Below are 72,089 nucleotides of genomic sequence, written 5' to 3'. Positions count from 1 at the left end.
ATGCTGTGATCACAGGTATTATTCCAGTTTGCCATAGAGATGCTTCAGTTATATTTGATCCAGGATCTACTTATTCCTATGTGTCCTCCTATTTTGCTTCATATTTGGTCGTGCCTTGTGATTCTCTGAGTGCTTCTATATGTGTATCTACACCGGTGGGAGACTCTATTGTAGTAGATCATGTCTATCGTTCGTGTGTGGTTACTATTGGTAATCTTGAGACTAGTATGGATCTTCTACTTCTCGATATGGTAGATTTTGATGTCATCTTGGGTATGGATTGATTTTCACCTTATTGTGCTATATTGGATTACCATGCCAAGACAGTGACCCTAGCCATGCCAGGGTTACCTCAGTTAGAATGGAAAGGAACTCCTGGTCATTCTACCAGCAGGGTTATTTCTTATATGAAAGCTCGGTCTATGGTCGAGAAAGGGTGTCTAGCCTATTTGGCTTATATTCATGATCCCAGTGTGGATGTTTCTTTTATGGACTCAGTATCAGTTGTTCATGAATTTCCAAAAATATTTCCTGTAGATTTTCCGGGAATGCCACCCGACAGAGATATTGACTTCTGTATTGATTTGGCTCTGGGCACTCAGCCCATTTCTATTCCACCATACCGTATGGCCCCGCCGGAGTTGAAAGAAGTAAAGGATCAGTTACAATACTTGCTTGATCAGGGATTCATTAGACCCAGTGTCTCACCCTGGGGTGCATCGGTACTATTTGTAAAGAAGAAAGATGGCTCTATGCGGATGTGTATAGATTATCGGCAGTTAAACAAGGCCACTATCAAAAACAAATATCCGCTGCCAAGAATCGATGACTTATTTGATCAGCTTCAGGGTGCCAAGGTATTTTCGAAGATCAATTTGAGGTCTGGTTACCATCAGTTGAAGATTAGGGCATCTGATGTCCCTAAAACAGCTTTTCGGACTCAGTATGGGCATTACGAATTCCTAGTGATGTCATTTGGGTTGACAAATGTCCCAACATCATTTATGGATTTGATGAATCGGGTGTTCAAGCCCTATTTGAATTCTTTTGTGGTTGTATTCATTGATGATATCTTGATTTACTCCAGCAGTCGAGAGGAGCATGAGCACCATCTTCGTAGTGTGCTTCAGACTTTAAAGAATAATCAGTTATATGCCAATTTTTCAAAACGTGAATTTTGGCTAAACTCAGTTGCCTTTTTAGGGCATGTTGTATCGGGAAAAGGCATAAATGTGGATCCTAATAAGATTGAGGTTGTTCAGAATTAGCCTAGACCTACTTCAGTTACAGAGATTCGGAGTTTCCTGGGTTTGGCAGGTTATTATCGTCGATTCGTGGAAGGGTTTTCATCTATAGCAAGCCCATTGACCAGACTGACCCAAAAAGGTGTCCCATTCAGATGGTCAAACGAGTGTGAGTTGAGCTTTCAGAAGCTCAAGATTGCTTTGACTACGGCGTCAGTGTTGGTATTACCCAAAGGTTCAGGATCATATACGGTATATTGTGATGCATCTCACATTGGGCTTGATGCAGTATTAATGCAAGATGGTAGGGTGATTGCATATGCGTCACGGTAGTTGAAAGTTCACGAGAAGAATTATCATGTTCATGACTTAGAATTGGCAGCCATTGTTCATGCGCTGAAGATTTGGAGGCATTACCTCTACGGTGTCTCGTGTGAGGTATTTACTGATCATCGTAGACTTCAGTATTTGTTCAAACAAAAAGATCTTAATTTGAGGCAGAGAAGATGGTTGGAATTGTTAAAAGACTATGATATCATCATTTTGTATCACCTAGAAAAGGCCAATGTGGTGGTTGATGCTTTGAGTAGAAAGACTGTGAGTATGGGCAGTCTTGCGTATATTCCAGTTAGTAAGAGATCGTTAGCTACAGATGTTCAGACTTTGTCTAATCAGTTCGTGAGGTTAGATGTTTTGAAACCCAGTCGGGTTCTAGCTTACACAATCGCTCGATCTTCTTTATATGAGCGCATCAGAGAGTGACAATATGATGATCCTCATTTACTTGTCCTTAAGGACACGGTGCGACACGGTGATACCAAACAGGTTGCTGTGGGGGAAGATGGAGTTCTGTGAATGCAGGGTCGTATTTGTGTGCCTAATATTAACGGGCTTCGTGAATTAATTCTTGAAGAGGCACACAGTTCTAGGTATTCTATTCATCCAAGTGCCGCCAAAATGTATCAAGATTTACGGAAAAATTACTGGTGGATGAGAATGAAGAAGGATATAATTTCATATGTAGCTCGGTGTCTGAATTGTCAGCAAGTTAAGTGCGAGCACCAGAGACCTGGTGGTTTGCTTCAGAGGTTAGAAATTCCTGAGTGGAAGTGGGAGCGTATCACTATGGATTTTGTTGTTGGACTTCCACGGACTCATAGAAAATTTGATGCAGTTTGGGTCATTATGGACAAGTTGACCAAGTCATCACATTTCATTCCAGTGGCAGTTACCTATTCTTCAGAGCGGTTAGCTGAAATTTACATTAGTGAGATTGTCCGCCTACACGGTGTGCCCATGTCTATTATTTTAGATCGAGGTACGCAATTTACCTCACACTTCTGGAGGGTTGTACAGTGTGAGTTAGGCACGCAGGTTGAGTTGAGTACAATATTTCATCCACAGACAGACGGACAGTCAGAGCGCACCATTTAGATATTAGAAGATATGCTTCACGCTTGTGTTATAAACTTTAAAGGTTTTTGGGATCAGTTCTTGCCACTTGCGGAGTTTGCTTATAATAAAAGCTACCAGTCAAGCATTCAGATGGCTCCAAATGAGGCATTGTATGGAAGGCGATGTTGTCCGCCAGTTGGCTGGTTCGAACCGGGAGAGGCTCGGTTGTTGGGTACCAATTTGGTACAGGATGCCTTGGATAAGGTCAAGGTTATTCAAGATTGACTTCGCACAGCTCAGTCTAGGCAAAGGAGTTATGCCGACCGTAAAGTTCGTGATATTTCATTCATGGTTAGAGAAAGAATATTTTTTCGGGTTTCACCTATGAAAGGTGTAATGAGGTTCGGAAAGAAGGGCAAGTTGAGCCCTAGGTATATTGGACCCTTTGAAATACTTGAAAGGATGGGTGAAGTAGCCTACAGGCTTGCATTACCACCTAGTTTATCAGCGGTTCATCCGGTGTTCTATGTGTCTATGCTCCAAAAATATTATGGTGATCTGTCCCATGTATTAAATTTCAGCTCAGTCCAATTGGACAAAGATTTGACTTATGAGGAGGAGCCGGTAGCTATTCTAGCCCGGCAGGTCCGACAGTTGAGGTCTAAGAGTTATCCTTCAGTTCGGGTGCAATGGAAAGGTCAGCCGGTAGAGGCATCTGCCTGGGAGTCCGAGTCGGATATGCGGAGTAAATATCCAAACTGATTCACCAGCTCAGGTATTTTTTTTCTAACTTCGTTCGAGGACGAATGTTTGTTTTAGAGGTGGAGAATGTGATGACCCAAAATGTCATCTTTAAATTTGATAATTAATTCTGTGTTCTAACACCTCAAAAAATACTATTTATTATTCCTCGACTTGCGTGCGCACTCCGTACAATTTTCCGGAAAGTTTTTATGTGAAAAATGGATTAAAATGTGAAATAGAGCTTTAAAACTCAACTAAGTTGACTTTGGTCAGCATTTTGAGCAAACGGACTCGGTTCAGTATTTTGACAGTTCCGGTAGGTCCGTATCGTGATTTGAAACTTGGGTGTATGCCCAGAATCGAATTCCGAGGTCCCTAGCCCGAGATATGGAATTTTGATGAACAATTAAAAGTTTGAAAGTTTGATGATTTTAAGAATTGACCGATATTTAGTCTTGTTGATACCGGGTCTGTATTGTAGTTCCGAAGTCCGGTATAGGTCCACTATAATATTTATGACTTGTCAGTCGAATTTGGTGAGAAATGGAGTTGATTTGACGTGATTCGGATGACTGGTTGTGAAAATATAAGTTTTAAAATTTTCTTGAAAATTTCCTTTGATTTGGTGTCCGATTCGTAGTTCTAGGTGTTATTTGGCTATTTGATGTTTTAGGACTTGGGTGCATGTTGGGTTTGGAGCCCCGAGGGCTCGGGTTGATTTCGGGCGATTTTCACAGAAAAATATTGGGGTAAGTGTTCCTTATCGTATATTGATTGTATTTCGTGATTCTATACTCGTTTACATCATGAATCCGTGAAATTATGGAAGAAAAATCCAGATTTTTATAAAATCTTCAAAAAATGAAAAATGAAGATTCGCAGGTCAATACGATGTCAGAATTCGATAATTTTTATATGGTTGAACTCGTATCGAAACGGGTGTTCGGATTTCGTAAGTTTTTCTGGGATTTAAAATGTAGATCCCACTGTCGAATATTAAAATAAATTTTGGATTTTAATCCGAAAAATTAGTAAATTCATATGGAGTTAATTCTTATGATTCGTATTGAGTATATCGAATTGTTTGTGAATAGATTTAAAGCTTTTGGATACAAATTCAAAATGAAAAGATGTGGTCGAGTAATTGATTGAAATTGCAAAGCGAGGTAAGTGTCGCGGTTAACCTTGACTTGAGGGAATAGAACCCATGAATTATTTGCTATGTGAATTTCATATGCAACGATGTATAGGCAAAGTGACGAGTGCATATACTTTGTCAATTTAATTGGTTGCTTAATTATTTAAACATCTTAAATTATTTTAAGACACAAATTAATTGTTATAATAATTTTTTCTCTCCTATTCTTTGTCAAATATTAATTCTTGAATTCCTGCAATAATTGTTACATGCTTATTTGGTCTATGTGTCTTAATTGCTACTTGACATTTAGCATATTAAATATTAAACTGCCTATTTTCTCTTTGATTTTCACAATAAATTGCTACTTGTTATTGTTTGTTTCATAAATAAATCATATTTATTGTATGCTTGTTGTCTTATAATTTCATATTAATTATTGCATTTATTGGAGCAATTTCTTTTATAAGAATTAGTAAATGAATATATTGGAGGAACGGGTTGCACGTTGCAACGAAAATAAAAATGAATATATATTGAGAGATCGGGTTGTATGCCGCAACAAACTTATTTAAAAGTCCATATTAGGGGATCAGGTTTCACACCGCAACAGACTTATTTAAAAGTCTATATTGGGGGATCGGGTTGCACGCCGCAACAGACTTGTTTAAAAGTCCATATTGGGGGATCGGGTTGCACGCCGCAACAGACTTGTTTAAAAGTTTATATATTGGAGGAGCGGGTTGTACGCCGCAACAGAATTGAATATGAATATATTGTGAGAGCAGGTTGCACGCTGCAACGGAAATTGATGGAAATAATAATTGGTTATGACTGTTGAATTGGCTTCAACTGTTAAAATGAGTTACCTGATTTATTTCTATTATTGTTGTTATTACTATTATTGCGTACAGGTTAATGTAAGTGACTTGCCTTAGCCTCATCACTACTTCGTCGAAGTTAGGCTCGACACTTACCAGTACATAGGGTTGGTTGTACTGATACTACACTCTGCACTTCTTGTGCAGATTTCGGAGTTGGTCCCAACGGCGTACCATAGACTTGCTCGGATTTCAGCTATTCAGAGGAGACTTGAGGTATAACTGCATAGCGTCCGCAGTTTTGAAGTCCCCGTCTACCTTATTTTAGCTATGTGTTTGTTTTCAGACAGTTTTATTTAATTCAGACCTTTATTTGTATTATTCTAGAAGCACGTACACTTGTGACACCAATTCTGGGATGGTATTTAGACATCGATATTTTTATGGATTATTCACTATATTTCAGACTTTACTTCCGCATTGGTATTTTTATTATTAATTAATTTAAAATTATTTTAAAATAGTTAATATTATTCTAACGTTGGCTTGCCTAGCAAGTGAAATGCTAGGCGCCATCACGGTCCCGAAGGTGAGAATTTCGGGTCGTGACAAGGAGTTTTACCCCTTGTATAATTCTAAAAAAAGGTAAAAATCTTCCTTGTACGTCAATCACTGATACACTATCGACGCTGGGCGAGATCCGCGCCGTAATATCCGGTTGGTTGCGGATATCACGGTCCTCTATTAGTCGTATGCAATTGTTTGTAGTGCTTTCCGATGTCTTGGAGCTCGTTTCAAGTTCGGGGTCGTTGTCTGGTCAGGTCCGGTGGCGAGTTCTCAGATTCAGTCTCTATCTCATACATTCATACTCCTTACTTCGTTTGACACCGTAAACTCGGGGTTTGTGCTAACTAGAGTTCAACCGTATACAAGACTTTAAAATATTTTTTCTTATATTTGATTATGATTGTAATCATTATCTTAGCATTTTAAGGGAAGAAATATAAATTTTTATAACATGTGATACATGTCTTGGGTGTGGACTTATAAAGCCGTCAGAATATGCTTCGTTGGACCCACCCGTTTCGATCATTCATTGAGTGGTTGGTCCCACGCAAATATTTCTTTAATCATCACGGTCCACCTTAAGCTCAAATTTTGGTTTGATTAAGTTCTCTAAAAAGTAAACTGGAAAATCAAATGCTTAGGCATGGTGATAACTTAGTAAGAATTGAAAAAATATCAAATGGTGGCTCTAGGAAATGTAAAGTTTAACTAGTTTCATTAATTAATTGAGTAATGTCATACTTTCTATTGTCCACATAATGCTAATGATGCATTCTTTACCCTTTATTACTGTCAAGTATACATTAGAGCATGACTTTATTCTTCGAGCTAATTCACATGGTGCTGTCATGTTAGCATCATAGTATAACGACTCAGATCATTTTGAATTCTAGCACTTTACTCTTTGATTTGAGATTTTCTATAAATTCATTTAGTGTTTTATAATTTGCGAATATGTGTGGCTCTATTCCTAAAAGGTTCGAAAATGATTTGGAATGCTATCTTGCTATTTGGAAGGTTTAAAGCCTAAAATAAAGTTACACCCTCAATTTTAGCATATGTGCTTAGATTCATGATTTGAAGTTTCTAATAAGTTTATATGATAATTTTGGACCTGCACATATGTGGGGATTATGACTTAAGGAGTTCGGGTGCATTTCGACACTATTGCATGAAAATTGAAATTTTAAGAATTCTTAAGTTGATTTGAGTTATCTATTTGATTTATAGCGTTTTGCTTTGTGTTTTGAGTCTTTGAATAAGTTGGTGTATTTAGACTTGTGGCATGGTTTGAAGAGTTCTCGAGTGAGATTCCGAGGTGTTTAGGGAAGGATTTTAAGGCAAAAATCAATAAAGTCAACAATAAAATTTGCACCAGTAGTAATTTCAGCCATTTTCTGTAATTTTAACCATTTTCAGTACTAGTATAAATAGCCTCATTCATACTTAGCGTTCATTTTACCATTTTGGGAGTTAAGGAGCTCTCTTGAAGCGTTTCTTAAATCGATTTTCATCTATGATGATGGGATAAGTGATTTCCTCTCAAATCTATGATTATAACATGAATATCATCAATTTTACCTTAAAATCAAGGATTCAAAAGAGAAAATGAGGGTTTTTGACTTAAAAAGAATAGAAAATACTCTTTTTTAGTTGAATATCAATTTGGACTAGGATTGAAAATCTAATTACACATTTGAACTCTTGAGATTATGGGTCAACAAGATTTGCCTTTGATTTCAGGTTTGACTATGTAGGTTCGGGGTTGACTTTGTCCAAAACATATTTTTTGCTTAGATAATTGAGTCTTATGACTTTATTTGACATCTTAGAGCATTCTTTGGGCTAGATTGAACTCGTTTGATGAATATGAAGCAAGAAAAGACAAATTTTAAAGAATAACTCGGGATAGAGGTAAGTATATTGGTTGACTTAGATGCAATTTTTTTTCTTCTAAAAATGATCTTGTTGCTATGTGCTATGTATTTGGGATAATATATACGAAGTGACGAGCGTATTTAAATACGGATACCAAGATTTTTCATGCTTGGGGTGATATTTTTAGGCCTTTTTGTACCTTTTCTTGTTACATATTTTTACTTGTGGCATGCTGTGCTTGATTGCATTACTACTTGAGCATAGGACCGGCTCAAAGCCTAGGCAAATAAGGCATATGTATTGGGCCCCCAATTTCGAGGGGTCCCAATTTTTAAAGGAAAGATTATATGTTAATTTTTTCTTATGGAAAATTCCTCTCGAATAAAGTAAACATTTGTTTATGATTTTCTTAAGCTTGATGTAACCTTCATTTTGCAGTTTTTACATTATGACCGCTAAAACCTATAAGTATCATTCTAAAAGTTTGAGATTGCTAAATGATGAGAACATAACAAAAAGATATTGTGTTAACATTTGATGATCCTTAAAGCATAATAGTCAATCTAATATGGATGGTTTAGACTTATATTTTGAATTAAAATTTTTAAGAAAAATAGTACAAGTAAAAAATAATACTCTAATCGATATACTTAATTACATAAAAAGACTTTATTCTTTTTTAAATGCCTAACCATTGACTCAACGGAAAGAAAGTTTTCAAAAAAAAAATACATAAGATCAACGTCAACATCTCAAGAGTGAATAAATCAGCTAGCTATATTATTAACTGAAAAATAATTACTAAAGAAATCGATTATAAAAAATTTGGTCCTCTAATTTTAGTTACGTTTGAGGCCCCAATTATGTCGAGCCGCCCCTACTTGAGCATTCTTGTCATGCTAAATTAACGTGATAGGTTCATGTATGTACCTGAGTTACTTGCTAGTCATACATATTAATCATTATTATTCCCTCAGCCATGACTATTTGTGCATCCTTATGCGCTACTATCATGTGATAGGCATCTTTTCACATGCGAGTTTAACATGATAGATTAAATATATGTCGAATTATATGATTTATTGATAGTCATGCACTATTCATATGCATTACATCGTGTATATTGATCTATCACACGGATATAATTATAGCACGTTGAGTTGTCCAAGCGATTTTATATGATTATGGCACGTTGAATTGTCTGTGCAATTTGATATGATTATGGCACGCAGAATTGTCCTTGTGCATTGATATGATTTGGCACGTTGAGCTGTCCATGCGATTTATTATGATAACATTGAGTTATTCCGTGCAGATTAATGTTGTGCAAGTTGAATTGTCCGTGCAGTTACATGTGGATATGAATCCGTCGCTCTAGAGTTATTAAACACCGGATTTCACCGGTAGTATACGCACAAGTTTGTGAGAAACTGACGAATTTCTGGATTATTGGACACTTGGAAAGTACCGAACTGATATAAAGTTTGAGTCTTTATCAAGCACAGACATTATAGACTCACGTAGACATATTCATATAAATGTTACTTGATGCATATCATTTTTATATATGTTATTTTGGGGCATTGGTATGGATGTTGGTCTATTACATGCTTAAACTGTACATATCATTTATATGCCGCTCTACATGCACGAGACTTGCTTAATCGAGATAGGGTGCATAACTTTTTATGTTCTATCTTTGCATATTGTTATATACTTTGAATGTGATTAGCTTATTAGAGTTACTTAAAATAAATAACTTTTTTTGTAAAAACATATTAAATAATTATAAATTAGTAAATAGTATAATAAAAATAATGGTATCTTACAAATAGAGACGAATCTAGGATTTTGGCAGGATGAGTGTACTATTAAGAAGAAGTGAATCCAGAATATAAATTTTACGGGTTCAACCTTTAGTTCTTACGATTGCGTACCCATTACACTTTTGGAATTATAAGTTCAAATTTTTGTTTTTTAAATAGTAATATTCTTACATCTATATCTATTTTTCATGTTGAAAATATTGAGATCAGTTGAACCCATTGACTATATGCTACATCATACACTGCTACTAGTTTTAATATACACATGTTGTTTAATTATATAAGATTTTATAGTGACAAAAGAAGAATATGAATTCCAATGTGTGAAAAATTTGAAAGAATTAATCAAACAAAAAAGAAATAAAAAGAAAAAGTACTTAATTAATACGCAAAATAACACCAGATATGCCCATCTCCCATGGGCGTCTACTTCTAGAAAAAAAAGAGGAAAAAATAATAAGATTGACATAAGATTTGAACTCACAACCTCACCTAGAGAGGTACGCTCAATAACCATCACATCATATAATACTTTGAGCATGAGTGCACACACATATATTTAAATATTTTTTTAAAAAATATAATATTACTATACATGATTTAGGGCGGGGAGCATGGGTTCACGTGCCCCATGGAACCCCCCTAGATATGCCACTGCTTACAAATAATAATATTTTATTAATAAAAATTTCAATAAGGAACTAATTTTTATCAACTCATATATATAAATATAAGAAAGGTAGATAGAGCTTAGAAAGTATTTTTTTTTTATAAGAAAGTTTATTATAATGATTAGAAAATTAAACCAGTAAAAGACAAAATAAGCAAATTTTAATATGTAAAAATATTAAATATTATTTATAACTAGGTATCTAAACTATATTATTTTAAAAAATAAAAGTACTAAATAATTATAAGTTAGTAAATAATATCGCAAAGAATAATCAGTATCTTGACTATCTTTTAGATAACCAACATCCTAATTTAAGATAATAATAAAAGCTTCAATTATGAATCTTATTCTTTTACCAACTCATAGGAATATAATATAAAATTTATGATTTGTTGCACTTTTAAATAATGAAAAGATAGATATGAAGTTTAGAAGGTATTTTTTAATAATGATTTGTACTAATGAAATAGAAAAGAAAGCTAGTAAGATATGAAATTGTTGTTTACCAGCTAAGAGAAATAAAGAGAATTTAAATTAAAAAAAAAGAAGCAAAACATGAAAAGTCATAAATTTATATGAAAGCACACCATAAGCAACACATTGAAAAAGGAGAATAAGAGAAATATTACAAAAAGAATAATACTAAATATATTTAAAAAAACTAAAAGAAAATTATAAAAGTTACATTAGCTTGTAATTACCTCATATAATTACCACTAATTCTCACCTTCATCTTGAGGATCACAAAAAGTAGTTATATTTCTTTAATTATACCTAATTTTATGCTGATCAAGTTATTCTTTGGCAAGGCAAATATGACAACTTTTGAATTACACCCACTTATACAACAAATTCATCCCAAATGACTTTTCAAACATGCTGTTAGTGAATTTCTTAACACGTAGGATGTGAGTCAAAATTACTTAGTTAAGCTCATAAGTAACACTCTATCTATCGATTTACTTGAAAAGATTGCTAATCCCAAAAGAGAGGGTGGGGGAGACAATAGACCTAACCCAAATAAAGTGAAATAATTGAATCAGATTGAAATAACTTAACCGAATTGCATATCTACAAGATTAAAATACTAAAATTAACCTAGTAATTTATTGTCTTTCACACAATAAATTAGAAATTAATTTCCACTGTCCTCTCTTCTCTCCCCCTTATTAACTAGTTCATAACTTCATATGCAAGAAAAGTTTTAAAAAATTAATATAAAGAAAAAAAAAAAACGCGCACACACGTATCCAACTAATTCATAGCTCTTCAGTTCCCGCCTCCCCTTAATTATATAATAATAATAATATCCACATGCTAATGACTCATGAGTTGCTTAGCAAAGGAAGTTATTAACCAACGAAAAGTCGAAACCATGTGAACAATTAATATGTATTTATTTACATAATTGCCTGTCCCTTAAATATCTGATAATCAGTCAACCTTCCCCCCCCCCCCCCCATGTCTGTATCACGCTTCTGTTAATTGATTTAATTCTCATTCTCATTGGCTAATTTTAGATCCGAGTTAAGTCAATTCTCCTCCCAAAAATTGTTGCATATTCTGATTCCGCTGGAATTTCTCAATCAAATAATCCTCTGTTTTCTCAGGTAAAATTCTCTCTTCGCTCCCTATTTCTCAACCAAAATCATTCGCTTTGCTTTTTTTATCTATTATTTATTTTAGTATGACTGGAATCAAAAGCAAGTTTTAATTTCATCAATTTCGCGTGATCAATCTATTTGCATTCCTCGTTATCGTTGTTTATTATTTAAATTGCATATTAAGATGTAATTACTTGATCTCCTCCTGAAAATGTTGTTGTTTTTCGGCTTTTTAGCTAGCCAAATGAGTGCCTACTTTTGTATGTGTCACTCTTTATTTCTTGAATATTGGAAGGAAATGTTGGCCTATTGGATATGAAAATTCAGTGTCTTCTGGTATCCCGTATTATTTGAGAGTATTGATTGTAGTCTCGTTATATGCTCTTGGGAAATCCTCACTGCTTGAGGCAGCTTTAGGTTTGAATTAGGTTCAAAGTCAGTTTTCATAACATATTATTAGAGCGAAAACGCTAGATTCATCCTGATGTTGGGTTACCTAATGCGGCAATGTTGGGCTCCATGATATATCATCCATGCTCCAGATATCTAGCCCGGAGCATGTGATAGGTATTAGAGTCCTTCATTGGTTGAGGGTATGGATTGTATTCTCTTTATGTGGTTTGGACAATTCTCGCCACTTCGGCTACCTTTTGGAGTTGAGTTAGGTTAACTATCCATTCTTAACATCTTCTACGCAATATGTGTTATTAAATGTCCTATTATGAGTTTTACGCAAAGTGAATACCCTAATTCTATACGTTCAATGACTTCATTCCCTAGCTATCGTTTCTTCATTTTTATCATTTTTTTCTTTTATATAACTCCGCGTCTCCACCTATGTGAAAAAGATAGCCCTTTTGAATCCCTGATTAAGGAGGAGAGTTGTAGTAAGTTAATTACCACGTAAAATAGTTAAAACTATGAAATGGAGGATTCATATGCCTAAGGGGATGGCAGATGACTGAGTAATTGAAATGTAGGATTAATAACCTAGAGATCTCAAGTTCGAATTCTACCTACAATACTTAGTATGAGCCCACCTAGTCCTACCTTGATATGCAAGTTTACCTGGCAGCTACTCTTGTGAGTTTTAGCAGGCTGACGGGTGGATGAGTAGAGTTGCACAAAAGGTGACCCGAACACCGCCATTGAAGAAAACATGGATATAGAGGATTCATATAGCCGAGTTTAACTAATTTGAAATTGAGGGATAATTGATTAATTGTTTGATTGACTGTACATATAACAAGTAGCATATTCATGTAAATGAACTGGCGCGGTGGTTTCTTCTTATCCTAAATTTGGTTACGCCAACTCCTCTTGGTCTGCAGGTAACATTATTTATGGCCTCTCCCGAAAGCAACTCCAACGGAAACCTAGAGAGAGAGTTCTATATTCCTACCTATATACTTGCACCGGATGCAAGTCAGAGTGAAGATTTACAGTTGCCTGATGTACCTACATGCCCTGTGCTAGTATTCATCAACTCTAAAAGTGGAGGTCAACTTGGTGGAGATCTTCTTCATACATATCGATCACTTCTTAACAAATATCAGGTATTGAAGCCGGTTGCCTTGATTCACATACCAAAGCTTGTTGAATGTAAAGTGTGTGAGAGAAATTGAAATAAATTCTGTTTTGAGTCATCTTTTACCAATTCTCAATTGAAAAGTCATAGAACTTTTGGTCAGGTTGTGAACAGTACCACCATATTTTAATGGGGTGTAGAATTTAGAAACACCACTTCTCTGTTTCTTTTTAAGCCTGATATATAAGTAGTATGGCTCTCTCATATCATTTTGTCTTTTCTGTTCTTTCAGTTCTCATTTCATGGTTTTAAGCAGATCTCTCATATAGTTGCATCTAACTTTTCAGGTTTTTGATTTGGGAGAAGAAACCCCTGATAGTGTTTTACGGAGACTGTATTTGAATCTAGAAAAGCTAAAGAACAATGGTGATGAATTTGCCACCAAACTTGAGGAGAGACTGAGGATAATTGTGAGTACAACTCTTTTAAGTAGTTTATTATTTCTAAAGAGTTTCTTTTAAGTAGTTTCTTATTTCTAAGCAATGGTGATGGATCAGTATTTACCAGATGATTACTTTGTAGTATATAGCACTGACACAATTGTTTATTAGGTTGCAGGTGGAGATGGCACAGCTGGCTGGCTTCTTGGAGTTGTATCTGATCTCAAACTATCTCAGCCACCACCAATTGCTACTGTGCCTTTGGGAACTGGAAACAACCTTCCATTTGCTTTTGGTTGGGTAAGGATCTTTAGAACAGCTCAATATGTTTTGGATATCTTTTTCTGTCAATGATTGCTGTCAGTAGAGTTGTGTGAGAAGTTTTAAAATGCTTACTGCTATCTCACTGTGTAATTACTTTCTTAGTTTAGCTTATGCTATCATGAAATTAACAATTAATCACATGAAACTCTTGTAGACAAACCAGCACATAGACGGTCTCGCTCAAGTTAGTTGCTTGGTTTCAAGTTTATTTCATCTGTATTGCATTGATGTGTATCCATAGAGGATGATACACCATGTAATATGCATTTTGTGGTTATTGGCAGGGCAAGAAGAATCCAGGAACTGACAAGAACTCGGTTATCTCATTCATGAAGCAAGTAATGGATGCAAAAGAAATGAAGATAGACAGGTTACTCCATTCAAATGGTCCAATATTCTTTGAGTATGTTCATGTATATCAAAGTGACTCTGTGAGCTGTTCAAATCGAAATTTGATCCCTTGAAATGAGATTCAATTTTTCAGGAGTCTTGCCGGTGGCTGGTTCAAACTGGAGTTATTGTATGCTCTAACCAAATTTGAGTATCCCGTTTATAGTTACTGAGATGAGAGTAATTTATAGTGAATGTAAATGCAGATCATGTAGGGATCATGAGTAGTAAAATGTTTCTTATCTTTTTTTTTTTCTAGAATGAAAAGAAAAGGAAAAAAGTAATATTGAGAAGTAAAAGAGTAGGCCCTACGTCTTATCTGTACTATTCCTTTTTATCTTTCTTAAAGATATTTTTTTCCAGCGGAATTGGACAATAGTTCATGAGTCATAAGTTGGGATAGATGAGTATGCTAATCCGGTTGATGAAATCGTGAAAGTCTAGCACACATTTGAAAGATATTTGGAATGGCGTACGTGATGTCTAGTTGCTCATATATTTGTAGGTCTGTAGTTTATTCTGCAGTAAACAAAAAAGGTGATACTAGAAGGATATACGCCCTTTTTTATTCTTTCGTGCACTATTAAATGGGGCCATATTTTGTAGATATTCTGTTTAAAGTGAGAAAGTTGGTAACATGAAAACTTAATTCACAAAATAGAAGTAACATTAGCAATCCCTCATTGTTGATATTTCCAAAACTCTTTTGCTTTATGGCCGTGTTAAGGACAATTATATGTTCGAAAACTAATAGACATAGTTTTAAAAATACCATTTATGTCGGATATTAATCTTTTAGCTATAATATTGCACAACCATGACAAACTATTTCAGAACTTCACAACTTTTTAAGTTCTATGGAAGTTCTGCTCTATCAAAAAGTAGTTATGTGGTAGTTCTAGTACTGCTCTATTGGATATTCTTATTAAGGTTTGATGATTGGTCTTATTTTATACTGTATTCAGAACATATGTGATTTATAGTTTAATTGATGACACTGATTGAGAGCAATCAGCAAATATTGAAAGATTTTCTGTTAAAGCAGTTGGCACATTCTAATGAGGATGAGAGCACCAAAAGAGGGTTCTTGTGATCCTATTGCACCACTTGAATTGCCTCATTCGTTGCATGCGTTTCACCGGGTGTCTTCATCTGACGATCTTAATGTGGTAAGAGCTATATATAATGGAACTTCTGTTTTCTAACATGAACAAATTACAGAATCATACTAGTCTAGCTCCATCTATCATGTGTGGCTAAGGTCCCTGTCACAGTGTACTTCTCTTTTTGGTGTCACGTTCTTTGTGACCCTTGACTGTATGAAAACCTGGTTATGATGATATGGAGCTCCTTCTCCATAAATCAAATTGTGATATTATCTTAAGCCATTCTTTTGTTTTCGCTCTTTTCCTTTTCTATAGTAAAGGTAAAGGCATCTTCATTTGGAAAAGAGGATGTGGTTGGATTGGGATATTCATATATTACAATGGCTTGCAGTGTGCTAATTATTGACCTATTTCCTTTTTGAATGTAAATCATTTAATTGAAATACTCTATATAATCTTCACTAGAAAAGAAGGCGCAAATTTACCACTGATTATAATGCAAATTGAAAGACTACAACACATAGGAACCTGAATCTATTATAAGTATACTGCTTCCACATTCAATACACTTAATAATTTTCCAAGTGGGTTTGTATGCATTTACTTGCACCGATGAGGTGCAGCTTCAGGCTTGGTATGTATTTCCACTGTGATATTCCTACTCAAATTCTAAATTGATTAAATAACTAGGTGACACATGCATGTGTAATTCGTGGGTTTTGAGACTCATTTCATTTCTTGTCTGGTACAAAGCCTTACCTTTGTTGAAATGAAGAGGATAAACTCCTCTTTTTCTCTTTTTTTTTTCTTTTTTTTTCTTTTAACTATTATCAAACTATTTAATATCCCACAGGAAGGATACCATACATTTCGTGGAGGATTCTGGAATTATTTCAGCATGGGTAAGGCATATTCTCCTGATTGTGAAATACATTCTTGAAAGCCATCCAAAATTTTCATTTTTTTCCTGCCATATTTGGTAAGATCAAATAGGAATCTTACATGAGGTTGGAATTATTTATGCTACCTTTTTGAGACAAGCAGTTTGCAAAATAGTGTTATACTATCTTGTGGTTAATCATAAATATATGATAAACAGAAAACAGAAAACTGTCTTAACTAGTGAAGAAATGAATTCTTTTCCACATTTAAGCTTGCTACAATTTAAACTTTAATTTTCCCCCTTTTATATGTATAATCTTTTGAGTAAATGTTACCAGTGCAGATCAATTTTAACTCACTTATACCAATGTGAAAGTGAGTACCACCACTGCACCTATTTTTAAGGCCAAATAAATTTCCCTTCTTACATTGACCTCCTATCTAACTGTCAAAATTCAAGGTGCATTCCTGCTAATTAAGAAACCCACCAACCTTTCCTTTTTAGTATTTCATTTCATAAGAACTCCAATTTATTAGCCAAATATTAAATTTTCGTGAGTTATGAGCTATAATTGGTAGGTGAGCATTCTAAATACCAATTCTTGTGTCATGACTTGAATAACCTCTGTACTTTTAGGATGGTTTTGTTCTCAATTAATTCTAATGTAAATTTTGAAACCAGAAAGGAAGTTCTTTGTATTATAAAACTGAAAAGGAGCTATTGATCATTGATGAATTTTTGGAATAAGTCAGCGGTAATGCGACCCAGAAAGCCTGCATTGGCCAATGATTTTAGTGAATAACAACATCTATTTAGATGCGAAAGCAACCTAGTATTGTAGTTGACAATTGACATGAATAAGGTGGCTCTCAAGCCAAAAACTGAAAGCCAAGTGTAGTTTGAAGGTACTATGCTACTTGCACTATTGTTTATCTGGTACTACATCTAATATTAAATTCTGTGTCATCAGGGATGGATGCACAAGTATCATATGCATTTCATTCAGAAAGAAAGATGCATCCAGAAAAATTCAAAAACCAGCTTATCAATCAGGTATTGAAGTGAACGTCAGGATTAAGACTTGGCTCCATTTTCATATATTTGTTCTTTAATGTGAGGAATTAATATGACTTGGCTCCATTTTCATATATTGTCTGATCATGTGTGTCCTTTCGCAGTAACGCCTCTTTATTGGGAAAGATTCTAGTTTTCATATACTCAATAGGTTTGAGTTTTGTGCTACCCGAAAAAGTAGAAAAAGCAAAATTATTGTGAAGGTTAGCAATTAACTGAGCTCACAAAACCTATAGGTGAAGATGCAATGGTTCTTGCCCATCTTCAATCTCTGGGAAGGGCTAATCTGCATCTTCATTTTTCAGACATGGGGTGAAAGAAAAAGGTTTTCAGAATTTTAATTTTGTTATGGATGTCAGCTTATTAAGATACGGAGAGATCGGGCCTCATGCTTTATATCTCCCTTGTTGAGTCCGAAGACAGTTTAAAATTTAGCTTAAAATGGACTAGAGAAGAATGCAAAAGAGAAGCTCTCATTATCCTAAGCTAGGTCATTAGAGGATTAGGTGATTGGAATAAAAGGAGGATGTTAGGAACTGTTTAAGAAGGTTTTTCCTAGTTTATTTTGGATTCAAGTTTGAGAGGGAAATTGGTGTGCGATTACTAGAGATATCTATGAGAAGATTCAAAGTTATGGAGCTTTTGCTTCCTAGTGGTATGTCATTTTGTTTCATAGTTGGGCTATACATTTTGCTTCTAAGATCTATTACACTAATGGGGACTGTTTTCCATCCGTTTCTGTTCATGTTACTTGTTGTGTTATTTTCATTAACCTGTGATCCATCTTTGTCTTAGGAGAAACTTGTTTCTAGCAATCCTCATGAATCAATGTCATGAGTCATTGTTAGGATCTCGAGGGACTTGGCTTCTAGTCGTGAAGAATATGCATGATAATTCTATAGAAATAATTGGCATACGATAGAGGGATCATTTTCTTGAAAGTTAGTTTGTACACGTGAAGAAATGGAAAGTGCATTTAATTGATTGCCTGACCAAAAATATTCTGGTGGGGAGGTATATTCTCCACTTCATTCTAGTTTGTGAATAATTTAGTATTGCTACCTCAAGGCAGGATCATTTTAAGATGATGCCATTTTGGATTAGTGTTGATTTGCATATCGACGGATTTTTGTTCTGTTAATTGTCATTGTGTATATGACCATTCTTGATTGTGTATATGACCATTAATATCATTAAATATATATATCAATCAACCAGCAGTATTTAAACTGCATTATCTGTTATGTAATTAAGGACATTCTCCCTTTTTACTTTTCACTCACTATTTTCATAACATTTTCTTCTTTATCCAAAACGAAAAAGCAAAGCATAATAAATTGCAAATAGAATAGTACTAAATGATGTAAGTTTGTTAACACAGTTTAGCTATATGGGCCAATTTAAAATTGCTAAAGAACATTGACAATATTGTTGCTATGACATTGTGTACTAACAGAAAATGGATATCTGTTCAGCTTAATATTTATAAGTAAATGTAATTGATTCTCTTGTGTCGGTGTTCATGCTTAAATGAAGTTGTTGTGCTTTTTTTGCTTGAGGTAGTGGTTTAGCATTCTCCGAGATTAAAAGCCTTTGGTCTCCTGCTTTACTCTTTGCTTATATAACCCTGTATTACATCGTGAACATGCATTTCCTATTCTTCTACATTAGGTATCACTTGTGGAAGTTTGCCTTATGGTTTTTCTGGCTTTCTCCTTAGAGTACATATGCAAGGCTTGGATGTACACAAGGATGGTTTTTTGCGTCCCTTTTTCATCCTTCTTCAAGGTGAATCTGCAGTGTATTTTAATACATAACTTCTTGTAGATCCCTTTTTTTCTGAAAATTTGAATACTTGTAATTGAATCTCTGCCATTTCGAGTACCTAAGGAAATTAATTAGCTAGATACGATCAATTTAGTTAACTCTCCTCAGATAACCAAGAAGACTTCGTTATATGTATATTTTTTTTATTTAATAATGGTGGTGGCTGGGTCAAATATCATAACTCTATCAAATAGTCAAAAATGTTTTGTGCATTTTTGTAGGATTGAACACCCAACTTAACTTTCAGAAATTTATTCCTACTCAGCTTTTAATATATATCCCATTATTGCATGGTGCCTTCTCCTTTTATGCTAACTTTAAATACTCGTGTATTTTCCCTTAACTTATAACTGGAAACATGAAAACCCATAATCTGTGAAGAACTCAGTAACTGCTATGGGTCAGATCCTCCCTTTATTGTATTGTCCTAAATTTTGCAATAAAAAAAAGTTTTCGTGGGCGAATATTTACTCTTTCAATCCCTATTTCATTTGTAGGGATTTGTTCCATTCAGTTTCTACTTTCTTTTTTAGTATGTCATAAAATTATGTCCACTTTCTTAAAAGAACCACTCTTCTAAACACTGTACAAGTTTTTTAACATTATAACTAGCAGTCAGTTATATTTAATTGCAGTAGTTTGTGTAACCTTGCTTAAGTAAATGCAGTAAATTGTGAATTCTTGCTTACGTACCCATGCCCAGCAACAGGACAACTTACAATGAGATATAGAAAGGAAAAACTTCAAATTGCGCAGCTATCAGGGATTTCCTGATTTGTGCATAACTTCTGCCGATAATGTATGCAAATAGGAGAGTGATCATGCTTTTGAAAATATCAATAGGAAAGAACAATGGTCAAGTAAATATTGATAGAATTCATTATCTTTACCATCACCTCTTTGATGGATATGTTATGAGAATATACGGTTTTGCATTTGCTGCAGGAACATAGCTCAACTGGCCAAGGTTAAGATAATGAAAAAGCAAGGTGAATGGCAGGACCTTCACATCCCTCACAGGTGCATCTATTATTTGTTGTAATGTAGGAAATTTAGAGGAGCACCAGATAGTCTCTTTTTTGTGTCTCTATTCAAATAAAAGATTCTGGCTTTCTCCTATATTATAATTCAGGCTGCACTGTTGCGTCTATCTCTAGATTTTGCAAATTGATTGCTAAACACGACAACGTTTGAGTTATAAACAGTTTTCTTGTCCGATTGTACTTGCAGTATCAGGTCAATTGTTTGCCTAAACCTGCCTAGCTTTTCTGGTGGACTGAATCCTTGGGGAACACCAAATAGTAACAAGCGTCGAGATGTATGTACTCGATTGCTTCTTCCGCCATCTACCATTTTTTTTCTGTTTTCTTTGTGTGTTCACATGTCTGAGATTTTTGTATGTGCGTGTGTGATGATATCAATAGATTTCCGTCTTAAAAACTTTATCTATTTCACCTTTTTCCTGCTCAAGTTTATATTCATGTTCATGTGCTAATCATTGTAATGGACAGAGGGACTTGACTCCACCATTTGTTGATGATGGCCATCTTGAAGTTGTGGGCTTTAGAGATGCTTGGCATGGAATGGTTCTTCTTGCTCCAAATGGGCATGGGACGCGGCTTGCACAGGTTTGGGATATTAATTTGTTCTTATTAATATAAGTGCTTATGGACATACCATAATCATATGTAGCAATCAGGTGTTATTATTCAGTGATCAATCGTCAGTTGGTGCAAGGTGGTCCACATGTTAAATTCCATATTGCATATAAGATCCTTACAACTGATTAAATATAAGATCAATACGTACTAGGATGAAAAGGTTGAACTAATTGAATATCGTACTAGGATGAAAAAGCTGAACTGATTGAATATAAGATCCATAGAACTTCCCAAGACGTGCAACTATATCATTTGAATTTTTTGTTCAATTACCCTGTTTGTAGGCACATAGAATTCGGTTTGAGTTCCATAAGGGCGCAGCTGACCACACATTCATGAGGATTGATGGGGAACCATGGAAGCAACCCCTCCCTGTAGATGATGACACCGTTGTGGTAGAAATCGCTCATCTTGGCCAGGTTAAGATGCTTGCAACCCATGGTTGCAGATCCAAAAGTACGCACGACCCTTCAAACCACGTCAATCATGATGGTGATGACGGGGATAGTGGTGAAGAGGATTCGGTGGTGGAAGAGCAGAGGAAGTTTGGGGCAGCAGACACATTCAAAATTCCTGATGAAGTTGACATTTCTCATCTCAGTTGATTCTGTTATCTCTCGTCGTTCAAAGTTTGCTTCTACCACAACCTCCATATTAAGTTTGTGGTGTAGTAGATGAAAAATGATGGTTCGTGTGCGATATAATGACATTGACATTTCAGTATCTGCATAGGGAATTTCCTGGTAAATTTTAGTGTAAATGTGTTAGTTGAATTACTCGGTATATGATACTGGAGAACCTTGAAGGCCTCTCTCTATTTATGAACAGTAAACCTTTTATAGGCAAATGTTTGAGCCTAAATTCTTGGTTTTTAAACTTGCATTTTCTGTCACTTGAAATTTCAGAAAAATCACATTTTATCTATCTGTGCATTTTCTATTTTTTTAGCCACTCACCACAGTCCAGATTTATACCAATCCAAATTTTGTGCTTACTATGTTTTTCTGAGTGTTCCCCTAAGTTACTGTTGCTTCTGCTTCACAAGCAATAGAAATAGGGTGCAGCCCTACGCAACTGTGGTGCAGAACAAAATAGAGGGTTTTTTTTTTTTCAAAGGAAAATGGGCGAGGGGATCACAAGGTGGGGAATTGAATTCTGCTGTTTTCGGAGAAGAAAATAATACTACTACCACACTAAGTAGGCAAATCTTAGGAATCGATCGAGGGCATTTCAATCCTAATTAAGGGTAGTTGGCAACTGTCGGGAGTTAGTGTAATTTACAAAATCGGTCAGACTATAGGTAAAACGATGACATTATCGACATGGATAGACTGTATATTTTTTTTATTTTTCACTTAATATACGATATTCATATTAGAGCCCGATTAAATTAGATTTAGAATTGATTTATATTCCAACTTGCAAGTCCCTTTTTATGCAAATTCTTTATAAGCACAGAAAAAGAAAAGAAGCAGCCACTTGCAAACATAGATATTCTCGAATCTCGTGACATGTCTATGTGTTCATCTTATCCCTTGTACACCCTAATGAAGTACCACCGTTGTAATATAAAACCAGCTTATAAAAAGGTTTCACGTGCTAATATCCTCCAATACCTGTGGAGACGACATGGGGACAATGCAGTTCTTGGATAATCTTCATTCTAAAATGTACATTTCTTTGTTTTAAAATGTACCGTATTTGATTGATCATGGAATTTAAAAAAGAAAGCTTGACAAACTTATGGCTTAAAATATGTCGGTAGACTTTTGTTTCGCTTTAAATCATCTTGAGTAAAATAAAAATTTTAAAATTAAATTATTTATAATAAAAAATAAATATTCTTTTCAGAACAGACAGAAAAAATAAATAAATTGAGATATAGAAAATAACTAAGAAGCAACATGAATTTATATGTAAAATTACTAAATTTTCAAAACCTAGGGACTCTGAGATAGGATATACAAATGCATATAAATTTCTTGGCTAGTGATAACTCCGAATCTTCTGACAAGCTGCAAGCCTTCCACTGTCCTCCCAGAGAGAATATTAATGTTGAGTTTAACGGCTAAGCACGGAGTGTCAGATATTTTTACGTCCTAAACATACTATAAAGGGGTAACTGTCAATAATAAATTAATTTGGTAGCATAAAAAAAAATACTCAAGCGCATGCACATACTGCTTTTCACTTTGTATATTTGTATCATCAAATATTCCGGAAAAAAAGAAGAAGTGGGCAAATCATCTCGTATTCATGCAGGATTCGAAGAATTGGACTGCACTCCAAGGAATGTGATGTAGACCGTCTATCATAATGCAAAGATTAATGACTGCTTTTCACAATTTGAACTTATAAGTCACATGGAGATAACGGTATTTGCTGCCAAAAAACAAAAATAGCCTAATGTACAAATTAAGCATCGGGTCGCACTCTAAGGAGTATGATGTAAACAACTTACCCTAATACAAGAGTTAATGACTACTTTCACGGTTTAAACTTGTGACCTATCACGGAGATAACTTTACCGTTACTCCAAAGCTCCCCTTCATCAAATATCTGCTGCAGTTGCATATATAATGCTTCACTGACTCCTTTATACAACATCTATATTTGTATATCCATATCTTCTCAAAACAACTCTCCACATCAGAATTAGAAACTTGCAATTTCTTAATATAGTAAGAAACATGAGCAAAGTCCTACTACAGCAAACATTAGCACAAGAAGCAATTACAGAAGTCAAAGATAGGTTCCAGAAACGTGAGTACTCTACTGATTCGTCACACAAAAAGGGAAAAGGAGATTTTGCAGAAGGAGCTAACGAAGGGAACGCGGGCAGTGCTAATAACAGGCGAAAACTAGCAGAGGAGTCGCTGAGAACTGTAATGTATTTGAGCTGTTGGGGTCCAAACTAACTAAATTTTGTGTAAATATTGTAGCTTTATTCTGTGTCAATTTCTGCATCATAGTTTTCTTCCAGCAAAAATGAATCTATTTCAGTTCTTTTAATCGAATATCTGCATTTTCCCCTCTTGCCTGAACATAGTATTCATTTGATTATTTCGTACTCCACCGTTCCAATTTGTGTGATAGTATGGAGTTTAAGAAGTGAAGAAAAGCTAAAAGCTTATAGTCTAAAATAAGCCATAGTTATTTGTATAACTTTTGTTGTACTCAAACAAAGACTTTTATTTGACTGAATCAATAATCAAAAAGTTTATAAATAAAACTAGGAGCATATTGGGAGAATGGTCAGTATAATTTGTTGAAATATGAAAATAATAAATTTGTTTTATATTTATTTATATTTGTCTACATTAGTTCATGAGCTAGAATATTAATTTAGTACATGTATTAGAGTATGAACACATTGATATAATTTGGAAGATACAATGTCTAGTAGTGTCATCCATGTACCTTGAAAGATGTGAGATGTAGACTTAGTTATTATGTTTACATGTAGTGTATGCTCGATACATGAAAGTTTTTTCCTATAAATAATCATGTATTCCTAGCCATTTGAAGCAAGTCAAGTTGAATATAAATCATCATTTCCTCCACTTTCTTCTTTGTGAGTTTTGAGTGTTCTTTTGTATTGTCTTGATATCCCAAATTTTCTAACATTGTGATATTATAGCCGATATATTTGAGAGACAACCAAACTTGGAGAGAAAATGATAAATAGTAGTGGAACTTCATTTCAAGTTCCTATGCTCACAAAAGAGAACTATGGAAATTGGTGTATCGGGATGAAGGCTGCTTGGTGCCTATGATGTTTGGGAACCGGTGAAAATCGGAGGTGATGGAGCGGAAGATGATGCTGCCTTTAAAAAGAAGGCAAAATACATAAAGAGACACCTAAAGTTGGCCCCAGATGTATCTCACACTCCAACTTACCAGATGACCATATAGACACTTTATATCGCGTGAACACCTGAATCTGACATAGCACCACGTAAGGGTGGCATGTGAGCGGGGCCCGGTCCTAAGTGGGCTTTGTGGGCCCAGTCCTAAGTGGGCTTTGTGGGCCCGGTCCTAAGTGGTCCCAGGCTTCGCGGGCTTCATGTTGGAACCGGCCAGGGACCGGGACCACGAACTAACGGTCCCGGGTTAAGTGGGCCGATCTCGGGCCTAAGTGGGCCCCATGGATATTTTCTATTTTTTATTTTTTATTTTTATAGAAGTTAGAGAAAAAATTGTAATAACAATATCTAAGGCAATTTCTTGTAAATTATATTATAGAATTGTGACCTAAATTTTTTAATTCAAATTTAAAGACAAAAATATTTTAAAGAGATATTCAAAGCAATGCGTTATAATTTTATTATAGCATTAAAAAAATATGGCAATATCTTTCTTAGTCTTCCTCCCCCCTATGGAATGAGCACAACAAGGTGCTAATACCACCATTGAGAAGAAAAAGACACTAATCAAGATGTGCCAAAATACAAGCTACATATTAATTTTTGTTCATATAAGTTACATGGTATCTCTTACAAATTTTATAAATCCTTCAAGGTCCGAAGGAATTTTCGTTGGTGGTGGCGGAAAAGAAGCTTAGTCATCACCGCTTCCGGGCGAAGCAGCATCCTCCGCAAGTTCAGCTAGCATTTCTTCGTAAGCTTCGTCTACCTCTGGTTTTGATTCAGCAAGTCTAAAATTTCTTCTTTCCGAACGGATCCAATCTCTGAAAAGTACTGATTTTTCCAAGCTCTCCCTCATAGACGCTTTATAATCACCGAGTTGAAATCTTCCTTGACTGAAAGCGCCCTCTGATGCCACTGTTGAAGTTTGAATAGTTAAAATATCCCGGGCCATCCTTGAAAGAATCGAAAAGTATTTTTCTTTGTCCTTCCACCATTCCAAAATATTAAAGGAGCCGTTGGGATTCACTTCCTCAATTCCCTGTGACAAATAAACTTCAAGCTCATTTAGTTGTGAAAAATCACTAGTACTAGAACCTTGAGAACCCCTGAACCCCGCCTAAGCACTAAGTGCTCTTACTCCTGCAGTTCTTTTAGATGATTGAGAACTAGAAGAAGAAGGAGTTGGAACATTTGGTCTAGTATGATCTAATGCAACTTGATAAGCATTATAAATAGTTTGAACATTTATTTTAATTGAGGCTATTGCGTTTGGAAGTTTAGACAACTCCTCATTTTCAAGTGTTAAACCATTATAAACAGTTTCATACCAAAATTGAGGACCTTCTAATTTCATAGTAGGATTTAACAATGCAGCAACACCATAAATAGGGGGAATAGGGAAAAAATATTTTTTAAATTTTTTTCTCATAGAATCAATAGCAAGTTGATAGATTTCCCCACCCTCTAAAAAATGATCAAACAAATTTGTAAATTCTGCAATATAAACTAAACAGTTAGAAATAGTAGGATAATATTGCGCAGAAAATTCATTTGTAGTAATATGAATTTTTTCTAAAAAATTTACAAGCATTTTAATATTAGCACAATCCGCATTTGTAAGGTGCTCATCATCATCACTTACATGAGCATTAAACGTTGAGTTTATAGGGTTTCTATATTCATGTGCAACAACTAAACTTTCATACATGTAATTCCATCTAGTTGGACAAGGTTTAGGAACCTTTCTTTCTCTTAGGCCAAATTCATCGCATCTTTTAAAATATTCTCTAAGTTTACTTCTACGGTTTGAATAAGAAAACCAATTAAGAGCCATTTTAACCTTTTCAATTTCAACATTTAAAATTCGCATGCCATCGCCCACAATTAAATGGTAAATATGACAAATACATCTAACATGAAAAATGTTACTAAATGCAGGACTTAGTGTAGTGGTAAGCAAAGCTATAGCATTTGTGTTACTAGTAGCATTATCCATTGAAACTGACATTATTTTATCACTAATGCTAAAATATCTACAAATATCCCTAACCGTGCTAGAAATAAACTGCCTTGTGTGACGTGAATTAATTATTCTATAAGCAATAATGCGCTTTTGCATTATTCAATCCTCATCAATCCAATGACTGGTAACAGTAAGGTAATCACAGCCATTACTACTTCTACCAATATCAGTTGTAATAGCAACACGACAATTTATATGAGTAAATAAATAGCGCAAATATTGTTCATATTCATGTTTATATTTATAAATATCGCTCTTTACGGTTGTGCGAGGAAAACCTTTATAAGTAGGATTATAAATTTTTCTAATATAATGCACAAAGTGAGGGTTAGAAGAAAAACTATAGGGTAAGCACATAACAATAACCATTTTTGCCAATTCTTCCCGATCTTTTTTGGGATCATAATATAAAATATCACCGGTAACAGTGTTAATTCCCGGTTGAAATTGATTTGACCCGGTACTAAGGTCGGCTTGACTAGGTGCACTTGTCCCCTCGGCCAAAGTTTTCATACGAAAATATCTAGCTTTATCTTGAGAGTGTAGCAATATGTGTCTAGTCAAACTTCTCGTCCCCTCCCCCCCTCCCCCCCCCCAACATATTTAAAAACTAACTCTTTGCCACAAGTTTTACATTTAGCCCTATTTCTTTCTCTTAGTTGAGTAAAAAATGGCCAAACAACAGATGTTTCTGCCCGTTTAGAAGGTTGTCTAGAAAAAATAGAGGTAGTAACATGAGGGTCAGACAGGGCATCATTTGGATTATTATTAGTTGGGTTAACTTCAGGAGCAGGACTAGTGGGTGTATCGTCATCAAGTTGCGTTTCATCAAAATCTATTTCTTCATCATCATTTTCATCAATAGTTGGATTACAATAAAGAGCATTCATATATTCATGGTTTAATTGTTCACTGGGTGCAATATTATGGCAAAATTGACTCTCGGTAAATTGTAATAAACTATTATCGTTATCAAGAATAGGAGGTGTAGGACGGGTAACAGGTTTGGGTCGGGGAGCTGGGGGAAGTGGAGGAGGAACAGATTGGCCACTAGATTCACCACTCTTGGATTTTTCCTTATTTTTACTAAATATTTTTTTAAAGGAATAAGCCATCTTAATTAATCAAGCAATACAAAGTAAATAAAACAAACAAAACTATAATATTAAAACTTAAGAGTTGGAATGAGTTTACCGAATTGACAAACAACTTGCTGAAAATTAATTATCGTTGAAGACTTGAAGACTTCAATTCACCAACTTCACAATTTTGTACAAATTATAACAATAAAGTAAGCAATTATAGAAGAAAATTAGAGAGAGATTGATGATTTTGTTAGAAAAATGAAAGAATGAGAGGGTATTTATAGTTGAAAATAAGAAAAAAAGTGTAATTATAAAAAGTTTGGGGTTAAAACAAAGTTTGGAGGGGATTAAATGGCTATTTTATAAATAGCCACCGACTATTTTGGCAGGTAGAACGGCCATATTTTAAATGTCATAACAGCTATAATGTGGCAGATTTTTTTAAAAAAAAACATTAGCTGTTGGGCTCGAATAGGCCCGTTTAGGACCGCTTGAACTGGCCCACTTCCCAGCCGATCTCGGTCCCAACCGATCCCGGTCTCGCGGGCCTCGCCTATCGGACTGGCCCACTACCCAGCCCACCTCCCCACGGTCCTGGTCCTGTCCGGTTAGGACCGTTTAGGCCCACCGCCCATTTGGACTTGCGATCCTGGGTCGGGACCGGTCCTAACCAGCCCACATGCTACCCTCACGTGTGTTATCCTCGCAATTGAGCGCGTTTTCAACTAAAAAAAAAGTATTGTGAAATTCTCTTTTTACCCCTATAAATTACCTTTATTTCACCCCAAATGCCCCTACCATTCTTCTTCATCTTTCTCGTTAGCTAACCACTATTAAAGCACCATTAAAACCTTTAAATGTAATAGTGTAGCAGTACCCAGGTTGTTAATTCTTAAATTATACTACTAAGTCAAAAAATTTACCATTCAATCGGTTGAATCACTCTTACAGAACTAGCGACATTTCTTCTCCACACCAAAAAAGTGTTTTCATAGGGATTGTTTTCATACTACTAAAGTCAAAAAAAGTGACATTTCTTCTCCAATCAATCTTGCAATTCCAAGCCGTGGAGATTGTTCTCCACACCAAGAACTACCTCTCCACCAAAAATCAGGAGATTTCACCGTAGGAATCGCCACTTCTGATGACCTGCAACTCTCCGGCGAGCTCCAGTTGGTCGGAGATGGCGTTCCAGTGGTCCAAATCGCCCAAGACCAATGCCAATCGATTCCTGCTGCTGAGGAGGTTGAGAACAACACGCCAATTGGCCACTACAATGAATCAATCGTCACAACTTTAAAGAAAACCAATTCCGCGACAGTGCTGATCGGAAAATTTCTCCGGCAATCTACCTAGCCAGAAAAAAATAAAAAAAATTTGGAGAGAGAGGAGAGGACGAAGAAGAACCTGGGAAGGGAGTGCTGATATGGACTAAATGAGGAAGTAGACGAATGAGTCGCAGGTGTGGGGGGAAGGGGAGGGGGGTGATGGAAAGGAACGGCGAAAAGGAAGCTAGAAGGGTTTAAGTTTTTTCTTTCTCATTGTATTTATTTTTATTTTTAAAATATAAATATAGGTGACAATTTTTATTTTAAAATTACACATGTCATTAGTTGGGTGGGGTCTACTTTTGGATTTTCATTTTCGTTTTTATTTATCACTTTTTTTTGTTTAACCACGTGTAGTCTACGTGTTAAATTCTGATTGGTTCATTTATCCACGTAGGAGCGATTGTGCCTCACGCATTTTACCTTCCAAGACACATGTGTTTACTTGACACACTAAAACCAACATTTAGTGTCTATATGATAACCTGGTAAGTTGGAGTGTGAAATAGACATCTAGGCCCATTTTAGGTGTCTCTTTATGTATTTTGCCTAAAAAGAAAGATCAAAAGTGTTAACTCTCATCCATTTAAGTTTGGATGACAAGATGTTTGAGAAGGTTGCAAATGCAACCACCTCAAAGCAAGCATGAGAGATTCTTCAAAGTTCCTTTAAAGGTTTGGATAAAGTGAAAAGAGTTTGTCTCCAAACCTTAAGAGTAGAGTTTGAATCATTGAATATAAAGGAATCTGAATCCGTTTCGGATTATATTTCAAGTGTTTTGGCTATTGTAAATCAAATAAAGAGATATGGTGAAGACTTGAGTGATGATAGGGTCGTTGCAAAAATACTACAATCCCTTGATTTAAAATTTAATTACATTATTGTGGCTATTGAAGAGTCCAATGACTTGGATAGCATGACCATTGAAGAACTCACAGGGTTCTTTGCAAGCACATGAAGAAAAGTTGAAGAAACCGAAAGAAGAATTGGTTGAACAAGCATTGCAAACAAAACTTTCTTTCAAGGAGAAAGATGAAAGGCATGGCTCGCAACAAAGAGGCTGTGGACGAGGACAAGGTCGTGGTAGAAAAGGAAGAGGTGGTAGCCAATCACCAAATAAAGAAAATAGGATCCAAGACTCTAAACAAGGAAGAGATCGTGGAAGAGGTAGAGGATGGAGGCAAAATCAAGGAAGATATGATATGTCTAATATTGAATGTTATACTTGTCATAAATTTGATCATTTTTTCTGGGAATGTAAAAATAATGTGGAAGAAAGAATAATTGTATGGAGACCAAAAATGAAGATGGAGATGGCATTTTAGTTCTCGCTTGCAAAAGAGAAGAAAGTGTAGAGAGAAATCAATGGTACCTTGACTCCGGTGTAAGTAGCCATATTTGTGGAAAGAAGAATTTATTTGTGGAGCTTGAATAATTGAATGGTGAAAACATCACTTTTGGAGACTCTTCGTGGGTTAAAATCAAAAGAAAATATACGATTTTAATCCGCTTGAAAGATGGTAGGCACCAATTAATTTCTAATATTTTGTATATACCGAGGATGAAAAGCAATATTTTAAGATTAGGACAACTTTTGGAGAAAAATTATGATATTCATTTGAAAGATAAAAAGTTGTTGATGAGAGATGAAAATGGGAGATTGTTAGCCAAAGTTCCTATGGCTAATAATTAAATATTTGTTTTAAACCTTCAAAGTGATGTTACAAGGAGTTTGCTTTCATGTACCAAAGATTTATCTTAGCTTTGGCATATGAGATTTGGTCATGTGAATTTTGATAGTCTAAGGTTGATGAAGAAAGAATGTATGGTGAATGGATTTTCAATTATTGATCATCCGAGCCAACTTTGCGAAGGATGTCTCTTTGGAGAGCAAGCAAGAAAAAGCTTTCCTGAAGAGTCTTTGACTAGATCCCGATATCAATTGGAGTTGATTCACATGAATGTGTGCGGACCAATCAAGCCATCTTCACTTGGTAAAAGTAATTATTTTTTACTTTTCATTGATGATTTTTCTAGAAAAACTTGGGTGTATTTTTTGAAGGTGAAATTGAGGTGTTTGATACTTTCAAAAAATTCAAGAGCATGGTGGAGAAACAAAGTGGCTATCAAGTTAAGTCATTGCGGTCCGATAATGGTGGAGAATTCACTTCAAATGAATTCAAAGTTTTTTTGTGAAATAGTGGAATTCGTCACTTTTTTACTATTCCAAGATCACCACAACAAAATGGCATCGTGAAAATAAAGAATCGGACTATTCTCAATATGGAACAGAGTTGAAGAGCAAAAATATGCCAAAGGAGTTTTGGGCTGAAGCAGTTGCTTGTGCAGTGTATTTATCAAATCGGTGTCACACAAAGCGTATTCGTGCCAAAACACCTCAAGAGGTTTGGAGTGGTTTCAAGCGAAAAGTTGCTCATTTGCGAGTTTTTGGGAGCATTGCCTATGCACATGTGCCGGATGAAAAGAGGTCCAAGCTTGATGATAAAAGTGAGAGGTATATTTTCATTGGCAATAATCAAAGTTCTAAATGTTATAAATTATATAATCTAAGAAATGACAAGGTCACCATAAGCAGAGATGTTGAGTTTGATGAAGATAATGCTTGGGAATGAAAAACTAAAGAGCAAGATTACTCTTTTAGTCATTTCTTTGATGAAGATGATGGTAAAGAAGTTGTGGAGCAGCCTATCACACCACCTTGAACACCTCCAACACAAGTTCAAGAAAAAGATGAGTCAAGTTCGAGTTCTTCAAGTAAAGTGCCTCAAAAAAATAAAAGTCTTTATGAGTTGTATGAAATACGAAAGTGGTAAGAAATGATTTATATGATTTGACTCACTTTTGTTTGTTGGTGGATAGCGAACCTTTAACTTATAAAGATGCTGTCCAAAATACCAAATGGAGAGATACCATGGATGAAGAAATCAAGGCAATCAAGAAGAATGATACTTGGGAATTAGTCACACTTCCAAAAGGCAAAAGCACTATTAGTGTCAAATGGGTGTACATGTTGAAGAAAAATTTCAAGGGTAAGGTGAAAAGGTACAAAGGAAGATGGGTTGCCAAGGGATACAAGCAAAAGGCCGGTATTGATTGTGACGAGGTTTTTACATTGGTTGCTCATTTGGAAATAATTCGTTTTATTATTTCTTTAGCAGCTCAAAATCAATGAAATATTCATCAAATGGATGTAAAATCGTCTTTCTTGAATGGCGTTTTAGGGGAAGAGGTTTACATCGATCAACCTTTGGACTACAAGGTTGAAGGACATGAAAATAAAGTTATGGAGCTTGAGCACGTGAAGTCACAAGACCAAATTGCGGATATTTTCACTAAGTCGTTGAAGATTGAGCTTTTTCAAAAGCTAAGGAAGGTTCTTGGAGTGATGAAACAAGTTTAAGGAGTGATGTTGAAATGTAAAAATAATAAACTTTTTTTACATTTGTCACGACCCAAAACCCATTATAGGTCGTGATGGCGCCCAACATCGTCGTTAGGCAAGCCAACGATGAACTATCACGTTAATTGTTCATTTTATTACTTTCAAAATAATAAATTTTATTAAGTAAGAAAATTTACACCTTTAAAATCACGGGTACATCCATAATTAGTAATGCATAAAAATAAAAAGTGATAATAATATGCAAATCTGTAAGCATCAACTAGAATATCCCAAAACCCGGTGTCACAAGTGCATGAGAATTTACTAAGGAGTACAATAATAATACAACATCTGTCTGAAATGTAAATAAGACAGGATAAAGTAAATAGTACGATGAAGACTCTGTGGGTTGCGACACATAGTCTGGAATGCAGCTCACCATAAAGTCTCCCCAGCAGCTGCGCCTACGCGCCAAGATGACCACCAAATGAACCTGTCAGATCCTGCACATTTAGTGTAGAAGTGCAGCATGAGTACGCAAATCAATGAGTACCCAGTAAGTATCTAGCCTAATCCCGGAGAAGTAATGACGAGGTATCGACATCGACACTTACTAGAGGTCCAATAAAGCAGTATGATAAATCATAAACAGATATGAAGCACAACAGTAATAATGGGGTAAAACGGTAACTAACATAATCCTCCAACATTTCTTTTGGCAATATAAATCTCTCGAAGGTCATATGTTATCTCAACAAATCAGAAATATCAAATGTAGTCTCGAATGGGTAAGGAATACCACATAAATGCCAGGTCTCAATAAAAGGGAAATCTCATGAATTTTCGGACTCCTAGCGGTATTACGCACGATTATGCCGAGGTCGTACGGCCCGATTCAGAGTGGTATGTACATTGTCGAAGCGTTCGGCTCGCTCCACAAGAAAGGAAGGAACTTATCGAATTACGAGTCACGTGCTTACAATACAAGTACATGAGCATAAAGTGGATATACCATTTACCTTTTATCAAATAATTTGCCAACAACTCAAGGTGATAAGGCTCAGCCTAATATATATTCCTAAATCAATTTCAATTATAAATTCACTTAATTAAGCTAGAAAAAATGAGTTCAAATAATTCAAATATTACATGATAAAGTACTAAGTCTACCCGGACATAAACATGCTTTAGTTACGTACGGCCTCTCGTCGTCTCGTGCGTACGCATCACCCACAACTAGCAGCACATAACAATTACATCACTTAGGGGGTAGATTCCACCTTACAAGGTTAGAAATGAGACTTACCTCGCTCCGAAGTTTCATAACCGACTCCAATGCCTCTATAACACCTCAAACCAATGCCTATCGATCTGAAACTAGTCAAACAATGTGCAAATCAATCAAAATATACTCCAATGCGTATAATTTAACAATTTATAAGAATTCTCAACTCCGCTCGAAAAGTCAACAAAGTCAACCCTCGAGCCTATGTGCCCGGATTCCAAATATTCTTGAAGATAATCATTACACATAACACCACGAACACGAATATATAGTTTATTCCTAATTTCATGTCCAATTTCGTGATAAAAATCTAAAAATACTAAATTCTAGGTTTTCTTCAAAATTTCATAATTTTCACCAATTTTCATGTTCAAATCCATGTATAATTCATGTATTTAACTCATAATGAGAAAAAATCACTTACCTCCTGGTTGATGATGAAAATGATGCTCCAAAATCACTCCCAAAGTCGGCTCCCATGAAGAAAATGAAGTGAAAATTAGCTAAACCCTCATTTTTAAAATGACACTGCCCAACGCTTCCTTCATCGCAAACGCGGCGTAACCCTCACGTTCGCGAAGAGCATCCTGCTCCAGCTCCAAAACTCCCCTTCGTGTACGCGACCGCACGAGTCGCGAATGCGGTGACCGGCTCCTCCGTCCTTTCACGAACGCGATGCCAGATACGCGAACGCGTAGAACAATTTTCTGGTGCCCACCTCCTGCCTGCCCTTCTACGCGATCGCCTAATCCCACTTGTGATCGCGAAGCACTGCCTCCCCCAAGGCTTCGTGAACGCGCACCCCTAATCGCGAACACGATGAAAAAATGTCCAAACACCCCCCACAGACCTTCGCGAACACGACCCTTTCTTCGCGAACACGAAGAAGGACACACCAGACCTCAAAAACAGCAGCTCAAACATGGCGAAATGACCCGTAACCCCTCAAAAATACACCCGAAGCGCCCGTGACCCCGTCCAATTACATCAACAAGTCCCAATACATGACACTAACCTGCTCGATGCCTCAAATCACACCAAACAATATCAAAACTACGAATCGACGATCGAAACCTTCTTTCAACATCCAAACATTCAAACTTTGACGAACGCGTCCAATTCATACTTAAACATTCCGGAATGACGCCAAACTTTACGTGCAAGTCAAAAATCACGATATAAACCTACTCCAAGGCTCGAAACCTCAAACGGACATCGATAACACCAAAGTCCACTTTAAACCAAACTTAGGCAATTCAAAAATCTTCAAAATGCTAACTTTCCATATTAAGCGCTGAAATGATTCCGGACCACCCGATACTCAACCCGTACATACGCCCAAGTCCGAAATCATCATACGAACCTATTGAAACCTTTAAATCCCGATTCCGAGGTCGTTTACTCAAAAGTCAAACCTTAGTCAACTCTTCCAACTTAAAGCTTCTGAATTTAGAATTTTCTTTCCAAATCAACTCTAAACTTCCCGAAATTTAATTCCGACTACGCGTATAAGTCATAAAACTTAAAGTGAAGCTACTTAAGGCTTCAAACCGCCGAATGACGAGTTAGAAATCAAAACGACCAGTCGGATCGTTACAACATTTGTTTACATTTGTTCATAAGCTAGAATATTAATTTAGTATATGTAATAGAGTATGAACACATTGATGTACTTTGAAAGATACAATGTCTAGTCGTGTCATCCATGTACCCTGAAAGATGTGAGGTGTTGACTTAGTTGTTATATTTACATGTAGTGTAGGCTAGATACATGAAAGATGTTTTCTATAAATAATCTTGTATTCCTAGCCATTTGGAGCCTCTGTTTTAAAAGGCGTTTCTAGGGGGAGCCCCGGGGTGAGGCGTACCAAAAACGCCCCGGGGCGATGGTGTGGGGCGAAAGTCTCAAGAGGCTTACGCCTCGCAATTTGGGGCATACGCTCGGGCGTTCGGGGCGTATGCTCGGGCATTCGAGGCGCGTTTTTTTTAGTAAGGAGTAAGCCTAAAGACTTTTTCAAATTAAAATAAAATTTATTGAATTAGTCCTTCATATAATACCCAAATTCTCAAAAGTCAGTTTGGTAATTACTCAAAATGTTTAAAAAGGAACTCAAAAGTATTAAATATAAAAGTAAAGACCTTTTTTTTTATTGATTTAAGCCCTAATTCATGGGTTTTCCAATTTTTATCTTGTCCGCTAGTCTGCTAATATCTCCCAAAAGCAACGAATATTTAATTTTTTTTTACCAATACAAAGAGAACTACATTCTTCTTCATAGCAGCAAATTCAAAGTTCAAATTGCAGGTTAATCATCCTTTTTGTTCCTCCATATAGAAAACTTTATTCTTTTAGACTCAAATTACTTGTGCTTGTAAGTAACATATAATAGATTGTTTTGATTAGTTTTTTGTGGGGATGGAACACATATATATAATTTTCTTGAATTTTATGCAATTTTACATGTTTATAAATATTTATTGTCATTATATTATTTTATAAAATATTAAAAATTAAATACCTATGGGGCTTGCGCCTCGGGGCTTGCGCCCCGCTAAGGCATATGTAAAATGCCTCGCCTTACGCCCACGCCTTTTAAAACACTGTTTGGAGCAAATCAAGTTGAATAGAAATCATTCTTTCATCCACTTTCTTCTTTGTGAGTTTTGAGTATTTTTTTGTATTGTCTTGCTCTTCCAAATTTTCTAACATAATTGAGTATTTGGGGGCATGGTCGGGTCATTAAGTTATGCTGGTGGGGCATTTCTATCCTTGCTCCTATTTATTTTGTTTTAAAAGAAATAATAGGACGCCCACAAAGATAAATTGTATAATTGGAAATCTACTCATACTTCAACAGAGTAGATGATAATTTGAGCCCAAACCTATTTGACCTGCCCAATCGATTCAAGGTTGGGTTGATCATTGATCCGCTCATTTGTTGAACTCAGTCCATTTTGACTCAACTCATTTCAACCCATCTAAAGTTGGGTTGATTTTTAACACAAATTTATCCATAAGTAACTTTGCTAAAATAATTTTAAAATAATTTTTTTGTTTAATATATTATATTTGACGTTAAAAAAGAAAAAAAATCTTATATTATAATTAAATAATTCATAAGAAAATAATACGCATTAATTAAAGTTTGGTAAGAGTTGGGCAGGTTGGGCTATGACCCAAATTTTAGCCTAACTTGATCTAGCTCATTTCAGCCCAAGTTATTTTTGGGCAGGTCATTGATCCGCCCATTTATTGACTCAGTTCATTTTGATTTGTTGACTCAGTTCATTTTGATCAACATAAAATCAGCTCAATCCGTCCATTTAACCCCTGCTTATACTTCTTTTCTAATTGGAAATTAACTTTTTTTGGGAAGAGTGCTGATATCACATTAATGCCGAGAGGAGTAAATACAATTGGGGGGGGGGGGGGGAGGGGGTGTATTTGCTTAACAAAGTTGAGAAAAATGAGACTAATTTGACATATAAGATTTATTTTATATTTTACATGACCAACACTACTTATACGAGTGAGGCTCCTTTATTACTTGAAAAGGAAGCCTCGCACAAGGTTAGTTATGTGACACATGAAATAAAAATTTCTCTTGTCATTTAGACATATAGTTTAATTGATTAATTTGTAAAAATATATTAATAATAATAAAGTGATTAATTTGTCACTCGTCGGTTTTGCTCTTTGATAACCACAAAACTCACTCAAATTAAGTCGAAATCGTCCAAAATGAAGTTAGATACTACTAGTACCTAATTAGTTTGAATTCCATTTTGTACTTTTAAAAATGGCCCATTATTTGTTCCATTTGAAAATTGAAAAAATGACTAAAAGTGATAATACTCTTGAAAATTTAGACAAAATATCTCCTACCAAACTATTAAAGAGTGAACATTATAAATTCAACGACAGAGAACCCCTTTTATAGACCATTAGAAGTTAGAGGGCATAGCGATGCATAAAGTATCACTTACTCACGTAAAGTTAGATGAAGGGTCGCACCGTAAGAGCTGTAATATAAATAGCTTACCCTAATAGATGTATTAATAATTGCTTTCACAGCTCGAACTCGTGACCTATAAGTCACACGAAAACAACTTAACTGTTGCTCCACTCCAAGGCTCTCCTTCCATAGGCCATACGAACTAAAGCTAAAAACTAAAAGTGATAGACAAAAATAAAGTAAACGATGCAGGAAAAAAATGGCAAAACAAATCCCGAAAAGAAAAAAGGAAAAAGTAAGCACAACCTATCTGAAGTCCACTGATCCGATTAATAGATTCACTAAAGAACTAAACCGTTTTCTAGTGAAAGATTCTTTATTCTCAAAACTCAATAACAACACCAACCCCCTTACCCCAACCCTACGGTGTAATGGTTGTTTTCGATATAATCTCGGCTCCCTCCCTCCAAGAACTCCTCACCTTACTCTTGGGTGACTCGAACTATTTAAGAAATAAACTATTTAGGCCCCCAACAGATAAGGTGCATAACTTTCTCAGCCTCCCTCAATCTACTCTTTTGATTATCAATGCATGCTTTTTTCCCCAGCACCTACTACCGTGATAGAAAACCATCTCATTCCGCCTCCGTTGCCGGATTCCGCCGTGGAACTTGCCATAGAAGGCGCGATTCCGACCGCCATCACGATTCTTCCTCTAACTCTACTCTCTCTTTTTTCAGTGAAACCCTTGAACTAGTCCTAATTTCTTTTCCAGGGGACGTACTAATATATACTAATAGGCGAGCAACAGAAGAACAGAGATTGAAAGAGTTGTGGAAATCGTACTTCGTTGTAAGTGTTACACTTGGCTTTGTAAGTTGTTACATTTGGCTTAAAGTGGCTAAATCTAATGAGGAAATGGACATTGGTTTAGTTGGTTTGTTTTATATGGTTCACCACATATTCTCTATTTTGTTTCTATGTAAAGCCCCCATGGATTTATACGAAATCGGGGTTGGTAGGGGCGGAGGCAGTACTGTAGTAGTGATAGGTTCGGACGAACCCAGTAGCTATTGCTTAAACTTTGTATTTATATTAGAAAATTTATTAAATATATAAAAATATTTAATTGCAAACCTAATAATTAAAACGAAACAGGTTCGATGATAAAGATCATAAGTCTTCCAAGAATCATAGTATGACTTTGCTGTCACCTTCACTTTCACAACTTATTCGCATTTTCTAATACTTGCTACTTTCAACATTTAGCTCGTGTAATTTGGTGATTTGGAATTAGCGGTGAAGCCAAAAAATTCAATCAAAGTGCACAGCCAAAAAATAATATTTTAACTTATTTTTTAGATTTTTTTAGCAAAGGGTATTCATCCGCACATAGTTTCGCCCGTGCTTGGAATTGCTAGGTGCGGCTATGGATACTGTTAAATAAAACACGTTGAATCATAAAATTTGAGGTAAAATAATTTGTTCATCATATTGAAGTGTGTTACCTTTATTTAATTATGTCTTCAACATATCCGTGACATTCGAGCTTGATTCCTTTTTCACGAGCCAAGCACATAAAAATGATCATGAAGGTATCTTTGTCCTTAATTAGAAGTTTTGAGCTCTAAAAATGAAGTCCTCAATGATAAGAGAAGCGCTAAAATTTTCTATGATAGACTTTCTAACAAATCTGAATTAGTCGTGACAGTGAATTATTCACGTCAAGAAAATCAGCCTCCCCTAACAAAAATATATTCATCAGACTCAATGACTATAAATTCAGGCCTAGCCCCTAAGTAGAAATAAGGATTGAAGAAGTCAGACCATATGTGTTTAGCTCAAGGAAAGCATGCATTTTTCACTTCATCCATAAATTAACAAAAATTAAAGGTTAGAAATATAATACTGGTATTGTATAACACAACACAACACTAAATATAACACAATACTAAATCAGTTAATCGTGGTGAAGCAATCTATAGAAGTGAAAATATACATAAATTAACCATGATAAATATTCATGTAAAAGACACATGTCATATGTTGATTAATTTGTTATAAATATCAGGTGCGGGAAAGTTTTTTCCATCACGCTTGATAGGCGAACTCACGTTAAGGAGGCGGGAGCTTGGGCACCTTTAGGAGTCGTTTTGTTGGGAAACAAGTTATCCCATAAATAATTATCCTACCCTCCCATAGGGATAAAAAAAACACTACAATCCCGGAATAATTTATTCCGGGATTAGTTATACCACAATTTTATCCCCAACCAAACGTGGGATAAACTCATCTCAAATTTAATCTCGAGATTAATTATTCCTTATCCCTCGTACCAAACGAGCCCTTAGGCTTTGGCTAACAATGAACATATGGATATAGATCATTCTCGGATAATTTTACAAGTAGCACCCATAACGATAGCTGTAAAATCGAGCTTAAAGTTGCACTCGGAATAAGTAATCTATTTTCTTTGAAGGGGAACAGAAAGGGCAGTTCGGTGCACAAAGTATCCTCATATTTACGTAGGGTTCAAGGAAAGGCTGCATACCAAGGGGTGTGACGTAGACAACCTACCCTAATGCAAATTGGAGCCTCAAAACTCAGTTAATTGCTAATTAGAAACACAAATGAATACAATCAAATTTGAATCATTCGTAGTATATTTCTCTAGGAACTAATAGAATATGGATTCAGTAGCGAGTGATACATACATTCTTTGAAAACCATAACTTGATGTCCGGCTAGAACTGTAACTGGATATCAGCATAAACAATGCAGAACAAGCACACCTTCTAAATCAGGTTGAATTCATCAAATTCGGCTTGAATCTCTCCCGAAAATGGATCTTCTTACCCAATCACCGACCACTAAATACCTTGTGCGCCAGCTAACTTGCTTGCTGAAATGCAAATAAAATGCAGTAAGGAGGAAATATATATAACCAATGTAATATCAGAAGCAAGTCATAATCAAGAAATCTATCAAATTCTCACCTCGCATAAATAGAGTACCATAGCCATTGTGTGCTACGACCCATAGAAACCCAGTCTCCAGGAAGTTCTGCTGCTGCTTGCTCCCCACCTAAAGGAGCAAATTGTCCTAAATGGCGATACCTGAAACGGCACACGTTGTTACGCCAAGGATCACCGAGAGAGAGTTGAAACCGTTAGATATTTGATCATGCTAGCATAAGGGAATTTATTGTTAATGAGGATGTATCTTTGTACCAACGGGATAAAGAGGTTACAAGCCAAGATAGGAGTACCAATAAACCACATGAGCAGTTAATAAATTCAATGAGGTTGCTGATAAGTATAAATTCAATGATTCTCTACACTAAACACACTGCAGAAAGAAGCAGAAATGGAGGAGGGCCGGCGACCACATTTCTCTTCCTTTTTGTTAAAGAGAATAAATGTTTTTAACAAAAAACTTCTGTCGTATGCAAGACCAATTTGTAGAGAACAAAATTCTAGTCATACTTCAGTTTCATCCCCTTTAGAAGATGTGGAAATAATAGCACGAACCATGTATAGAAGTGGAATAATAAAACGGCAGTTAGTTTTCCCAGTATGCTTACATGCAACGAGTAAAGGAAAAGAAATGTCCAAAAAGGTTAAGCTATACCGGAAGGGTAGAAATTCATGACGGCCGGAACTTTTGAAACGGCGAGGGCCTTCAGGATTACTTTTGCATTGCTCCCAGCGATTAAAGCATCTAGCAAGATATGTACCTTGTTGAGCAGCAACCTAAGCATGTGAAAATACAGGAAATGAAACAACAGCAAAGCATGGAGTGAACGAGAGGGGAAGTATGAAAGAAGGGAGACGAGATCCAAATTATATATGAAAGCACCTGAGCAGTGGCAGGTAGACTCTTCATCTGTGAATCTACATGAGAAAGGGCTAACTTAAAACCTTCAATATCTACTTCCTCTCTTTCATTTCCCTCTGAATCCCTGAGTAAGTCTGTCGCCTCTAACAGATGTTTGCTCTTTAGATATAAGTCCACTTGAGGATAACGGATAATTATGTCTTCCAAAACATCTCGGAATTCCTCAATGGTTAAAGTTCCAGAATCATCCTTATCCGCAGCTTTAAAAATGACTGAAATATCTTCCTAGACCACGTAATTTCACAAAGGAAACTTTAAGGAGGGAAGATATAAAGGCAAGAATTGATTCGTATCTTGCAAAAGTAACAATGAAGAAAGTAAGGGATATAATCATCCTCATGCAGCATATATTTCATTTTCTGTTGTTTCTTTTCCATTCATCTTCATAATACTGTTAAGATGTCAAATACTCTAACCATCATCAAGAAGTTTAAATTGATTAACTCTGAGAGCAGAAACTACTGGCTCAATCTGACGTTTATAAGGAATGGGCACTAAAAACTAAGGAAATAATTCTTACTATTGGCTCTTGTTGGCTGTGATCAAGATATACTTCTCTAAGGTTGTTGGGACTAGTTCAGTAAATTGAAATCTACGTCTGCATTTTCTAGAACGAATGTCCAAAAATCCAACTTTTGAAAGAAAGATAAAATGAAACACTCCAGCAAATAAAATCATTTTTCAAACACTTGCGCCCATCCGGAAATACATGGCACAACACACGCACATTATTATCCATGTGGAACCTAAAGCACGGAATGTAACTGTCAAAATCTTGAAAAAATAACTATAGATAAAGAATTGATTAAATACAACAACAAACCCAGTGCAATCCCACAAAGTGGGGTCTGGGGTGGTGGAGTGTACGCAGATCTTACCCCTACCTTGTGAAGGTAGAGAGGTTGTTTCCGATAGACCCCCGGCTCAAGGTAAAAGTAAAAGAAACAGAGGAATTGATTAAATATTTCAGTTAATTTGAACAAAGGTTTATTTACCATTACTTGACGTTGATCTACAGTGGCGCAATCACCAAGTGCGTACACGTTGCTGCAGCCCTTTACTCGAAACCATTCATCAGCTGCTAGAACACGTCTTTTCCCCTGCAAGAAGGAATGAAAATTTTACGTGGCCATAATAGATTGAATTTCAGAGCTTGCCAGTCAGAAAATTTTAATCTCCGAATATGGCATGCAAAAAGCTTTAAGTTTAAGTACGCATTTAGTGAAGAAAGCCCCATGAAAGAGTTAGTCAAAGGGAACAGGGTGTAAAATACCTGGCCAATTTGTTCCATAAAATCCTTCACAAATGGGCGGGTACCAACTCCAGTTGACCATACAACCATCCCGTAGGGTACTTCAACATGTTCTCCTGTAGATTTTACTTTCGTGTTGATAGAATGATCAGAGACACTAATGACGCGGCAACCTGTCAAAACCTCAATTCCATCTCTTTGAAATTTCTGTTCAGCAAATGAGCTTATTCTTTCATCAAATCTGCAAAGAAACAAAATTATGATTTCGGAGTTGTTGAGTCAATCTCATTCTTAATATTCTCTTAATTGAGTAGCAAAATTATGATCTAAAAATAGATCCCATCATCCAAACCATTTAACATGACAACCTTCTGGAACAACAACGTTTTCGGGTTTTGCTACTCCAAGAATGAAATGCCACATGTGTGCGTCCAGTTGTTGCAAGCAAGAAATTATTATATGCCCATTATGTGAATTTGGTAAGCTTTGTAGTTCCAATATGTGATCTCTAAAGCCCCCTTCCACTACAGGTATACTCTTGATCTTCATTCTTTCTGGCACCATTCCTTTCCCCTACTCCTCTGTTCAAAACCTTTTGACAGTGTTTAGGCGAGCTTGCGCACCTCGACAATTCTACAGGGTACCTGCTTCTTCCTACCACTTCCTACCAGCTCATGTTCCGGGTAACTCCGCTCACCAAAGATGTTAACTATTAACTAATAGATATATGTATTAAAGATATGGCCTTAAAGAAACTATTTAACCTTCACTAGATCTTCAAGGTGGAGCCGTGTAGCTTTAAGCACAAATTGCAAGTTTCTCCCCCCAACTAAAATCAAGCCTAGGTTTGTCCTTTGTCCTTCATCACTTAACCATCCACCCCATTCCCACATCCAACCCCACATAAGGGATTGGGCTCTCTTCACGCCTCTGTATCTTCATTACTTTAAAATCTTTCAACATCACATTGACAACACAAAGGCCATGGCATACATTAAAAGCAATGAAGAAGTATAACTAGGGATGGTGCATCTTACGTATTCAGGATATGATCTCCAGATTGGACAAGTGTTATCTTCACAAAATCCTTAACTGAAGGATATATTTTCACCAAGTCCTCGTGAACAAAGTCGTGCAGCTCAGCAGCAAATTCCACTCCAGTTGGACCCCCTCCAACTATAACAAAATGGAGGTTGGTCCTTCGCTCTTCTTCACTTTGGCCAGGAATGACAGCTTTCTCAAAACAATCTATTACAGTCCTCCGTATCCTTTGAGCATCTTCCACTTCCTGTACGAGACATGATTCGTTCATTTCCAGACAAGGAAAATTTAGCACTTCACGGAAAATATGGAAGAGAATCCTACCTTCAGAAAGTGGCAATGTTCCATGACACCCGGAGTGTTAAAAGTATTTACTTGAGCTCCTACAGCTACAACCAAATAGTCATATTGTAGGGAGAAATCATTATGTCCCACCAAATTATCATTGATGCCAGAACGGCAAAATACTTTGTTGTTTTCTGGATCAATCTTTAGACATTCTGCTTCACAAAATTGAATTTCTCCACTTCTCTGCCAGACCAAATAACAAAATTAAACAGGAAGATGCAGAAAATCTTCAAATAAGACAACTGCTTTTTAAAAATGACAAATCTAGGAGAAACTTAGCATATACTAAATGTTAAATTCTTCAGACCAGATTATGGCAGCCCCCCCATTCATGTAGGGTCGAGGGAAGGGCTGCACCTCAAGGGGTGTGATGTAGACAACCTACGCTAATGCAAGCATTAGTGGAAGCTTCTACGGCTCGAACCCATGACCTGTAGGTCACACGGAGACAACTTTACCGTTGCTCCAAGACTCCCCTTCCATCAGGCTAGGTTAGAACAACCGAAAACGAAATGATCAAAAACCAAGCGAATGTAGGGGCAAATGAATCTTTCTAAGAAACAGTGGACAAAGCTATGCAGTCAGCCAGTCATACAAAATCTTGTGAGTACAATATAAAATTACTAATGACATGAAAACAAAAACTGGAGATCCAGATACAAAACAAGTTCCTTATCGAAGCTTGTCTTACCTTCTTTATTATGTTCCGAACTGGCTCAACGATGCTACGTGCCTCAACTGTTCCACATGTGACACTAGGTAAAAGTGGTGTAAATGCAAAATAGTTTCGCGGTGAAACCACTTGAACATCATAGGAAGAAATATCAAGATCCTTTAGGAAGCTGGTACCGGCCCATCCTGTTCCAAGCACCACTATTCTCTTCTTCTCTGATACTGACTGATTATTTTCAACTTGTTTTCTGCCCTCTATGTTCGATTCTGCATATACCAATAGACCTCCGGTACTGTAACAACCAGCAGAAAAGTATTAAGTAACAAGATCCTCTATCAAACATGGGAGAATAAATCAGTCTCAGAAGGAATCATAGCATTTCATTCATTAAACTTCAATGCAACAAGTGAGTCATTATAGTTTAGTAGATTAGAACTGTTAGAATTCTATAAACATAACTCACCTCATACAACTTAAGTGGCATATATCTAGAACAATAAGAAACACAAAGAATGAAGTAAAAAACCCATAACGACCTTGTAGTCAAGAGACAGAAGTTTTCAAACCCAATCAGATCACATCTAACTTCTTAAATGAAGTGAAATTGTTTTGCAGGAAATTATACCCAATGACCTTAAAAACGGATGGTCTTGATTTTTAACCCCCGCTTGCCCTATGGGCAAACCTTTAAGGTCAAAAGTCAAAAGTGTTACGCATGGGGAAAGTGAGGGGTAACACTTGTTAAAGTTGAAGTTCTGCCAATGGGGCAAGCGGAGTCAAAAAATCAAGAGTGACACCTGAAGTGTCCTATTTGAGCAAATCGCCCCTTGTTTTGTTGTCATTTATCAAGCATGGCTCATTAAATAATCTACTACCACTTTTAAATCCACAGGACACAATTTTTATTTTATAGAAGCATCCGATTTGTTTGAACTATACTCCAAAAAATTAAAAAGAATGATCTCCAAGAGCTTACACTATTATATACAACTTTACATTATTTCGACCAGCTGTTGCACTCTTAGCAACAAATGGTCACCTTGACACATTCAACTATTGGTTTATATGTATACCTAATTGGCTGTAATTTAATCATTTGTTTAACTTGCTTTTATTTGTCAAATTGGATAAATCACTAGATTAGGGGAATGAACATGTATCTACTATTGTAAAAGTGGGAAGACCTAAAGTAAAAGTTTGATAGAACAAAATATCCATGTAAAGCTAAACCACCTTTTTTATCCTTCAAAAAAAACACTAATTCTATAACATTTATGTACTAAAATATAAATACACAGTCTAATAAATACTATTAGATATAAATTTTCCTGCTACCAACCATTATTATACTATTTAACTCAGAATTAGATTCTAGAAATACTTATGAAAGGACATTTAACAATTGCATGTCAAGTTCAAATAATCTAAGGAGGAGATGAAGAGATTACTATTACAACCTTAAAAGTTTAATTTCTTTATATCAAGTATATTCAGCTAACTAAGCCCAAAAGAAAAAGACAATCAGATAACTTTGGTAGTTAATGCAAAGAATAACAAGGAAGTGAATTGTCTAACTATCGACCATTGGCCACTCTTTGACCTTTCTACTTAAAGAAGGCCTTAAAGAAGAGCAAAAGGAAAATTAGTCAAGCTTTCAGCCTTAAAGAAGAGCAAAAGGAAAATTAGTCAAGCTTTCAGTCGAGCTTGATTGCATATTCAGAGTAAGTAATATTTTCAAAATTACTGTAATTTATGTTCAAAAATCAGTTGAATTTCATGGTTTCGTGCCCTACATCTCTACGGTGCTACTCTATCTACACTTCTAAAGCAAATACAGAACTCGTATATCAAATAATAAGGCACTTGAGGACGAGCGTGGAGTAGGGGATTTCTTCCTTTATTGAGCTAGCTAAATATGATCAACATTCATCATTTTCAGTAACATATAATTTTCTCTTTTATTTGATTTTATAACTCAATACGTCGTAATACTATATATATGATTTTAAAAAAAATTTATACTCCATTTATATGGGATACTCGTGCAACAGCTAAACAAGTAATATCTACCGACTGAATAATTATTCTATATAATCACCCAAATTCACATAGAGATTTCAAAAATGTCTCCTTTTCTAAAAGAAGAAACTGTAATTTGCCTAATTGGTTTGATACTTAACGTAAAAAGAACTACTATCTTTTTCCGTTCATTAGCTTCTTTAGATCTAAGAGTAGAGGGCCTTCTAACTTGTATAACAAACTTCAAAGCAAGCAGAAGAAGGGGCAAGTTACACATTTGGCCGGTCAGCCAAAAATACTGTGTAGTTTTTCCTTAAAAAAAAGAGGACAAATATTCTCTCGATCAAGTGTCAAAAGGAATTTCAGAAATCATCTGTTTAGTACAAAATCAAAACCCAAAAATGAAGAGAAGAAAAAACCGGAAATCAAAAATATATTAAACAACATTGTGTAGTATTACACAAAGAACAAAGAAGCAAGTAATAAATCAGCAAGCACAATAAAAATTCATAAAAAAAATGTAAAAAAAAATTGAAATGAAATGAAGCAAAATTACCTGACAGAAGAGAGAAGCAGAAGTTTAGAGTAAGAAGAATGGCTACGAAGAGCTCTGCTTAGATTTGTGAAACCCCTCATTTTCCTTCTTTTTCCTCTTTACCAAAATGTTCAAGGATTTAACACTTTCTCAGTATTTCTATCAAATCAGCTTTAAGCTATGTATCAAGTGAATTGAGTAATTAAACAAGGAATGTGAAAAGGGAGTAGGCTTTAACTGAGTTTTCTGACAAGTCTGTCTGATTACAAAAAAACGTGTCAACTCTTTTTTGGTCCAAAACTTGGGATTTGAAAATTGGTAATATCCCACTCTTACATGTGACACATCTAATTAGTTTACTTGAAAATGAGTTTTAGCTTCCTCTATATTCTCAAATTTATTTTGAAAAATTTAATTTGGGTGAAATTTAATTTGAAAATAAAAATGTGTTTGAAAATCAGTTTTCAAAACATATATTTTCTTTTTGAAAAAACATGAAACATGACTTATACCCACAAATTCTAAAAACAATCACAAATACTCAATAATACCTTCATCAATAATATTCATTATAATTATCACAAATCATAGTCATGAACATAAATAAATTTGGTACAAAATTATTATTTTTATAATGAATCACATAATACACTATTAGATGACCGAAAAGACGAAACAACATTGTTACAAAATAATAAATGATGGACTCTTTTATAAAATACAAAAGTTTGGGGCAATTTTTAAAAATATTAATATTTTGGGCCAAAACCAACTCTTTTGGGATTGGGTTTTGGGAATTTTTCAAAATATGGATAAAATTTATGAACAAACATGTATTTGCCAAAAAAAATTGAAAAAAATTGACAAAATTTATGGCCAAACGGGTCCTTAAAAAGAGCCTTTGAAACTTACACGATTAAATACTCCTATGTCATAATATTTATAACAATAACAATAATAAACTCAGTTAAATTTTTTAAAGTTTATAACATTTATATGGTTATAAATTTTGGTCATTAAAGGTAAATAATAAATAGTTTAAGTTAAAGTATTTTTAAAATTTAGAAAAGATTATTCTTTGCGAGACATATTAAAAAGAAACACATTCATATAAACTGGAAGTAGCTACTTAGTATACTAATGTATATAACGAAGTCCATGCAAAACTAGTCTTAGTATACGCATGTTGCGCGTGTACATCATCACATGAATATTATATTAAGAATTATGTTCAAATAATAAAATATTAAGTGTAAGCTTTGTAAATGATAACATTGGTCCTAAATAGGTAACTCGAGGAAGAAAGAAACTTTGTCACATAGAAGTCCTCAATCATCATTCAATTTAGTCACCTTAAACTTTGTGTCAGTTTTATAATTTTATTGCTTCAGTTGTACAAGTTATTAAGTTATTCCATTTTAGTTTAGCAAAGACACATAGCCCTTGAATATTTAAGTGTTTTTGTGCAAATATCTTTTGAAAGATGTACTCAAGTTCATTCGAGAAGACACAAACATGATCAACTATACTTTTATTATGATGTAGGGTTGAGTTATGGGAAGAGGTCTAATTAAACAACACATGGCAATTGTAAGGCTAAAAAACCAGAATCTAGAATATAAATACCGGGTGTGAGAGCCGTTAGTGGATAATGACACAAATGAGCCAATAGTGTAATGTTAGTGGCATGAATACATCCCATTTTTAACGGGGGGAGGGGGCATTGTCACAACCCAAATACCGAACCAGTCGTCATGGCACCTATTGTGGAATTAGGCAAGCCGACATTCTCAATATGCTTTCAATATATAACAGAAGTGAGCTAAAGCAATTAAACTAACTGAAAGTTTACATAATAACGGGGTAAAAATCCAAAACACAAGTGCGGAATGATAGCCCGACATCGGGGTGTCACTAAGTCATGAGCATCTAACAACCTATCTAGAAATAGAGTCTACTACAGTCTGTGTCAAATTCCAATACAAGACAGAAAAGATAATAAGAAAGGAGAAACAAGGACTGCGCCGGCAGCTACCTCGTAAGTCACCGATAATCAGCTCGCGCACGAACTTAGCGACCGCCAGAACCGTACACACCTAGATCTACACATGAAGTGCATGGTGTAGCATGAGTACAACCAACTCAGCAAGTAACAGAATTAAATAAGGAACTGAGAAGCAGTGGCGAGCTATAAAAATACAGATCATTTTAAAAGTTTTCAGTAAAGAGTGAATATGCTTTCATATCCGGTGGTATAAGTTAAATCAGTTCGAGCACAAGTAAAACAGATATTAATCTTCTAGAAATTTCACAACAACAACAACAGATAATAACTAAGTGCAACAATAAATAAAAGCAAGTACAGCCTCTCAAGGCAGTAGTCACTCAACTCATCTCAATAGCTCATACTCTCGGCTCTCAGCCCTAAATACACACTCTCAATAGGTACATGCGCTTACCAGGGGTGTACAGACTCCATAGGGGCTCCTTCAGCCTAAGCGCTATATTGTTGCGGCGTGCAACCCGATCCAATATTGTTGCAGCGTGCAACCCGATCCAATATTGTTGCTGCGTGCAACCCGATCCAGTATTATTGCGGCGTGCAACCCGATCCAATTTTATATATATATATATATATATATATATATATATATATATATATATATATATATAAAATCCAAAGGCTTGTTGCGGCATACAACCCGATCCATATACCTCACAGCTCGCAGCTCGGCACTCAGGCCCTATCTCAGTCACTAACCTCTCCAGCCCCTCGGGCTCACAGAATATCATAATAATTATCCCAAACAGAGAATACAACAAGTATCAACAAGAAATGGGAGGGAACAGAGATATAACACACAAGTAAGACTGTGACTGAGTACAAGACAGTAATTAGCAGTCAATTCAACAAGTATACGACCGCTGTGTGTCCCAACAGTGATATCATATGGCCTAAGCATGGTTTCTAATATGAAAGGCAGTCAATTGCTCAAAGTCAAGGAAAAACAAGTAATAACAATGGCTATTCGACTTTACAGTCTCACGGGACGGACCAAGTCACAATCCCTCACGGTGCACGCTCACACGCCCGTCACCTAGCATGTGCGTCACTTCCATATATTCACATCATACCAATTCTCGGGGTTTCATACCCTCAAAACCAAATTTAAGACTGTTACTTACCTCAATCGCACAGAAATCCTACTCTGAAATGTCTTTGCCTCTCGAATCGGCCTCCAAATGCCCCGAATCTACCCACAAACAGTACGAGATAATCAATGTTGGCTAAAAGGATCAATTCCATAATAAAACTACTAAAATATAGTCCAAAATCTGAAATCGGCTCCACTCGCTCCCCCGGGCCCACGTCTCCAAATCCGACGAAAGTCACAAAACCCGAAAGCCCATTCACTCACAAGTCTAACCATACCAAATTTATCAAAATTCGACCTCAATTGTCCCTCCAAAAACCCAAAATTCACTCTCCAATTTCTAAGCCCTAATCTCCCAAATTTCACCTCAAACACTGACCAACTTGGTGTAAAAATCAGTGGGAAAATACTATTATTGAAGATAAATAGACACAAATAACTTACTTCAGTGATTACTCCGAAATCTCTCTCAAAATCCCCAAAATTCGAGCTAAAAAATGATGAAAATGGTGAAAAATCTCGAAGTCTTCTATTTATAGGTTCTGCCTAGACTTCTCGCACCCGCGGCTCCATTTCCACATTTGCGGAGCCGCATCTGCAGAAAAATCACTAAAACACTGCCTCCGCTCCTGCGATCAATTGACCGCATCTGCGCTCTTCGCGGGTGCGGGAACTACATCGCACCTGCGATCCAAACTAGCACTCGCGCCCGTAAATATGCTTCTGTGACCATTGTAGGTGCGTGAATGACATCGCACCTGCGTCCTCTGCCCAGATCCTCCTTAGCCACATCTGCGGCTCGCACCTGCGGTTCCTACTCCGTAGGTGCGGTTACACTAGTAGCAGCAGCTTCAACTGCAATTCCTCAACTCTCATCAAGTCATTAACCACCTGAAATCACCCCGAGGCCTCCGAGACCTCAACTAATTATACCGACAAGTCCTATAACCCGATATGAACTTAGTTGAACCTTCGAATCCCTCAAAACAACATCAAAACACCAAATTACACCCGAATTCAAGTCTAAAGAACTTCTAAACTTTCGAATTCCACAATGACGCCGAAACCTACCAAACCACGTCCGGTTGACCTCAAATTTTACACACAAGTCAAAAATGACACCACGAACCTATTCCAACTTCCGAAAATCCAATCCAACCCCGATATCAGAATTTCCACTACCAGCTAAAATTCCAACTTTTGCGAATTCAAGCCTAATTCTACTACGAACCTCCAAATCATATTTTGAACGCGCTCCTAAGTCCAAAATCACCTAACGGAGCTAATGAAACCATAAAAGTTCAAATCCGAGGTCGTTTTCCTATAAGTCGACATCCGATCGACTTTTCCAACTTAAGCTTCCAATTAAGAGACTAAGTGTCTCAATTCACTCCAAAACCACTCCGGACCCGAACCAACCAACCCGGTAAGACATAATACAACTGAAATCACAAAAGAAGCAGAAATGGAGAAAACGGGGCTATAACTCTCAAAATGACCGGCCGGGTCATTACATCCTCCCCCTCTTAAATAAACGTTCATCTTCGAACGGGTCTATAAACATACCTGGAGTCTCGAATAGGTATGGATATCTGCTCCGCATCTCCCGCTCTATCTCCCAAGTGGCCTCCTCCACAGGCTGACCTTTCCACTACACCTTCACTGAAGCTATATCCTTTGACCTCAACTTCCGAACCTGCCGCTCCAAAACGGCCACCGGCTCCACATCATAAGTCATATCACCATCCAACTGAACCGTGCTGAAATCCAAAACATGGGACGGATCCTTCTGCTTGAACAGATGCTGCAAACTCCGATGATCAGTGTAGATCTCACAATGAACCCCGTACAGATAGTGCCGCCAAATCTTCAAGGCGTGAACAATAGCTGCTAACTCAAGATTCATGGACATGATAGTTCTTCTCATGGGTCTTCAACTGGCGCGAAGCATAAGCAATCACTCTACCCTCCTGCATCAGAACACATCCAATACCTATCCGCGAGGCATCACAATACACGGTGTAAGAACCAGAAGCTGATGGCAGAACTAGAACTAGGGTCGTGGTCAAAGCAGTCTTGAGCTTCTGAAAGCTCTCCCCGCACTCATCCGACCACCTGAATGGAGCACCCTTTTGGGTCAATTTGGTTAAGGGCGATGCAATAGATGAAAAACCCTCTTCAAAATGACGGTAATAGCCCGCCAAACCAAGAAAGCTCCTAATCTCCGTGGCTGAGGATGGTCTGGGCCAACTCTGAACCGCCTCTATCTTCTTTGGATCAACCTGAATACCCTCACTGGACACCACGTGTCCCAAGAATGCCACTGAACCGAGCCAAAACTCACACTTGGAGAACTTTGCATAAAGCTTCTCCTCCCTCAATCTCTGCAACACAACCCTCAAATGCTCCGCGTGCTCCTCCTGACTACGAGAGTACACCAGGATATCATCAACGAATACAATAATGAATGAGTCCAAATAAGGCTGAAATATAGTGTTCATAAAATGCATGAACGCTGATGGAGCGTTAGTCAGCCCAAAAGACATCACAAGGAACTCAAAATGGCCATATCGGGTCTTGAAAGCTGTCTTAAGAATATCCAAATCCCGAATATTCAGCTGGTGATACCCTGACCTCAAATTAATCTTAGAGAACACCCTCGCCCCCTGAAGCTGGTCAAATAGATCATCAATACGTGGCAAAGGATACTTGTTCTTGACTATGACCTTGTTCAACTGCCTGTAGTCAATGCACATCCTCATAGAACCATCCTTCTTTTTTACAAATAGAACCAGTGCACCCCAAGGTAACACGTTAGGCCGAATAAACCCCTTATCAAGGAGTTCCTGAAGTTGTTTCTTCAACTCCTTCGGTGCCATACGATACGGTGGAATAGAAATGGGTTGAATGCCTGGCACCAAATAAATACCGAAGTCAATATCCCTATCAAGAGGGATGCCCGGCAGGTCTGTAGGAAACACATCTGGAAAATCACGCACCAGCGGAACATAATCAATGGCAGGAGTCTCTGCACTAACATCCCTCACAAAAGCCAAATAGGATAGACAACCATTCTCAACCATCCACCGAGCCTTCAAGTATGAAATCACTCTACTAGGAACATAGTCTATAGAATCACTCCACTCAACCCTCGGCAACCCCGGCATCTCCAATGTCACAATCTTAGCATGACAATCTAGAATAGCATGACATGGAGATAACCAATCCATACCTAATATCACATCAAAATCGATTATACTGAGCAACATAAGATCCACTCTGGTCTCCAAACCACCAATAGTCACCACACATGACCGATATACGCGGTCCACAATAATAGTATCACCCACAGTAGTAGATACATGAACAGATGAAACTAACGACTCACGTGGCATATCCAGAAAATGAGCGAAATACGAGAAAACATATGAATAAGTTGAACTAGGGTCAAATAATACATAGGCATCTCTGTGGCAAACTGGGACAATACCTGTAGTCACAACATATGAAGCAATGGCATCTGGTCTGGCAGGGGGGGCATAAAAATAGGCCTGGCCACCCCCTGATATGCCTTCCCCTCTCGGGCGACCCTTAGCTGACTGGGCTCCACCCCGGGCTAGCTAAGCAGGTGGTGGAGGGGCTGGTGCTGATGACATAGACTAGCTCCTCTGCGGAGAAAGACCTCCCACTATACGGGGACACCCTCTCCTCATGTGCCCAAACTCCCCACACTCATAGCAACTCCCTGGTGGTGGTGCAGGGGACTGAAGGGAGCCCCGAGCACCGGGATAACTGGCATAAAGACCTGGCATAGACGAACTCTGCGCTGGGAGGGCACTGAGAGATGAACGGTCCTGTTGATAACTGTGAGAACCATGGCCAGATGAGGCACCACGGTGAACTGGACGAGCCGCATGAGCATGTCTGAAAGGACGACCTCTATCGTGCTGGAACTAACCCCTAGAAAGAGCACTGCTAAATCCGCCCTATCCACGAAGACTCTCTCTCAATCTTCTGACTGCGAACATCTCAATCTGACGAGCAATGTCGACAACCTCATCAAAAGTAGCACCAGACACTCTTTCTCTGGTCATAAGCAATCACAGCTAAAAAGTGAGTCCATCTATAAACCTCTTAATCCTCTCCCTGTCTGTGGGAACCAACCAGATAGCATGACGGGACAACTCCGAGAATCACATCTCATACTGCTTCACAGACATATCACCCTGACGAAGCTGCTCAACTATCTACACAACTCCTCTCTGCAGGGCTGAGGCACGAACTTCTCCAGAAAGATAACGGAGAACTACTGCCAGGTAAGGGGCGCTGCGCCGACCGTCCTACGCCTCTCGTAAGCCTCCCACCAACTGAATGCAGCCCTAAAGAACTGAAAGGTAGTGAACGAGACCCCACTGGTCTCCAGAATACCTGCTGTACAGAGTATCCTCTAACACATGTCTAATAAACCTTGTGCATCCTCTCCCTCTACACCACTGAAAGATAGAGGTTGGAGTCTCCCAAACCTCTCCAATCTTCGCTGCTCATCCTCAGGCATAGCAGGAACCACATTATCCTGAGCAGCTGCAACCGACTAGGCAGGTGGTGCCCCTGGTGTCTGAAGTCCCTGTACTACCTGCTCAAGTGTGCTGGCGGCAGGAGTCTGAGTGCCTCCCCCGGCCTGAGAAGTGCCTGCTGCCATCGAAACAGAGACCACCTAAACAAGGCCGGTACACACGGTCAAAATCTGAGCTAAGGCCTCCTGAAGGCCAGGAATCACGATGGGCACGGGTGGTGCCTGAGCTGGTGCATCAACAACTGGAATCTGGTCCTGATCTGGGGTAACTGGTGGATATGCAGGTACTGCCCCAGCTATTGCGTGGGCTGCACCTCTGCCCCTACCGCAGCCTCTACCACGACCTCGACCTCTCGTGGCCCTGGCTGGTGGTACTGGTGGCTGTCCATCCTGCATAGTAGTATGAGTCCTAACTATCTGTGAGAGAAAGAAACAACAATTGTTTAGTTACTAGAATCAACAGATTCGCACGACAAGAATTCAAGAATGTGGAGTTTCCTAAGGTTTCTGAAGCCTCACGAAGATAAGTACAGACGTCTCCATACTGATCCTCAAGACTCTACTAAAACTGCTCATGACTCATGAGACCTATGTAACTTAGGCTTTGATACCAACTTGTCATGACCCAAATACCTAACCAGTCGTGATAGCGCCTATTGTGGAACTAGGCAAGCCAATATTCTCAATATGATTTCAATATATAACATAAGTGAGCTAAAACAATTAAACTAACTAAAGTTTTACATAATAACGGGGTAAAATCCCAAAACACAAGTGCGGAATGATAGCCCGACATCGGGGTGTCACTAAGTCATGAGCATCTAACAACCAATCTAGAAATAGAGTCTACTATAGTCTGTGCCAAATGCTAATACAAGAGAGAAAAGATAATAAGAAAGGATAAACAAGGACTGCAGACGCCGAAAACTACCTCGTAAGTCTCCGATAATCAGTTCATGCACGAACTCAGCGACCGCCAAAACCGTACACACCTAGATCTGCACATAAAGTGCAGGGTGTAGCATGAGTACAACTAACTCAGCAAGTAACAGAATTAAATAAGGAACTAAGAAGCAGTGACAAGCTGTAAAAATACAGATCATTTCAAAAGTTTTCAGTAAAGAGTGAATATGCTTTCATATCCGGTGGTATAAGTCAAATCAGTTCGAGCTCAACTAAAATTGATATGAATATTCAAAAAATTTCACAACAACAACAGATAACAACTAAGTGCAACAATAAATAAAAGCAAGTAAAACCTCTCAAGGCAGCAGTCACTCAACTCATCTCAATAGCTCATACTCTCGGCTCTCAGCCCTCAATACACACTCTCAATAGGTACCTGCGCTCACTGGGGATGTATAGACTCCAGAGGGGCTCCTTCAGCCCAAGCGCTAAATTGTTGCGGCGTACAGCCCAATCCAATACTGTTGCGGCGCGCAGCCCGATCCAATATTGTTGCGGCATGCAACCCAATCAAATATTATTGCGGCATGCAACCCGATCCAATATTGTTGTGGCATGTAACCCGATCCAAATATATAAATATATATAGTCCGAAGGCTTGTTGCGGCGTGTAACCCGATCCATATACCTCACAGCTCGCAGCTCGGCACTATCTCAGTCACTAACCTCTCCAGCCCCTCGGGCTCACAAAATATCATAATAATTAGCCCAAATAGAGAATACAACAAGTATCAACAAGAAATGGGAGGCAACGGAGATATAACACACAAGTAAGACTGTGATTGAGTACAAGACAATAATTAGCAGTCAATTTAACAAGTATACGGCCGCTGCGGGTCCCAACAGTGATATCATATGGCCTAAGCTTGGTTTCTAACATGAAAGGCAGTCAATTGCTCAAAGACAAGGAAAAACAAGTAATAACAATGGCTATTCGACTTTACAGTCTCACGGGACAGACCAAGTCAAACTCCCTCACGATGTACGCTCACACGCCCGTCACCTAGCATGTGAGTCACCTCCAAATATTCACATCATACCAATTCTCGGGGTTTCATACCCTCAAAACCATATTTAAGGCTGTTACTTACCTCAACCGTGCAGAAATCCTACTCCGAAATGCCTTTGCCTCTCGAATCGGCCTTCAAATACCCCGAATCTAGCCACAAACAGTACGAGATAATCAATTGTAATGACCCGACTTGTCATTTTAAGAATTTAAGCCCTATATGGCGGCATAAGGCCCTGTCTAACTTCTTATTATGTGTATTGACTTGCGTGCGTGGTTGAATTCAGTTACAGGATGATTTGGAGTGATTTGGGACACTTGGTCCCCAAAACGGAAGCTTAAGTCTTAGGATATTTACCGTAGTTGGAACTGTGTGAAGACAACTCCGGAATGGAATTTTGATGATGTCAATAGCTATGTATGGTGATTATGAACTTAGGAGCGTGTCCAGAAAATTATTTGGGGGTCTGTAGAGGAATTTGGCTTGAAATGGCAAAAGATGAAGTTTTGGGAAGTTTGACTGGGGGAGGGGGGGTTGACTTTTTGATATCAGGACTGGAATCCGATTTTGGAAATTGGAATAGCTTCACTATGTCAATTATGACTTATGTGCAAAATTTGAAGTCATTTCAGATTGATTTGATGTGTTTCGGCACAAGATATAGAATTTGAAATTTCAAAGTTCATTAAGCTTGAATTGGGGTATGATTCGTGGCTTTGATGTTGTTTGATGATATTTGAGGCCTCGAGCAGGTTCGTGTTATGTATTGGGACTGACTGGTACGATTGGACGGGGGTCCCGGGGGCCTCGGGTTTGATTCGGGGTGGTTCTGGACCAAGTTTGGGTGTTTGATACTGCTGGTTGCTGGTTCTGGTATTGTTCTTCGCATTTGCGAGGAGCCTCTCGCATTCGCAAAGAAGGATTTTTCTGTTGTGACTTTGTTCTTCGCGTTCGCAAAGAGGTTCTCGCATTCGCGAAGAAGGAACTTTTGTTGTTCGTCGTCTGACTTTAGAGGCTCATATCTCGCAATCTATAAGAAATTTGGAGATAATCCAAATATAAAAGTTGTAGCCCTTTATGTCTAGTTTTCATAAAGGTAAACCATTTTTCATTTGGAGTTGTGTACAAAAAAGTTATAGTGGATACACTATAGGCTGCCCGGAAAGAGTTTGGAAATCTCTGTTGCGCAGGGCTGACTTTAAAAGCTTATATATCGTAATCTATAAGGAATTGGGAGATGAGAAACAAATGAAAGTTATAGCCCTTGGAGCTAGGTTTCAAAAAGTCAAACCATTCATCATTTGGAGTTTTGTACAAAAAGTTATGACCATTATACTTGAGGCTATCTGAGAAGAATTTGAAAATGACTTTTGAAGAATTTGTTCATCGCGAACGCGATGGGAGTCTCGCGAATGCGAAGAACAAACCCCTGGGCAGCAGAATAAAGTTCAAATTCATGTTATTCTTCCATTTTGGACCAAGGAAGCTCGGGTGAGGCAATTTTTCGAGAGGTTTTCAAGGAAAACATTGGGGGTAAAAATTTCTAACTTGATTTTGGTTAAATTACATGTATTTATTGTTGTTTTTATCACTAAATTAGCGAATTGGGTTGAAAATTTTAGAAAACCCTCTTGGTTTAAATTTAAGATTTGGAGGTCGATTTGTTATTGGAATTTGATAAAATTGGTATGGTTGAACTCGTATCGGAATGGGTGTTCGGATTTCATGCAAATTATGCCGGGTTCCAAGAGGCGAGTCTTGCGTTGACTTTTGTTGACTTTTTGGAATAAATTTTTAAGTTGACGTATTATTATCCGGAATTTGTTTCCGAGGAATTTTAATGAAGTTATGCAATTAATTTGGATAGATTTGAGCTATCGAGAGGTCAATTCAAACAAGAAGGCTATTTTGGAATATCGGCCTAACTTAAAAAAGGTAAGTATCTTGCTTAACCTCGAGTAGGGGAATTATCCCTTAGGCATTGAGTCTTATGTGCAAATTGTGTAATTGAAAACCATGTACGTGAGGTGACGAGTACGTACTTGGTTTATATGTGCAAATTTCATTGATTAAAAATCCTTAGACGCCCTTATGTATTAAATTGGAAATTATTGGCACTTATTAAATCCTCTATTTGTCATGCCTAGATCCTTGTTTGTTGAAATTATTTTTACATGATGATTTGGTGTGATTGCCACCTTGATTTTTATGTGAAATGTTATTTTATTGAGTTGTTCACTTTCGGATAATTTGTTAAGATTTTTTGTGCACATTATGGTCAAGCCATGGGCTCCCTATTGTGAAAAATAAGGTATTGTTGATTTTTTTTGTGGCAAGTTGTGCTATTTGAGAACTTGATGTGCAATCTGGGATAATTTATAATAATTGATCACTTGATGAGCAATCTATGATAAATTATAATAATTGAGCACTTGATGTGCAATCTGTGATAAATTGTAATAATTGAGCACTTGACGTGCAAATCTGTGATATGTTGTAATATTTGAGCACTTGAGGTGCAATTTATGAGATGTGATATTGTCACGGTATATTATTGGGAAGTTTTGTTCGGGTCTTTGCACGAGGTTTCTACCATGCTATTATTATTATTATTATTATTATTATTATTATTATTATTATTATTATTATTATTATTATTATTATTATTATTATTATTATTGATTTATGCACATGCGGCGTGACAAAGCGGGCTATATATATATATATATATATATATATATATATATATATATATGGGTTGCGCATGTGGCGAGACAAGGTGGGAACATTATTTTGCGCGTGTGGCGAGACAAGGCAGGCATTCACTTTACTATTGCACACGTGGTGAGACAAGATGGGCTATGTCGGGGACTGAATTGTGATATGAAATGAGTCCTAGGGGCATTGTTGTTGTTGTTGCATATTTACTTTTGGGACTACGAGACGGTATTTCGGGAGTGCCTTTGTTGACATTCTCTGTGGTTGCACTTGTCTTCGGTTATTCTTGTATTTCAATGATAGGTAAATTGTTGTGTTCTTCTGTGATGTAATATTTGATTCTATTATGTGTTTGTATCCCTTGTTGTAATGTGTTGGCTTTGGCTCTTGTACGAGACTATGAGGATTTGTGGTTCTAGTTTTTATTAGTTTTCAAGGTTAAGTTGTTTTGAATAAAAGAAATTGGCGTGTGCTTTAGTTCTTATAAGTTTTACATCCAAATCAGCAACTATCAGGTGCTTCATTTTAATTGAAATGTTATTTTCTTCACCCAAATAATTTCTAAAATAAATCCATTTCTTTGTTGATTTTCTTACTTGATTTAAAAATTTTAAACTTACTTTATCAGAAATAAATTGATCGTGTGGATCTTATATGCATTGATAATGATATTTGGCACGTGAATTGTCCGTGAAGTTGTGATATGAAATGAGGGCACGAGGTGTCGGAAAAATATGATGATTTAATTATGGGCACGGGGTGCCGTGGAAATATGAAAAAATAGGCTGAGACCCGTGTTTACGAAAAATATGGAAATGGGTTGAGACCCGTATTTTTTTATGATTATGAAATGAGATGTCACATGGTGACTTTTTAATTGAAGAATTATATTCAAAATATTTATTTGGAAAGATTTTTATTTAGAAAGTATTATATGAAAGAATATATTTGAAAGATATTTATTTGAGGAAAATTATATTTGAAGGATAGTTATTTGGTAGAATTATATGTGAAGGACATTTATTTAGCGATATTAAATGGTGTTTTGATGTCTTGCTGTGCATATCACTGGTTGTGTTATGATGTCCTTATTATTATTTGTTTCCTACTATCTTGTATATTATATTGCACATGCTATTATACTAGTGGGTGTCTTGACTGTACCTCGTCTCTACTTCACTGAGGCTAGTCTTGATACTTACTGGGTACTGCTGTGGTGTGCTTATTCTACACTTCTGCACATTTTTGTGCAGAGCCAGGTATTGGAGGTATCGAACCCGGACAGAGTTAGAGTGTGATCGCAAAGATTCAAGGTAGAGCTGCTTGGTCGTCGCAGTCCCTTGGAGTCTGTTCAATTCATTGTACTGTTAATTTTTAATCAAACAGTATTGTATATTTGGTCCTTGTGATCATTCCATGTATTCAGCTAGAGTTCGTGATTCAGTACTACCAGTCTTGGGAGGTTGTATATTTTTAATTGTTCCGCTGTTAGTTTCTATTTTTTTTAAAAAATGGCTTCAAAATGTATTTGAAATCAGCTTACCTAGTCTTAGAGACTAGGTGCCATCACGACTCCTATGGTGGGATTTTGGGTCGTGACATCAATATTGGCTAAAAGGATCAATTCGGCAAGAAAACTACTAAACTATAGTCCAAAATCCGAAATCAACTCAACCCGCCCCCAGGCCCGCGTCTCAAAACCCGAAAAAAGTCACAAAACCCGAAAGCCCATTCACTAACGAGCCTAACCATACCAAATTTATCAAAATCTAACCTCAATTTCCCCTCCAAAACCCCAAAATTCACTTTCCAATTCCCAAGCCCTAATCTCCCAAATCTCACCTCAAACACTCACCAACTAGGTGTAAAAATCAGTTGGGAAACACCATTATTGAAGATAAATAGGCATAAGGAACTTACCTCAGTGATTACTCTGAAATCTCTCTCAAAATCTCCAAAATCCGAGCTAAACAATGATGAAAATGGTGAAAAATCTCAAAGTCTTCTATTTATAGGTTCTGCCCAGACTTCTCGCACCTGCTGCTCCATTTTTGCATCTGCGGGCAAAGCCCCGCTTCTGTGGAAAATAACTAAAACACTGCCTCCGCTCCTGCGATCAAGTGACCGCATCTGCGCTCTTTGCGGGTGCGGGAACTACATTGCACCTGCGGTCCAAACTCGCACCTGGGCCCCTAAATTCGCTTCTGCGACCATCGCAGGTGCGGGAATGACATCGCACCTGTGTCCTCTGCCCAAATCCTCCTTAGCCGCATTTGTGGCTCCTCCTTCGCTTCTGCTGGCTCGCACCTACAGTTCCCACTCCGCAGGTGCGGTTACACCAGTAGCAACAGCTTCAGCTGCAATTTCCTAACTCTCATCAAGCCGTTAACCACCCGAAATCACCTTGAGGCCTCCAGGACCTCAACCAATTATACCAACAAGTCCTATAACTCGATACGAACTTAGTCGAACCTTCGAATCCCTCAAAACAACATCAAAACACCAAATTACTCCCGGATTTAAGCCCAAAGAACTTCTAAAATTTTGAATTCCACAACGACGCCGAAACCTACCAAATCACGTCCGATTGACCTCAACTTTTACACACAAGTCAAAAATAACACCACGAACCTATTCCAACTTCCGAAAATCCAATCCGACCCCGATATCAGAATTTCCATTACCGGCCAAAATCACCAAAATTCTAACTTTCTGTAATGACCCGGTCGTTTTGAGAATTTGAGTCCCGTCTGGCGGCATAAGGCCCTAAGCAACTTTATATTATGTGTATTGACTTGCGTGTGTGGCTGATTTCAGTTACCGGATGATTCAGAGTGATTTGGGATACTTGGTCCCTAAAACGGAAGCTTAAGTTTTAGGATTTTGATTGTAGTCGAAACTATGTGAAGACGACTCCGGAATGGAGTTCCCTCATTTTCGTTAGCTCCGTTGGGTAGTTTTGGACTTAGGAGCGTGTTCAGATTGTGAATCTGAGGTCTATAGCTGATTTAGGCTTGAAATGACGAAAGTCGAATTTTTGGAGATTTGGACCGAAAGTGGACCTTTTGATATCGGGGTCGGAATGCAATTCTGAGATTTGGAAGAGATCTTTTATGTTATTTGGGACTTGCCTGCAAAATTTGACGTTATTCCGAGTTGATTTGATAGGTTTCGGCACGGGTTTTAGAAGTTGGAAGATTTGAAAATTTATAAGTTCGATTCATGGTGCGATTTGTAGTTTCGACGTTGTTTGATGTGATTTGAGACCTCGAGCGAGTCCGTATTAGGGTATGGAACTTGTTGGTATGCTTTGACGAGGTCCCGGGGCCTCGGGTGTGTTTCAGACGAGTTTCAGATGTTTTTCATGGTTTTGAACAGGTCTGGTCCTCGTGTTTTTGCACCTGCGACGCTTGGAGCGCAGGTGCGGCTCCGCTTCTGCGTGAGCCCGGTCGCTTCTGCGATCCTTGAGGCCTGGGAGCTTGATCGCTTCTGCGGAAGCTTGTACGCAGGTGCGAAGGCTGCTTCTGCGGTTCCTCGATCGTATCTGCGATGAAGCTCGCTTCTGCGTTCCCCCCTTTCGCTTCTGCGGTGCCGCTGGTGCCGCTGAAAATCCACAGATGCGGTTCCACGCCTGGCCAGCTGAGTTCGCAAATGCGGACTCTTTCTCATAAATGCGAGTGCGCAGGTGCGCCTCCTAGTCCGCAGATGCGGAAATCCTGGCAGAATCATTTAAGTCGAGGGTTTGGCCATTTTCTTCATATTTTGAGTTTTAGACTTCGGTTTTGGGAGCTTCCTTATGGGGTTTTCAAGCAAATCGATTGGGTAATTGTTCTTTAACTAGAATTTATTTATTTTCATGATTCTATCTTTATTTTTATCATTTAATTTGTGTTTGAGTTGAGGAAAATGGTGGTTTTTGAAGAAATTTTCAAACTGAAAAATCACGATTTGAGGGACGAAATGGTATCGAAATTTGATAATTTTAGTATGGTTAGACTCGTGAGTGAATGGGTGTTCGCATTTTGTGACTTTTACCCGATTCCGAGAGGTGGGCACGGGTCAACTTTTTAGGGCGGATTTCGGAATTTTTGTTAAAAATATTGATTTCACTAATTAATTGAGTCTATTATGGTTGTATTCATGATATGCAATTTACGTTTGGCTAGATTTGGGCCATTCAGAGTCTGATAGTCGAGGAAAGGGTATTCTTACGTATTGATTGACCTTGGTTCGAGGTAAGTATCTTGCCTAACCTTGTGTGGGGGACTTCCCCTTAGGATTTGAGTCTTCTATGTTGATTGTAGTCCATGTACACGAGGTGGCGAGTGCGTGCACGGACATATTATTGGAAAGTTGGCCTTTTAGAGTTCTTAGGTCCTTGTATTGTTGAATATGCAGTTGTTCTTGTTATGATTATATATCTTAATTACTAGATTCACATCTACCTGCTTAATTAGAATCAATTGCTTCATGATCCACTATTATTGTTACTTGATTCATATGTGGCTTAATTGAAACTGTTATCTCTTTTATAGCCATGCTATCTTTTCATAACTGCTTATCTTTATTTGGAATTAATATTATTTTATCCTAGAATTGTTCAGTCTTAATTGAGGTTATGATTATTTTTCTGCTGCTTATCCTTAATTGAATTGTTAAATATCTTTCGTAATTTCCTCAACCTTAAAAGAAGTTTAGATATCCTATATCTTAGTCGACTTGTCTTATTTGGAATTATTTGATTCGTGTTAGCTTCCCTGTTGTTGAAGTGTATATTGTGGGATCCTTGCTACACATTAGTTTTCCCTTTGTTGAGCTGTTCTCTTTATGCCTAGCATCCTTTACTGTGGTTATTCCTTGTGAATTGGTTCTACCGTTTCTTTGTGAATTAAAGTTCTTGAGTTGATTTACTTGTCGTACTTTGTATTATTGTCATTGTTGCTATGGTACTTGTTGTGGTGATGCACGAGGTTTCTGTCGTCCGATTGTTATTATGGGATTGCACGAGGTCTCTACCGTGCTATTATTACCATTGATGTTTGCACATGCAACGTGACAAGGCGGGATATGTATATATATATATATATATATATATATATATATATATATATATATATATATATATATATATATATATATATATATATATATATATATATATAAGCATAGATGCTCACCCTTGTTTACTTGCCTTCTATGTGAGAATGGCTCTATTGGCATGTGAGTCGTCAATGCAGTTATGAGGTGTTATGAGGGCACAGGATGCCAAGTGTTAGGGTTCAGGTATTGAGACCCATGAGTTGTGAATTGTCCGAGGTTCGGTACCTCGTGGAGTTGTTGGCAAAAACCTGATGTAAAAGCGGTTGTAGTTGCTGAGTTATTACTTGTCCTTGCTCAATTTATGATTCCAGATTTAGGTTGTATTCCATTCACTTTGTCTGTGTCATTTTCATGATATTCCATGATACTTGTTGTTTCTTTCCTTAATGCCATTACTGTATTGTGAGCCATATTGCATTGTAACGACCCGGCCAGTCGTTTTGAGAGTAATAGCCCCGATCCCCTATTAACTGCTTTCCCTAAATCTTTTTATGCTATTGTGACTTGCCGGGATGATTGGTTTTGAGTTTCGGAGTATTTTTGGACACTTAGTCCCTAAATGAGAGCTTAAGCCTTAGGATTTGGACCGTAGTCGGAATTGTGTAAAGATGACTCTGGAATGGAATTCCATCAGTTCCGTTAGCTCCGTTACGTGATTTTGGGTTTAGGAGCATGTCCGGATTATGTTTTGGAGGTTCGTAGCTCATTTAGGCTTGAAATGGCGAAAGTCGAATTTTCTGAGTTTTGGGCCGGTAGTGGAATTTTTGATATCGGGATCGTTTTTCGATTCCGAAAGTTGGAGTAGGTCTGTACTGTTAATTATGACTTGTGCGCAAAATTTGAGGTTAATCGGACGTGATTTGATAGGTTTCGATATCGGTTGTAGAATTTTGAAGTTTCAAGTTCTTTAAGTTTGAATTGGAGGGTGATTTGTGATTTTAGCATTGTTTGATGGGATTTGAGAGCTCGACTAAGTTCGCATGGTGTTTTAGGATTGGTTTAGGTCCCGGGGGCCTCGGGTGTGTTTCGTATGCTTAACGGGTGAAAGCTTGGACTTAGAGGAATTTCTGATTTTTGCTGGTTCTAGTGTTTTCGCACCTGCGGTGGGGAGTCCGCAGGTGCGGCCTCACAGAAGCGAGACTTGCAGGCGCAGATGCGAGAAGTCGAGAGTTTCCCTGGGGTCGCAGGTGCGAGGAAGTTCCGCATATGCGATGCCCGCAAATGCGCAGAAGCAGAAGGGATGTTCGCAGGTGCGGCCCTTTCGTCACAGGTGCGAAGGCAGATGGGGTAAGTGAGTTGTGCAGATGCGCACGTTTTCCACACAAGTGCACCCGCAGGTGCGAGCCCAGGTTCCGCAGGTGCGAAAATACCTGGGCAGTGATTAAAATCGAAGGGCTTTGCGATTTTTATCATATTTGGCTTTGCAAACTCGGGTTGGGGCGATTTATGAGAGCATTTTTGAGGAATTTCTTGAGGTAAGTTCCTTGTGCTTATTTTTGGTCAATAATCTTGCCTTGCCATTATTTTCCCACCTAGTTAATATGTATTTAAGGTGGAAATTGGAAGTTGGAAACTAGGGATTTGGAAGTTTGAATTGTGGATTGGAGGACCATTTGGTGTCGGATTTTAGTAAATTTGATATGGTTAGACTCGTGAGTGAATGAGATTTCTAGTTTCGTGAATTTTGTCGGGTTTCGAGACGTGGGCCCCGAGGGTCGGGTTTGAGCCAATTTCGGGTTTTGGCCTAATTTTATAGTTTTTCTTGTGGGATTCATTCCATTAGCGCGTATTGATGGTATTGTACTGTTTTGAATAGATTCAGGCCATTTGGAGTCGGATACTCGTGGCAAGAACATGATATCAAGTTGATTTGAGCGGTTCGAGGTAAGTGGCTTGACTAACCTTGTGTTGGAGACTTGCCCCTTAGGATATCTTGATATTATTTGGTGTGTGGGCGCCGTGTACGTACATGGGCTATTATTGCAATCATAAATTGACATAAATTGCTTCTATTATTAATTGTACTAATATATTTAACTGTGTAGTTTAGACTAGAAAAGCATGCTTACGTGTTTTAACTGCCTAATTGACATTTTGTGCGTCATGTTTAGTTAAGTCCTTATTCGCCTTATCTGTGTCCAGTATAAACTGTATAACTCGATGTCATACCCGTCATTTCATCTTGCGTTGCATATTTAAATTGGGACTACAGACGTATTCCAGGAGATTCCCCTGTACTGCATATTTACTTTGGGACTACAGACGTATTCCGGGAGATCCCCATGTACTGCATATTTACTTTGGGACTACAGACGTATTCCAGGAGATCCCCCTGTACTGCATATTCATTTGAAACTACGGGACGGTATCCCGAGAGATTTCCCACTATGTTTACCTTGTTTTGAGCCGAGGGCTCCCTTAACTGTTAAATTTTCGAGAATTTCTTTAACTGTGTTACCGTAAATTCTACTTATATCTTTTACTGTTTAATTTATTATATTTACAACGGTAGGGACTTGACCTGACCTCGTCACTACTCGACTGAGGTTAGGCTTGGCACTTACTGGGTACCATTGTGATGTACTCATGCCCTTTCCTGCATATGTTTTTCGTGTGCAGATCCAGGTACGAGCTATCAGCCTTGGGGTTAGTGCATACTGCTGATTCTAGGAGACTTCACAAGGTATTTCTGCTTGCGTCCGCAGATCTTCGGAGTCCCCTTCTACTCCCTCGTCTATAGACTTTCCTTATTATTTTCAGACTTTTGTATAGAGCTACAGAGATTATAGCAGCTTGCAACTTAGTGATATTCCGGGTTTTGGGAAACTATTTTGTATATGCCGAGTGGTGCTACTCTTGGCTATTTATAATATGATGTTTACCTATAAAATATTGTGTTTTCTTTATATTTTTCGCAATATTAGGCTTACCTAGTCGTAAAGACTAGGTGCCATCACGACCTCTTTCGGAGGGATAATTTGGGTCGTGACATGCATAGTCCTTATGTAGACATCATACTCCTATTGTTCATATACTGTACTCGTTTAGTTTATTAAACCAGTGGATGTCTTGACTGTTCCTCGTCACTACTCCACCGAGATTAGTCTTGATACTTACTGGGCACCGCTGTGGTGTGCTCATGCTACTCTTCTGTACATTTTTTTGTGCAGATTCAGGTATTTGTTCATTAGCTAGCTGTGTGGATTGTTACTGTGGAGACTCAAGGTAAACCTGCCACTGCGTTCGCAGGCTTCAGAGTCACCTGCAAGTTTTCGTTTTGCACTGTTTATTCTTATTTATGGACAGTTGTATTTTGAAGTTTTCTAGCAAACACTCTGTAGAGCTTATGACTTGTTCTACCGATTTTGAAAATTATAAAAGATTTCTATTTAACTTGTTAGATGTTATTTAAATAGTGTTGTTTCAATTAATGTTAGGTTTACCTAGTCCCTAAGACTAGGTGCCATCACGATACCAAACGGAGGGAAAATTAGGTCGTGATACTTTCGCCAATTCAAGCCTAATTCTACTACGGACCTCCAAATCACATTCGAGACGCGTTCCTAAGTCCAAAATCACCTAACGGAGCTAACAGAACCATAAAATTTTAAATCTGAGGTCGTTTTCCCACAAGTCGATATCCGATCGACTTTTCCAACTTAAGCTTCCAATTAAGAGACTAAGTGTCTCAATTCACTCCAAGATCACTCCGGACCTGAACCAACAAACCCGGTAAGACATAATACAATTATAAAGCACAAAAGAAGCAGAAATGGGGAAAACTGGGCTATAACTCTCGAAACGACTGGCCAGGTCGTTACATGCATAAATATACCATTTCTTAAAGTTTGATAGCATATTTGAGCCTTTTTCCGTAAATCTAAATTGAAAATTGAATCTTTTGATCTTTTAAAGATTTGTGAATAAGAGGTGGTCCTATAGCTCATAGAAGAAAAATAATAAAATAAAAATGTGAAGCCTAAAAATGACTAATGTTGAGTTAATATTTTACAAGTTGTTATTTGTTAGGATGAATGTAAAAATAAAAAATAATTAATAATAACTCATTTAGGATATATTTTGTCTCTACTGTTTCATCATTGTTACGTCAAGTTAGCACTTTTATCAATTTGAGTCTTAATACTATATTAAGAATTTTTTCAACTTAAAAAATAATCCTTTTTATATGATGAATTTAGAAAAGAATTAAGTAAGTTTTTTTGTCAAATAAGTTGTTTCAAAAACTTAATAATTTGTTACTAAAGAAAATAATTTATATTTTGTTATTCAAATCTTAATATAAACTCCTCCCCTATTTTAAATATTTAACTGTAATAATAATTTTATCTGCTAAGAGTTATATTTCCAAAGGGTACAAATAAAATCTCTCTCACATTTTACTTTTAAATCTTTGTTTTATAGAATCATTTGTGTAGACGGAAGAAACTAAGCCTAAACAAATAACAAAGCAAATTAATTGTGAAGTAAATAATAACTCGATTGTAAATTTTCTAATTATTAGAAGTTCATACATAATTTAAATAAGGAAAGATTTACTAATCTAAATTTTTGTATTTTAAAGTGTTAAATATTTGGAAAATAATAAATGACTATTCCTAAATATTAGAAAAATGATGAAATTACTATTTTATCTAGTATGAAATCTCTTTTAAAAGGGTAAAAAAGGCTAACGACATTTTGCTAAGGGCATTCGTGCTTTTAATATAGTATAGATAGGAAAAATGGTCAGTTTTGCCCCTGAACCATTCAAAATGGAACAACATTTTTCTCTATTTTATTTGAATAAAAATACCCGTCAAGTAGCTCAAAGATATTTCTTCATTAGACAAGTAGCTGAAAATTACTCTCTCCACTAAGGGTCTGTTTGGAAAGTCACCGAGTAATTAAAATTAGTCTAATTACTAGGGTACTAATTACTTGTCACGACCCAAACCCACTATAGGTCGTGATGGTGCCCAACGTCGCCGTTAGGCAAGCCAACGATCAATTACCAACTTAATTGTTTATTTTATTATTTTCAAAATCATGAATCTTATTAGATAGAGAGATCGATGCATCAAAAATCGTAAATACATATGATTTAAGTAAAATATAAAGTAAAAGTGTCTCAATGGTAAGCAAAATCATAAACAAATTCTAGAACACTCCAAAACCCGGTGTCACAAGTGCATGAGTATCTACTAGGAAGTACAATAACAATACAACATCTATCTGGAATACAAGATAGACAGGATAATGTAAATAATTATGATGGAGACTACGTATGTTGCGTATCATAACATGAGATGCAGCTCACCGTAAAGTCCCTACAATAGCTGCGCTTTTGCGTCCAAAAGACCACCAGAAATATATACCTGCACAATAAGTGCAGAAGTGTAGTATGAGTACGTAAATCAACGCGTACCCAGTAAGTATCTAGCCTAACTCCGGATAAGTAGTGACGAGGGGTCGACATCGACACTTACTAGTGGTCCAATAAATCAAGTACAATAGAAAGTAAACAAGTGTGAAGTATGGTAATTAAACAGTGAAAGCAAATATAGGTACATGATACGATCCTCATCTAAACAGTAAACACAAGTCCTCAAATATCGGTTACCTCCTCAAATGGAGTATATAATGTGGTCCCCACCATATAGGTCATCACAACTCAAGTCAGGAAAACTCACGGATATACTGGTTTCTTGTCAAATATTACGCACGATTCTGCCGAGGCGAACGGCCCGATCCCATAAGAGTATTTTATGAATTTACCGAGGCGAACAACCCGATCCCATAAGAGTAAGACACATGATACTACTGAAGCGAACGACCCGATCCCATAAGAGTGTGTTACATGATACTGCCGAGGCGAACGACCCGATCCCACAAGAGTGTGGTACAATATCTTGCTGAGGTGAACGACCCAATCCCATTAGAATATGAAGCTTTTATGGGCCTTTGACCCCACAAATGAATATACGTGTGAGTTATGAGATTCAAGAAAACTTTTCGATGGATACGCACAACGCGAAAGAAATCAGTAAGCGAAGTACAATTTCTATGGCTGAACAAGTAACTTGTCAAGTATCTAAAATAGCGAGTCCATTACTTTACGCGAATCTAGTCTCAGGTCATAAGGTGAATTAAAGAAATTGAACATGCAAGAATAGCACACATAATACAATTAAAGCATGGCGTGAGTCTAAGTCTACCCGGATATAATCAAGAATTCTAGCATACGCACACACTCGTCACCTCATATGTGCGTAGCTCCCACAACATGTAGCATATAACAAATATAACACCTACAAGGTAATTTCCCCCTCACAAAGTTAGACAAGAGACTTACCTTGCTCTAAAATCTGATAACCGGCTTCAACGCCTTTCTAACACCTCAAACCGATGCCAAACGATCTGAAACTAATCAAACAACGTGCAAACCAATCAAAATATACTCGTAATTTAACAATTAGAAATAAATTCCCAACTCCTCAAGAAAAGTCAACAAAGTCAACTCCCAGGCCTACGCGTTCGGAATTCAAAAATTATTGAAAATAATTATTACCCATAACGTATATAGTTTATATTCTGAAAATCATTCAATTTCGTCCATGAATTGACCCTCAAATCAATGATTTACCATCTCATAACTTTGAGGCTCAAAATTCCAATTTCTACAATCGAAACACGGATAAAAATGATAATCAACAAAATTTATCGTGGAAAA

The 72,089-nt window shown here is 37.1% G+C and overlaps 2 protein-coding genes across 2 annotated transcripts; one reads left to right on the top strand and one right to left on the bottom strand.

Annotated features, from left to right (window-relative positions):
• The first annotated feature begins 11,612 nt into the window (after positions 1 to 11,612).
• Positions 11,613 to 22,047, top strand: LOC107818851 (diacylglycerol kinase 5-like). Its single transcript, XM_016644901.2, has 13 exons — positions 11,613 to 11,896; positions 13,222 to 13,446; positions 13,766 to 13,888; positions 14,030 to 14,158; positions 14,467 to 14,552; positions 15,618 to 15,741; positions 16,532 to 16,580; positions 17,532 to 17,614; positions 19,356 to 19,423; positions 20,408 to 20,482; positions 20,693 to 20,780; positions 20,974 to 21,090; positions 21,408 to 22,047. The coding sequence occupies exons 2-13, from the start codon at positions 13,234 to 13,236 to the stop codon at positions 21,726 to 21,728; spliced, it is 1,476 nt and encodes a 491-aa protein (XP_016500387.1). The 5' UTR covers positions 11,613 to 11,896; positions 13,222 to 13,233; the 3' UTR covers positions 21,729 to 22,047.
• An 18,613-nt stretch (positions 22,048 to 40,660) lies between these two features.
• Positions 40,661 to 48,098, bottom strand: LOC107767923 (external alternative NAD(P)H-ubiquinone oxidoreductase B1, mitochondrial). Its single transcript, XM_016587036.2, has 10 exons — positions 47,859 to 48,098; positions 45,302 to 45,575; positions 44,587 to 44,793; positions 44,259 to 44,509; positions 43,243 to 43,462; positions 42,965 to 43,069; positions 41,931 to 42,194; positions 41,703 to 41,824; positions 41,069 to 41,188; positions 40,661 to 40,974 (listed from the first exon to the last, which is right to left on the bottom strand). The coding sequence occupies exons 1-10, from the start codon at positions 47,936 to 47,938 to the stop codon at positions 40,887 to 40,889; spliced, it is 1,731 nt and encodes a 576-aa protein (XP_016442522.2). The 5' UTR covers positions 47,939 to 48,098; the 3' UTR covers positions 40,661 to 40,886.
• Between the last annotated feature and the right edge of the window lie 23,991 nt (positions 48,099 to 72,089).

The sequence above is a fragment of the Nicotiana tabacum genome, chromosome 23 (genome assembly GCF_000715075.1).
Source record: "Nicotiana tabacum cultivar K326 chromosome 23, ASM71507v2, whole genome shotgun sequence".
Taxonomy (NCBI): Eukaryota; Viridiplantae; Streptophyta; class Magnoliopsida; order Solanales; family Solanaceae; genus Nicotiana; species Nicotiana tabacum.
This window is presented reverse-complemented; position numbering and strand designations above follow the sequence as displayed.

Bases quoted from the DNA above. Each gene is read 5' to 3' on its own strand.
- LOC107818851 (XM_016644901.2), top strand. From the start codon at position 13,234: ATGGCCTCTCCCGAAAGCAACTCCAACGGAAACCTAGAGAGAGAGTTC. The intron at 13,447-13,765 runs GTATTGAAGCCG...CTAACTTTTCAG, and splicing joins CACTTCTTAACAAATATCAG to GTTTTTGATTTGGGAGAAGA. The intron at 13,889-14,029 runs GTGAGTACAACT...ATTGTTTATTAG, and splicing joins AGGAGAGACTGAGGATAATT to GTTGCAGGTGGAGATGGCAC.
- LOC107767923 (XM_016587036.2), bottom strand. From the start codon at position 47,938: ATGAGGGGTTTCACAAATCTAAGCAGAGCTCTTCGTAGCCATTCTTCT. The intron at 43,070-43,242 runs GTATTTTACACC...TCCTTCTTGCAG, and splicing joins TTATGGAACAAATTGGCCAG to GGGAAAAGACGTGTTCTAGC. The intron at 41,189-41,702 runs GTATAGCTTAAC...GTGCCGTTTCAG, and splicing joins CATGAATTTCTACCCTTCCG to GTATCGCCATTTAGGACAAT.